We start from the raw sequence: 72,089 nt of genomic DNA, 5'->3' as shown, positions 1-72,089 counted from the left end.
CACTGTTACTAGTCTCCCCCCAGTACCCTGAACTATAGTCACTGTTACTAGTCTCCCCCCAGTACGCTGAACTATAGTCACTGTTACTAGTCTCCCCCCAGTACCCTGAACTATAGTCACTGTTACTAGCCTCCACCCAGTACCCTGAACTATAGTCACTGTTACTAGTCTCCCCCCAGTACCCTGAACTATAGTCACTGTTACTAGTCTCCCCCCAGTACGCTGAACTATAGTCACTGTTACTAGTCTCCCCCCAGTACCCTGAACTATAGTCACTGTTACTAGCCTCCCCCCAGTACCCTGAACTATAGTCACTGTTACTAGCCTCCCCCCAGTACCCTGAACTATAGTCACTGTTACTAGTCTCCCCCCAGTACCCTGCCCTGAACTATAGTCACTGTTACTAGTCTCCCCCCAGTACCCTGAACTATAGTCACTGTTACTAGTCTCCCCCCAGTACCCTGAACTATAGTCACTGTTACTAGCCTCCCCCAGTACCCTGAACTATAGTCACTGTTACTAGTCTCCCCCAGTACCCTGAACTATAGTCACTGTTTCTAGCCTCCCCCCAGTACCCTGAACTATAGTCACTGTTACTAGTCTCCCCCCAGTACCCTGAACTATAGTCACTGTTTCTAGCCTCCCCCCAGTACCCTGAACTATAGTCACTGTTACTAGCCTCCCCCCAGTACCCTGAACTATAGTCACTGTTACTAGTCTCCCCCCAGTACCCTGAACTATAGTCACTGTTACTAGTCTCCCCCCAGTACCCTGAACTATAGTCACTGTTACTAGTCTCCCCCCAGTACCCTGAACTATAGTCACTGTTACTAGTCTCCCCCCAGTACCCTGAACTATAGTCACTGTTACTAGTCTCCCCCCAGTACCCTGAACTATAGTCACTGTTACTAGCCTCCCCCCAGTACCCTGAACTATAGTCACTGTTACTGGCCTCCCCCCAGTACCCTGAACTATAGTCACTGTTACTAGTCTCCCCCCAGTACCCTGATCTATAGTCACTGTTACTAGCCTCCACCCAGTACCCTGCCCTGAACTATAGTCACTTTTACTAGCCTCCCCCCAGTACCCTGAACTATAGTCACTGTTACTAGCCTCCCCCCAGTACCCTGAACTATAGTCACTGTTACTAGCCTCCCCCCAGTACCCTGAACTATAGTCACTGTTACCAGCCTCCCCCCAGTACCCTGAACTATAGTCACTGTTACTAGTCTCCCCCCAGTACCCTGAACTATAGTCACTGTTACTAGTCTCCCCCCAGTACCCTGAACTATAGTCACTGTTACTAGTCTCCCCCCAGTACCCTGAACTATAGTCAGTGTTACTAGCCTCCCCCCAGTACCCTGAACTATAGTCACTGTTACTAGTCTCCCCCCAGTACCCTGAACTATAGTCACTGTTACTAGTCTCCCCTTAGTACCCTGAACTATAGTCACTGTTACTAGTCTCCCCCCAGTACCCTGAACTATAGTCACTGTTACTAGTCTCCACCCAGTACCCTGAACTATAGTCACTGTTACTAGCCTCCCCCAGTACCCTGATCTATAGTCACTGTTACTAGCCTCCCCCCAGTACCCTGAACTATAGTCTATGTTACTAGCCTCCACCCAGTACCCTGAACTATAGTCACTGTTACTAGTCTCCCCCCAGTACCCTGAACTATAGTCACTGTTACTAGCCTCCCCCCAGTACCCTGAACTATAGTCACTGTTACTAGCCTCCACCCAGTACCCTGCCCTGAACTATAGTCACTGTTACTAGCCTCCCCCAGTACCCTGAACTATAGTCACTGTTACTAGTCTCCCCCCAGTACCCTGCCCTGAACTATAGTCACTGTTACTAGCCTCCCCCAGTACCCTGAACTATAGTCACTGTTACTAGCTTCCCCCAGTACCCTGAACTATAGTCACTGTTACTAGTCTCCCCCCAGTACCCTGAACTATAGTCAATGTTACTAGTCTCCACCCAGTACCCTGAACTATAGTCACTGTTACTAGTCTCCACCCAGTACCCTGAACTATAGTCACTGTTACTAGTCTCCCCCCAGTACCCTGAACTATAGTCACTGTTACTAGTCTCCCCCCAGTACCCTGAACTATAGTCACTGTTACTAGTCTCCCCCCAGTACCCTGCCCTGAACTATAGTCACTGTTACTAGTCTCCCCCCTGTACCCTGAACTATAGTCACTGTTACTAGCCTCCCCCAGTACCCTGAACTATAGTCACTGTTACTAGTCTCCCCCCAGTACCCTGAACTATAGTCACTGTTACTAGTCTCCCCCCAGTACCCTGAACTATAGTCACTGTTACTAGTCTCCCCCCAGTACCCTGCCCTGAACTATAGTCACTGTTACTAGCCTCCCCCCAGTACCCTGAACTATAGTCACTGTTACTAGCCCCCCCCCCCCCCCAGTACCCTGAACTATAGTCACTGTTACTAGTCTCCACCCAGTACCCTGAACTATAGTCACTGTTACTAGTCTCCACCCAGTACCCTGAACTATAGTCACTGTTACTAGTCTCCACCCAGTACCCTGAACTATAGTCACTGTTACTAGTCTCCCCCCAGTACCCTGAACTATAGTCACTGTTACTAGCCTCCCCCAGTACCCTGAACTATAGTCACTGTTACTAGTCTCCCCCCAGTACCCTGCCCTGAACTATAGTCACTGTTACTAGCCTCCCCCCAGTACCCTGAACTATAGTCACTGTTACTAGCCCCCCCCCCCCCAGTACCCTGAACTATAGTCACTGTTACTAGTCTCCACCCAGTACCCTGAACTATAGTCACTGTTACTAGTCTCCACCCAGTACCCTGAACTATAGTCACTGTTACTAGTCTCCCCCCAGTACCCTGAACTATAGTCACTGTTACTAGCCTCCCCCAGTACCCTGAACTATAGTCACTGTTACTACCCCCCCCCCAGTACCCTGAACTATAGTCACTGTTACTAGTCTCCCCCCAGTACCCTGAACTATAGTCACTGTTACTAGCCTCCCCCCAGTACCCTGAACTATAGTCACTGTTACTAGTCTCCCCCCAGTACCCTGAACTATAGTCACTGTTACTAGCCTCCCCCCAGTACCCTGAACTATAGTCACTGTTACTAGCCTCCCCCCAGTACCCTGAACTATAGTCACTGTTACTCGTCTCCCCCCAGTACCCTGAACTATAGTCACTGTTACTAGTCTCCCCCCAGTACCCTGAATTATAGTCACTGTTACTAGCCCCCCCCAGTACCCTGAACTATAGTCACTGTTACTAGTCTCCCCCCAGTACCCTGAATTATAGTCACTGTTACTAGCCCCCCCCCCAGTACCCTGAACTATAGTCACTGTTACTAGCCTCCCCCCAGTACCCTGAACTATAGTCACTGTTATTCTAGTCATGGTTCATCCTATATAACTACTGCTGTCCACTTCATATGTATATACTGTATTCTAGTCATGGTTCATCCTGCTGTCCACTACATATGTATATACTGTATTCTAGTTCATCCTATATAACTACTGTTGTCCACTACATATGTATATACTGTATTCTAGTTCATCCTATATAACTACTGCTGTCCACTTCATATGTATATACTGTATTCTAGTCATGGTTCATCCTATATAACTACTGCTGTCCACTTCATATGTATATACTGTATTCTAGTCATGGTCCATCCTGCTGTCCACTTCATATCTATATACTGTATTCTAGTTCATCCTATATAACTACTGTTGTCCACTACATATGTATATACTGTATTCTAGTTCATCCTATATAACTACTGTTGTCCACTTCATATGTATATACTGTATTCTAGTCATGGTTTATCCTGCTGTCCACTTCATATGTATATACTGTATTCTAGTCATGGTTTATCCTATATAACTACGGCTGTCCACTTCATATGTATATACTGTATTCTAGTCATGGTTCATCCTGCTGTCCACTTCATATGTATATACTGTATTCTAGTCATGGTTTATCCTATATAACTACGGCTGTCCACATCTTTGTGTACATACAGTGTAACTATATTTATATTCCGGACTCTGATGTTCGTTCCTTCTGATATTTCTTAAACATGTTTTTTGGTGGGGGATTTGTGTGTATTGTTTTACTGCACTGTTGGAACAGAGAAACACAAGCATCTCACTACACCTGAGATCACGTCTGGTAAATAAATATATGTCATACTGGACCAATACAATGTCATTTTGTTTTTTTAAGACATGCCCGAGTTATTATTGCGTAATATTCTGAATGTGATGCACTGTCTGCTTTGATCCACTAGGGGGAGATGTAACTCTGTCTATGGACGGACTGGAGTACCGTAGGCGATAGGAGTACGACTCTATGAGGACAGGTGACTCATCAGAGGTGACCAAGCGTTGGCTAAAAGAGTCATATCAGAACAGGTAAACATCAAAGGTGACCTAGCGTTGGCTAAAAGAGTCATATCAGGACAGGTAAGCATCAGAGGTGACCTAGCGTTGGCTAAAAGAGTCATATCAGGACAGGTTAGCATCAGAGGTGACCTAGCGTTGGCTAAAAGAGTCATATCAGAACAGGTAAACATCAAAGGTGACCTAGCGTTGGCTAAAAGAGTCATATCAGGACAGGTAAGCATCAGAGGTGACCTAGCGTTGGCTAAAAGAGTCATATCAGAACAGGTAAACATCAAAGGTGACCTAGCGTTGGCTAAAAGAGTCATATCAGGACAGGTAAGCATCCGAGGTGACCTAGCGTTGTTGGCTAAAGAAGTCAAAAGCAAGAGCTGATACACAACAAGCTGATTAAACTGTATGAAAATAAAGAGCTCTATTCAATCCGCTGAAGCCTCACAGATTGCGAGCTAGGAATTTTAAAATGGGAATTCCCCGTTGAGCAGCGTTTATCGTGAATGCAGCCTCCGGCCTACGCGGAAACATTGCCTTTAAATTTCAATGAGGATGTAATGCTGAACTTCCTCAATACTCCCTCTATAGAGTACAGAGCATTCAATACTCCCTCTATAGAGTACAGAGCATTCAATACTCCCTCTATAGAGTACAGAGCATTCAATACTCCCTCTATAGAGTACAGAGCATTCAGAACTTCCTCAATACTCCCTCTATAGAGTACAGAGCATTCAGAACTTCCTCAATACTCCCTCTATAGAGTACAGAGCATTCAGAACTTCCTCAATACTCCCTCTATAGAGTACAGAGCATTCAGAACTTCCTCAATACTCCCTCTATAGAGTACAGAGCATTCAGAACTTCCTCAATACTCCCTCTATAGAGTACAGAGCATTCAGAACTTCCTCAATACTCCCTCTATAGAGTACAGAGTATTCAGAACTTCCTCAATACTCCCTCTATAGAGTACAGAGCATTCAATACTCCCTCTATAGAGTACAGAGCATTCAGAACTTCCTCAATACTCCCTCTATAGAGTACAGAGCAGAACTTCAATACTCCCTCTATAGAGTACAGAGCATTCAGAACTTCCTTCCTCAATACTCCCTCTATAGAGTACAGAGCATTCAGAACTTCCTCAATACTCCCTCTATAGAGTACAGAGCATTCAGAACAGAGCATTCAGAACTTCCTCAATTCCCTCTATAGAGTACTCAGAACTTCTTCAATACTCCCTCTATAGAGTACAGAGCATTCAGAACTTCCTCAATACTCCCTCTATAGAGTACAGAGCATTCAGAACTTCCTCAATACTCCCTCTATAGAGTACAGAGCATTCAATACTCTCTATAGAGTACAGAGCATTCAGAACTTCCTCAATACTCCCTCTATAGAGTACAGAGCATTCAGAACTTCCTCAGAACTTCCTCAATACTCCCTCTATAGAGTACAGAGCATTCAGAACTCCCTCTATAGAGTACAGAGCATTCAGAACTTCCTCTCTCCCTCTATAGAGTACAGAGCATTCAGAACTTCCTCAATACTCCCTCTATAGAGTACAGAGCATTCAATACTCCCTCTATAGAGTACAGAGCATTCAGAACTTCCTCAATACTCCCTCTATAGAGTACAGAGCATTCAGAACTTCCTCTATCCCTCTATAGAGTACAGAGCAGAACTTCCTCAATACTCCCTCTATAGAGTACAGAGCATTCAGAACTTCCTCAATACTCCCTCTATAGAGTACAGAGCATTCAGAACTTCCTCAATACTCCCTCTATAGAGTACAGAGCATTCAGAACTTCCTCAATACTCCCTCTATAGAGTACAGAGCATTCAGAACTTCCTCAATACTCCCTCTATAGAGTACAGAGCATTCAGATACTCCCAATCTATAGAGTACAGAGCATTCAGAACTTCCTCAATACTCCCTCTATAGAGTACAGAGCATTCAGAACTTCCTCAATACTCCCTCTATAGAGTACAGAGCATTCAGAACTTCCTCAATACTCCCTCTATAGAGTACAGAGCATTCAGAACTTCCTCAATACTCCCTCTATAGAGTACAGAGCATTCAGAACTTCCTCAATACTCCCTCTATAGAGTACAGAGCATTCAGAACTTCCTCAATACTCCCTCTATAGAGTACAGAGCATTCAGAACTTCCTCAATACTCCCTCTATAGAGTACAGAGCATTCAATACTCCCTCTATAGAGTACAGAGCATTCAGAACTTCCTCAATACTCCCTCTATAGAGTACAGAGCATTCAGAACTTCCTCAATACTCCCTCTATAGAGTACAGAGCATTCATTACTCCCTCTATAGAGTACAGAGCATTCAGAACAGAGCATTCCTTCAATACTCCCTCTATAGAGTACAGAGTATTCAGAACTTCCTCAATACTCCCTCTATAGAGTACAGAGCATTCAGTACTCCCTCTATAGAGTACAGAGCATTCAGAACTTCCTCAATACTCCCTCTATAGAGTACAGAGCATTCAATACTCCCTCTATAGAGTACAGAGCATTCAGAACTTCCTCAATACTCCCTCTATAGAGTACAGAGCATTCAGAACTTCCTCAATACTCCCTCTATAGAGTACAGAGCATTCAGAACTTCCTCAATACTCCCTCTATAGAGTACAGAGCATTCAGAACTTCCTCAATACTCCCTCTATAGAGTACAGAGTATTCAGAACTTCCACAATACTCCCTCTATAGAGTACAGAGCATTCAGAACTTCCTCAATACTCCCTCTATAGAGTACAGAGCATTCAGAACTTCCTCAATACTCCCTCTATAGAGTACAGAGCATTCAATACTCCCTCTATAGAGTACAGAGCATTCAGAACTTCCTCAATACTCCCTCTATAGAGTACAGAGCATTCAGAACTTCCTCAATACTCCCTCTATAGAGTACAGAGCATTCAATACTCCCTCTATAGAGTACAGAGCATTCAGAACCTCCACAATACTCCCTCTATAGAGTACAGAGCATTCAGAACTTCCACAATACTCCCTCTATAGAGTACAGAGCATTCAGAACTTCCTCAATACTCCCTCTATAGAGTACAGAGCATTCAGAACTTCCTCAGTACTCCCTCTATAGAGTACAGAGCATTCAGAACTTCCTCAGTACTCCCTCTATAGAGTACAGAGCATTCAGTACTCCCTCTATAGAGTACAGAGAATTCAGAACTTCCTCAATACTCCCTCTATAGAGTACAGAGCATTCAATACTCCCTCTATAGAGTACAGAGCATTCAGAACTTCCTCAATACTCCCTCTATAGAGTACAGAGCATTCAGAACCTCCACAATACTCCCTCTATAGAGTACAGAGCATTCAGAACTTCCTCAATACTCCCTCTATAGAGTACAGAGCATTCAATACTCCCTCTATAGAGTACAGAGCATTCAATACTCCCTCTATAGAGTACAGAGCATTCAATACTCCCTCTATAGAGTACAGAGCATTCAGAACTTCTTCAATACTCCCTCTATAGAGTACAGAGCATTCAATACTCCCTCTATAGAGTACAGAGCATTCAATACTCCCTCTATAGAGTACAGAGCATTCAGAACTTCCTCAATACTCCCTCTATAGAGTACAGAGCATTCAATACTCCCTCTATAGAGTACAGAGCATTCAATACTCCCTCTATAGAGTACAGAGCATTCAGAACTTCCTCAATACTCCCTCTATAGAGTACAGAGCATTCAGAACTTCCTCAATACTCCCTCTATAGAGTACAGAGCATTCAGAACTTCCACAATACTCCCTCTATAGAGTACAGAGCATTCAGAACTTCCACAATACTCCCTCTATAGAGTACAGAGCATTCAGAACTTCCTCAATACTCCCTCTATAGAGTACAGAGCATTCAGAAAGTATTCATAATAGCTCTTGACTATTTCCACATTTTGTGGAAAATGGATTAAATAAATACAAATTGTCATCGATCTACACACAATACCCAATAATAACAAAGCAAAAACAGGTTTTTAGAAATGTTTGCAAATGTATTAAAAATAATAAATAGACTCGAAATTGAGCTCAGGTGCTTCCTGTTTCCACTGATCATCCTTGAGATGTTTCTACAACTTGATTGGAGTCTACCTGTGGTAAATTCAATTGATTGGACATGATTTAGAAAGGCACACACCTGTCTTTATAAGGTTCCACAGTTGACAGTGCATGTCAGAGCAAAAACCAAGCCATGAGGTTGAAGGAATTGTCCGTAGAGCTCAGAGACAGGATTGTGTCGAGGCACAGATCTGGGGAAGGGTACCAAAACATTTCTGCAGCATTGAAGGTCCCCAAGAACACAGTGGCCTCCATCAGTCTCAAATGGAAGAAGTTTGGAACCACCAAGACTCTTCCTAGAGCTGGCCGCAGCACTCCACCAATCAGGCCTTTATGGGAGAGTGGCCAGACGGAAGCCACTCCTCAGTAAAAGGCACATGACAACCCGCTTGGAGTTTGCCAAAAGGTACCTAAAGAACTCTCAGACCATGAGAAACAAGATTCTCTTGTCTGATGAAACCAAGATTGAACTCGTTTTCCTGAATGCCAAGCGTCACATCTGGAAGAAACCTGGCACCATCCCTACTGTGAAGCATGGTGGTGGCAGCATCATTGTGTGGGGATTTTCAGCGGCAGGGACTGGGAGACTAGTCAGGATCGAGGGAAGGATGAACGGAGCAAAGAACAGAGATCCTTGATGAAAACCTGTTCCAAAACACTCAGGACCTCAGACTGGGGCGAAGGTTCACCTTCCAACAAAACAATGACCCTAAGCACACACCCAAGACAATGCAGGAATGGCTTCTGGACAAGTCTCTGAATGCCCTTGAGTGGCCCAGCCAGAGCCCGGACTTGAACCCAATTGAACATCTCTGGAGAGACCTGACAACAGCTGTACAGCGACGCTCCCCATCCAACCTGACAGACCTTGAGAGGATCTGCAGAGAAGAATGGGAGAAACTCCCCAAATACAGGTGTGCCAAGCTTGTAGCGTCAAACCCAAGAAGACTAGAGGCTGTAATCGCTGCCAAAAGGTGCTTCAACAAAGTACTGGGTAAAGGGTCACGAACACTTATGTAAATGTGATATTTTGGGGTTTTTCTATTTTTAATACATTTGCAAACATTTCTATAAACCTGTTTTTTGCTTTGTCTTTATGGGGTATTGTGCGTAGACTGAGGGTATTTTTAATCCGTTTTAGAGTGTCACACCCTGACCATAGTTTACTTTGTATGTTTCTATGTTTTGGTTGGTCAGGGTGTGATCTGAGTGGGCATTCTATGTTACATGTCAATTTTGTCCAGTTCTATGTTCGGCCTGATATGGTTCTCAATCAGAGGCAGGTGTTCGTCATTGTCTCTGATTGGGAACCATATTTAGGTAGCCTGGGTTTCACTGTGTGTTTGTGGGTGATTGTTCCTGTCTATGTGTTTTCACCAGATAGGCTGTTTAGGTTTTCGTTACGTTCATTACGTTCTTTATTTTGTAGTGTTTGTATTGATTCGTGTTTTACGTTTGTTTATTAAAACATGGATCGCAATCGACACGCTGCATTTTGGTCCGACTCTCCTTCTCATATAGAAAATCGTTACAGAATCACCCACCACCAACGGACCAAGCAGCGTGTCAACAGGCAGCAACAGCAGCGAAAAGAGGAGATACATAGTAAGGATTTCTGGACATGGGAGGAAATCCTCGACGGGAGAGGACCCTGGGCTAAACCAGGGGAGTGTAGCCGCACCAAGGTGCAGCAGGAGAAGGAACAGAGGCAGCAGCAGCAGGAGCAGCTGCAGTGGGAGAGGCTGCACCACCTGGAGAAATGGACATGGGAGGAGGAACTGGACGGTAAAGGACCCTGGGCTCAGCCTGGAGAATATCGCCGCCCCAAGGAAGAACTGGAGGCGGCGAAAGCTGAGAGGCGCAGATATGAGGAGGCAGCACGACGTAGCGGATGGAAGCCTGAGAGGCAGCCCCAAAAATTTCTTGGGGGGGGGGCTAACAGGGAGTATGGCTACGCCAGGTAGGAAACCTGGGCAGACTCCCTGTGCTTACCGGGGGCTAGAGAGACCGGACAGGCACCGTGTTATGCAGTGGTGCGCACGGTGTCTCCAGTGCGGGTGCATAGCCCGGTGCGGTATATTCCAGCTCCGCGTGTCGGCCGGGCTAGATTGAGCGTCGAGCCTAATGCCATGAAGCCGGCTCTACGCAGCTGGTCCCCAGTGCGTCTCCTTGGGCCGGCTTACATGGCACCAGCCTTGCGCTCGGTGTCTCCGGTTCGCCTGCATAGCCCAGTGCGGGCTATTCCACCTCGCCGCACTGGCAGGGCGACCGTGAGCATTCAACCAGGTAAGGTTGGGCAGGCTCGGTGCTCAAGAGCTCCAGTGCGCCTGCACGGTCCGGTTTTTCCAGTACCACCTCCACACCCCAGCCCTCCGGTAGCAGCTCCCCGCACCAGGCTTCCTGTGCGTGTCCTCGGCCCAGTACCACCAGTGCCAGCACCACGCATCAGGCCTACAGTGCGCCTCGCCTGTCCAGCGCTGCCAGAGCCTTCCTCCACTTCAGCGCTGTCGGAGTCTCCCGCCTGTTTAGCGCTGTTAGAGCCTTCCTTCTCTACAGCGCTGCCGGAGTCTCCCGCCTGTTCAGAACTGCCAGTTTGCAAGGAGCTGCCAGTTTGCAAGGAGCTGCCAGTTTGCAAGGAGCTGCCAGTTTGCAAGGAGCTGCCAGTTTGCAAGGAGCTGCCAGTTTGCATTGAGCTGCCAGTCTGCATAGAGCTGTCAGTCTGCATAGAGCTGCCAGTCTGCAAGGAGCTGCCAGTCTGCAGGGAGCTGCCAGTCTGCAAGGAGCCGCCAGAGCTGCCAGTCTGCAGGATGCCGCCAAAGCTGCCAGTTTGCAAGGAGCCGCCAGAGCTGCCAGTCTGCAAGGAGCCGCCAGAGCTGCCAGTTAGCATGGAGCAGCCAGAGCCGCCAGTCAGCATGGAGCAGCCAGGGCCGCCAGTCAGCATGGAGCAGCCAGGGCCGCCAGTCAGCATGGAGCAGCCAGGGCCGCCAGTCAGCATGGAGCAGCCAGGGCCGCCAGTCAGCATGGAGCAGCCAGAGCAGCCAGTCAGCATGGAGCAGCCAGTCAGCATGGAGCAGCCAGAGCTGCCAGTCAGCATGGAGCAGCCAGAGCTGCCAGTCAGCATGGAGCAGCCAGAGCTGTCAGTCAGCATGGAGCAGCCAGTCAGCATGGAGCAGCCAGAGCTGCCAGTCAGCATGGGGCAGCCAATCAGCATGGAGCAGCCAGAGCTGCCAGTCAACCAGACTCTTCCAGATCTGCCAGTCGACCAGACTCTTCCAGATCTGCCAGTCGACCAGACTCTTCCAGATCTGCCAGTCGACCAGACTCTTCCAGATCTGCCAGTCGACCAGACTCTTCCAGATCTGCCAGTCGACCAGACTCTTCCAGATCTGCCAGTCGACCAGACTCTTCCAGATTCTCCAGTCAGCCAGGATCTGCTAGATCCAACTACCTGCCTGGGCTTCCTCTCAGTGCTGAGCTTCCTCTCAGTGCTGAGCTTCCTCTCAGTGCTAAGCTTCCTCTCAGTGCTGAGCTACCCATCAGTCCCGAGCTACCTCTGTCCCGAGCTGCCCCTCTGTCCCGAGCGGTCATTAAGGAGGGTAACCTATCTAGGGACGCTAAGGAGGTGGACTAAAACTATTATGGAGTGGGGTCCACGTCCAGCGCCAGAGCCGCCACCGCGGACAGATGCCCACCCAAACCCTCCCCTATAGGTTCAGGTTTTGCGGCCGGAGTCCGCACCTTGGGGGGGGGGGTACTGTCACACCCTGACCATAGTTTACTTTGTATGTTTCTATGTTTTGGTTGGTCAGGGTGTGATCTGAGTGGGCATTCTATGTTACATGTCTAGTTTGTCCAGTTCTATGTTCGGCCTGATATGGTTCTCAATCAGAGGCAGGTGTTCGTCATTGTCTCTGATTGGGAACCATATTTAGGTAGCCTGGGTTTCACTGTGTGTTTGTGGGTGATTGTTCCTGTCTATGTGTTTTCACCAGATAGGCTGTTTAGGTTTTCGTTACGTTCATTACGTTCTTTATTTTGTAGTGTTTGTATTGATTCGTGTTTTACGTTTGTTTATTAAAACATGGATCGCAATCGACACGCTGCATTTTGGTCCGACTCTCCTTCTCATATAGAAAATCGTTACATAGAGGAAGGCTGTAACGTAACAAAATGTGGAACAAGTCAAGGGGTCTGAATACTTTCCCAAAGACACTGTATGTACTCGCCATGTTTGAGGAGAGTGCACCGTTTTTAACATGAAAAGTTATTAATAAACCAATTAGGCTCATTTAGGGTGTCTTGATACAAAATCTTAAACACAAAACAATGATTCATTGGATCAGTCTAACATTTTGCATATACACTGCTGCCATCTAGTGGTACAAATCTAAATTGCAGCTGGGCTGGAATAATACATTATGTCCTTCTCTTGCATTTGAAAGATGATGGTACAAAAGAACGGTGTGTTTATTCTTTGTATTATCTTTTACCAGATCTATTGTGTTATATTCTACTACATTAATTTCACATTTACACAAAATTCAAAGTGTTTCCTTTCAAATGGTACCAAGAATATGTATATCCTTGCTTCAGGGCCTGAGTTACAGGCAGTTAGATTTGGGTATGTCATTTTAAAATCCCCAGCTACAATAAATGCAGCCTCCAGATATTTAGTTTCCAGGTTACATAGAGTCCAGTGACGTTCCTTGAGGGCCGTCTTGGTGTTCGCTTGAGCTGTGACTAGAACTGACGAGAATTCTCTTTGGTAGGTAGAATGGCCGTCATTTGATTGTAAGGAATTCTAGGTCGGGTCGAACAGAAGGACTTGAGTTCCTGTATGTTGTTATGATTACACCATGAGTCATTAATCATGAAGCATACACCTCCGCACCTCCTCTTCCCAGAGAGGGGTTTATCTCTGTCAGCGCGATGCAGGGAGAAGCCCAGTGGCTGAACCAATTCCGACAACATCTCCCGAGAGAGACATGTTTCCGTTAAACCGAGAATGTTGCAATCTCTGATGACTCTCTGGAAGGCAACCCTCGCTTGAATATTATACTACTGTACCTGGTATTATACTACTGTACCTGATATTATACTACTGTACCTGATATTATACTACTGTACCTGATATTATACTACTGTACCTGATATTATACTACTGTACCTGATATTATACTACTGTACCTGATGTTATATTACTGTACCTGATATTATACTACTGTACCTGATATTATACTACTATACCTGATATTATACTACTGTACCTGATATTATACTACTGTACCTGATATTATACTACTGTACCTGATATTATAACAGTACATACTGATATTATACTACTGTACCTGATATTATACTACTGTACCTGATGTTATATTACTGTACCTGATATTATACTACTGTACCTGATAATATACTACTATACCTGATATTATACTACTGTACCTGATATTATACTACTGTACCTGATATTATAACAGTACATGCTGATATTATACTACTGTACCTGATATTATCCTACTGTACCTGATGTTATACTACTGTACCTGATATTATACTACTGTACCTGATATTATACTACTGTACCTGATAATATACTACTATACCTGATATTATACTACTGTACCTGATATTATACTACTGTACCTGATATTATAACAGTACATACTGATATTATACTACTGTACCTGATATTATCCTACTGTACCTGATGTTATACTACTGTACCTGATATTATACTACTGTACCTGATATTATACTACTGTACCTGATATTATACTACTGTACCTGATATTATACTACTGTACATGATATACTACTGTACCTGATATTTTACTACTGTACCTGATGTTATACTACTGTACCTGATATTATACTACTGTACCTGGTATTATACTACTGTACCTGATATTACACTACTGTACCTGGTATTATACTACTGTACCTGGTATTATACTACTGTACCTGATATTATACTACTGTACCTGATATTATACTACTGTACCTGATGTTATACTACTGTACCTGATGTTATACTACTGTACTTGATATTATACTACTGTACCTGGTATTATACTACTGTACCTGATATTATACTACTGTACCTGGTATTATACTACTGTACCTGGTATTATACTACTGTACTTGATATTATACTACTGTACATGATATACTACTGTACCTGATATTATACTACTGTACCTGATGGTATACTATGGTACCTGATATTATACTACTGTACCTGGTATTATACTACTGTACCTGATATTATACTACTGTACCTGATATTATACTACTGTACCTGGTATTATACTACTGTATATGATATTATACTACTGTACCTGCTATTATACTACTGTACATGATATACTACTGTACCTGATATTATACTACTGTACCTGATGTTATACTACTGTATCTGATATTATACTACTGTACCTGGTATTATACTACTGTACCTGATATTATACTACTGTACCTGATATTATACTACTGTACCTGATGTTATATTACTGTACCTGATATTATACTACTGTACCTGATATTATACTACTGTACCTGATGTTATACTACTGTACCTGATGTTATACTACTGTACCTGATGTTATACTACTGTACCTGATATTATACTACTGTACCTGATATTATACTACTGTACCTGATATTATACTACTGTACCTGATGTTATACTACTGTACCTGATATTATACTACTGTACCTGATATTATACTACTGTACCTGATATTATAATACTGTACCTGATGTTATATTACTGTACCTGATATTATACTACTGTACCTGATGTTATACTACTGTACCTGATATTATACTACTGTACCTGAAATTATACTACTGTACCTGATGTTATACTACTGTACCTGATATTATAATACTGTACCTGATGTTATATTACTGTACCTGATATTATACTACTGTACCTGATGTTATACTACTGTACCTGATATTATACTACTGTACCTGATATTATACTACTGTACCTGATATTATACTACTGTACCTGATGTTATACTACTGTACCTGATATTATACTACTGTACCTGATATTATACTACTGTACCTGATATTATACTACTGTACCTGATGTTATATTACTGTACCTGATATTATACTACTGTACCTGATATTATACTACTGTACCTGATATTATACTACTGTACCTGATATTATAACTACTGTACCTGATATTATACTACTGTACCTGATATTATACTACTGTACCTGAAATTATACTACTGTACCTGATGTTATACTACTGTACCTGATGTTATACTACTGTACCTGATATTATACTACTGTGCCTGATGTTATACTACTGTACCTGATGTTATACTACTGTACCTGATGTTATACTACTGTACCTGATATTATACTACTGTACCTGATGTTATACTACTGTAAACTGATGTTATACTACTGTACCTGATATTATACTACTGTACCTGGTATTATACTACTGTACCTGATGTTATACTACTGTACCTGATGTTATACTACTGTACCTGATGTTATACTACTGTACCTGATATTATACTACTGTACCTGATGTTATACTACTGTACCTGATATTATACTACTGTACCTGATGTTATACTACTATACCTGATATTATACTACTGTACTTGATATTATACTACTGTACATGATATACTACTGTACCTGATATTATACTGCTGTACCTGATGTTATACTACTGTACCTGATATTATAACAGTAGATACTGATATTATACTACTGTACCTGATATTATACTACTGTACCTGATAGTATACTACTGTACCTGATATTATACTACTGTACCTGATAGTATACTACTGTACCTGATATTATACAACTGTACCTGATGGTATAATACTGTACCTGATATAATACTACTGTACCTGATATTATACTACTGTACCTGATATTATACTACTGTACCTGATATTATAACAGTACATACTGATATTATGCTACTGTATCTGATATTATCCTGCTGTACCTGATGTTATACTACTGTACCTGATATTATACTACTGTACCTGATATTATACTACTGTACCTGATGTTATACTACTGTACCTGATATTATACTACTGTACCTGGTATTATATTACTGTACCTGATATTAAACTACTGTACCTGATATTATACTACTGTACCTGGTATTATACTACTGTACCTGGTATTATACTACTGTACTTGATATTATACTACTGTACATGATATACTACTGTACCTGATATTATACTACTGTACCTGATGTTATACTACTGTACCTGATATTATACTACTGTACCTGGTATTATACTACTGTACCTGGTATTATACTACTGTACCTGGTATTATACTACTGTACTTGATATTATACTACTGTACATGATATACTACTGTACCTGATATTATACTACTGTACCTGATGTTATACTACTGTACATTATATACTACTGTACCTGATATTATACTACTGTACCTGATGTTATACTACTGTACCTGATATTATACTACTGTACCTGGTATTATACTACTGTACCTGATATTACACTACTGTACCTGATATTATACTACTGTACCTGGTATTATACTACTGTACCTGATATTATACTACTGTACATGATATACTACTGTACCTGGTATTATACTACTGTACCTGATGTTATACTACTGTACCTGATATTATACTACTGTACCTGATATTATACTACTGTACCTGATATTATACTACTGTACATGATATACTACTGTACCTGATATTATACTACTGTACCTGATGTTATACTACTGTACCTGATATTATACTACTGTACCTGGTATTATACTACTGTACCTGATATTATACTACTGTACCTGATATTATACTACTGTACCTGGTATTATACTACTGTACCTGATATTATACTACTGTACCTGTATACTACTGTACCTGTACCTGATATTATACTACTGTACCTGATATTATACTACTGTACCTGATATTATACTACTGTACCTGATATTATACTACTGTACCTGATATTATACTACTGTACATGATATACTACTGTACCTGATATTATACTACTGTACCTGATGTTATACTACTGTACCTGATATTATAACAGTAGATACTGATATTATACTACTGTACCTGATATTATACTACTGTACCTGATAGTATACTACTGTACCTGATATTATACTACTGTACCTGATAGTATACTACTGTACCTGATATTATACTACTGTACCTGATAGTATACTACTGTACCTGATATTATACTACTGTACCTGATATTATACTACTGTACCTGATAGTATACTAATGTACCTGATATTATACTACTGTACCTGATATTATACTACTGTACCTGATATTATACTACTGTACCTGATATTATATTACTGTACCTGATATTATACTACTGTACCTGATATTATACTACTGTACCTGATATTATACTACTGTACCTGATATTATACTACTGTACCTGATATTATAACAGTACATACTGATTTTATGCTACTGTATCTGATATTATCCTGCTGTACCTGATGTTATACTACTGTACCTGATATTATACTACTGTACCTGATATTATACTACTGTACCTGTTATTATACTACTGTACCTGATATTATACTACTGTACATGATATACTACTGTACCTGATATTATACTACTGTACATGATATACTACTGTACCTGATATTATACTACTGTACCTGATGTTATACTACTGTACCTGATATTATACTACTGTACCTGGTATTATACTACTGTACCTGATATTATACTACTGTACCTGGTATTATACTACTGTACCTGATATTATACTACCGTAGCTGATATTATACTACTGTACATGATATACTACTGTACCTGATATTATACTACTGTACCTGATGTTATACTACTGTACCTGATATTATACTACTGTACCTGGTATTATACTACTGTACCTGATATTATACTACTGTACCTGATATTATACTACTGTACCTGGTATTATACTACTGTACCTGATATTATACTACTGTACATGATATACTACTGTACCTGATATTATACTACTGTACCTGATGTTATACTACTGTACCTGATATTATAACAGTAGATACTGATATTATACTACTGTACCTGATATTATACTACTGTACCTGATAGTATACTACTGTACCTGATATTATACTACTGTACCTGATATTATACTACTGTACCTGATATTATACTACTGTACCTGATGTTATACTACTGTACCTGATGTTATACTACTGTACCTGATGTTATACTACTGTACCTGATATTATACTACTGTACCTGATGTTATACTACTGTACCTGATATTATACTACTGTACCTGATATTATACTACTGTACCTGATATTATCCTACTGTACATGATATACTACTGTACCTGATATTATACTGCTGTACCTGATGTTATACTACTGTACCTGATATTATAACAGTAGATACTGATATTATACTACTGTACCTGATATTATACTACTGTACCTGATAGTATACTACTGTACCTGATATTATACTACTGTACCTGATATTATACTACTGTACCTGATAGTATACTACTGTACCTGATAGTATACTACTGTACCTGATATTATACTACTGTACCTGATATTATACTACTGTACCTGATATTATACTACTGTACCTGATATTATAACAGTACATACTGATATTATGCTACTGTATCTGATATTATCCTGCTGTACCTGATGTTATACTACTGTACCTGATATTATACTACTGTACCTGATATTATACTACTGTACCTGATGTTATACTACTGTACCTGATATTATACTACTGTACCTGGTATTATATTACTGTACCTGATATTAAACTACTGTACCTGATATTATACTACTGTACCTGGTATTATACTACTGTACCTGGTATTATACTACTGTACTTGATATTATACTACTGTACATGATATACTACTGTACCTGATATTATACTACTGTACCTGATGTTATACTACTGTACCTGATATTATACTACTGTACCTGATATTATACTACTGTACCTGGTATTATACTACTGTACCTGGTATTATACTACTGTACTTGATATTATACTACTGTACATGATATACTACTGTACCTGATATTATACTACTGTACCTGATGTTATACTACTGTACCTGATATTATACTACTGTACCTGGTATTATACTACTGTACCTGATATTATACTACTGTACCTGATGTTATACTACTGTACCTGATATTATACTACTGTACCTGGTATTATACTACTGTACCTGATATTATACTACTGTACCTGATATTATACTACTGTACCTGGTATTATACTACTGTACCTGATATTATACTACTGTACATGATATACTACTGTACCTGATATTATACTACTGTACCTGATGTTATACTACTGTACCTGATATTATAACAGTAGATACTGATATTATACTACTGTACCTGATATTATACTACTACTGTACCTGATAGTATACTACTGTACCTGATATTATACTACTGTACCTGATATTATACTACTGTACCTGATATTATACTACTGTACCTGATGTTATACTACTGTACCTGATGTTATACTACTGTACCTGATGTTATACTACTGTACCTGATATTATACTACTGTACCTGATGTTATACTACTGTACCTGATATTATACTACTGTACCTGATATTATACTACTGTACCTGATATTATCCTACTGTACATGATATACTACTGTACCTGATATTATACTGCTGTACCTGATGTTATACTACTGTACCTGATATTATAACAGTAGATACTGATATTATACTACTGTACCTGATATTATACTACTGTACCTGATAGTATACTACTGTACCTGATATTATACTACTGTACCTGATATTATACTACTGTACCTGATAGTATACTACTGTACCTGATATTATACTACTGTACCTGATAGTATACTACTGTACCTGATATTATACTACTGTACCTGATATTATACTACTGTACCTGATATTATACTACTGTACCTGATATTATAACAGTACATACTGATATTATGCTACTGTATCTGATATTATCCTGCTGTACCTGATGTTATACTACTGTACCTGATATTATACTACTGTACCTGATATTATACTACTGTACCTGATGTTATACTACTGTACCTGATATTATACTACTGTACCTGGTATTATATTACTGTACCTGATATTAAACTACTGTACCTGATATTATACTACTGTACCTGGTATTATACTACTGTACCTGGTATTATACTACTGTACTTGATATTATACTACTGTACATGATATACTACTGTACCTGATATTATACTACTGTACCTGATGTTATACTACTGTACCTGATATTATACTACTGTACCTGATATTATACTACTGTACCTGGTATTATACTACTGTACCTGGTATTATACTACTGTACTTGATATTATACTACTGTACATGATATACTACTGTACCTGATATTATACTACTGTACCTGATGTTATACTACTGTACCTGATATTATACTACTGTACCTGGTATTATACTACTGTACCTGATATTATACTACTGTACCTGGTATTATACTGCGGTACCTGATATTATACTACTGTACCTGCTATTATACTACTGTACATTATATACTACTGTACCTGATATTATACTACTGTACCTGATGTTATACTACTGTACCTGATATTATACTACTGTACCTGGTATTATACTTCTGTACCTGATATTACACTACTGTACCTGATATTATACTACTGTACCTGGTATTATACTACTGTACCTGATATTATACTACTGTACATGATATACTACTGTACCTGATATTATACTACTGTACCTGATGTTATACTACTGTACCTGATATTATAACAGTAGATACTGATATTATACTACTGTACCTGATGTTATACTACTGTACCTGATATTATACTACTGTACCTGATATTATACTACTGTACCTGATGTTATACTACTGTACCTGATATTATACTACTGTACCTGATGTTATACTACTGTACCTGATATTATACTACTGTACCTGATGTTATACTACTGTACCTGATATTAGACTACTGTACCTGATATTATACTACTGTACCTGATATTATACTACTGTACCTGATATTATACTACTGTACCTGATGTTATACTACTGTACCTGATGTTATACTACTGTACCTGATATTATACTACTGTACCTGATATTATAACAGTAGATACTGAGGTTTTTCCACATTTTAAACCTTCCCGTTGGTCCGGAAGTGAAGTCTCCACCCACACCGTTGATGCAAAACAAACTCCTTCCATGAAAAAAACAAACATTGTCTAGTGCAGGTTGATCTCTGATAGGCCGGAGAGGAATGTCATCTGGTCGTCTCTAACCGGAGGACATTCAGATAAATCTGTTTTTAGCCAGAAAACACGGAACAGAAACCTGCTATGAGGAAGTACACGTTTCAACAGTAAGGCCAGAAATAACCCTGATTGAACCTGTATCTGACAAACATACCCATTACACTGGTTCTGTAGAGTCGTCAGGTCCAGTTCTATATTAACCATCTCCTCTGGTTCTGGTTCTGTAGAGTAGTCAGGTCCAGTTCTATATTAACCATATTCTCTATCTATCTCCGGTTCTGGTTCTGTAGAGTAGTCAGGTCCAGTTCTATATTAACCATATTCTCTATCTATCTCCGGTTCTGGTTCTGTAGAGTAGTCAGGTCCAGTTCTATATTAACCATCTCCTCTGTCTATCTCTGGTTCTGGTTCTGTAGAGTAGTCAGGTCCAGTTCTATATTAACCATCTCCTCTGTCTATCTCTGGTTCTGGTTCTGTAGAGTAGTCAGGTCCAGTTCTATATTAACCATCTCCTCTGTCTATCTCTGGTTCTGGTTCTGTAGAGTAGTCAGGTCCAGTTCTATATTAACCATCTCCTCTGTCTATCTCTGGTTCTGGTTCTGTAGAGTAGTCTGGTCCAGTTCTATATTAACCATCTCCTCTGTCTATCTCTGGTTCTGGTTCTGTAGAGTAGTCAGGTCCAGTTCTATATTAACCATCTCCTCTGTCTATCTCTGGTTCTGGTTCTGTAGAGTAGTCAGGTCCAGTTCTATATTAACCATATCCTCTGTCTATCTCTGGTTCTGGTTCTGTAGAGTAGTCAGGTCCAGTTCTATATTAACCATCTCCTCTGTCTATCTCTGGTTTTGGTTCTGTAGAGTAGTCAGGTCCAGTTCTATATTAACCATCTCCTCTGTCTATCTCTGGTTCTGGTTCTGTAGAGTAGTCAGGTCCAGTTCTATATTAACCATCTCCTCTGTCTATCTCTGGTTCTGGTTCTGTAGAGTAGTCAGGTCCAGTTCTATATTAACCATCTCCTCTGTCTATCTCTGGTTCTGGTTCTGTAGAGTAGTCCGGTCCAGTTCTATATTAACCATCTCCTCTGTCTATCTCTGGTTCTGGTTCTGTAGAGTAGTCAGGTCCAGTTCTATATTAACCATCTCCTCTGTCTATCTCTGGTTCTGGTTCTGTAGAGTCGTCTGGTCCAGTTCTATATTGACCATCTCCTCTGTCTATCTCTGGTTCTGGTTCTGTAGAGTCGTCTGGTCCAGTTCTATATTAACCATCTCCTCTGTCTATCTCTGGTTCTGGTTCTGTAGAGTCGTCTGGTCCAGTTCTATATTAACCACCTCCTCTGTCTATCTCTGGTTCTGGTTCTGTAGAGACGTCTGGTCCAGTTCTATATTAACCATCTCCTCTGTCTATCTCTGGTTCTGGTTCTGTAGAGTAGTCAGGTCCAGTTCTATATTAACCATCTCCTCTGTCTATCTCTGGTTCTGGTTCTGTAGAGTCGTCTGGTCCAGTTCTATATTAACCACCTCCTCTGTCTATCTCTGGTTCTGGTTCTGTAGAGTCGTCTGGTCCAGTTCTATATTAACCATCTCCTCTGTCTATCTCTGGTTCTGGTTCTGTAGAGTAGTCAGGTCCAGTTCTATATTAACCATCTCCTCTGTCTATCTCTGGTTCTGGTTCTGTAGAGTCGTCTGGTCCAGTTCTATATTAACCACCTCCTCTGTCTATCTCTGGTTCTGGAGAGTCGTCTGGTCCAGTTCTATATTAACCACCTCCTCTGTCTATCTCTGGTTCTGGTTCTGTAGAGTCGTCTGGTCCAGTTCTATATTAACCATCTCCTCTGTCTATCTCTGGTTCTGGTTCTGTAGAGTAGTCAGGTCCAGTTCTATATTAACCATCGCCTCTGTCTATCTCTGGTTCTGGTTCTGTAGAGTAGTAAGGTCCAGTTCTATATTAACCATCTCCTCTGTCTATCTCTGGTTCTGGTTCTGTAGAGTAGTCAGGTCCAGTTCTATATTAACCATCTCCTCTGTCTATCTCTGGTTCTGGTTCTGTAGAGTATTCAGGTCCAGTTCTATATTAACAATCTCCTCTGGTTCTGGTTCTGTAAAGTAGTAAGGTCCAGTTCTATATTAACCATCTCCTCTGTCTATCTCTGGTTCTGGTTCTGTAAAGTAGTCAGGTCCAGTTATATTTTAACCATCTCCTCTGTCTATCTCTGGTTCTGGTTCTGTAGAGTAGTCAGGTCCAGTTCTATATTAACCTCGTCCTCTGTCTATCTCTGGTTCTGGTTCTGTAGAGTAGTGAGGTCCAGTTCTATATTAACCACCTCCTCTGGTTCTGGTTCTGTAGAGTAGTCAGGTCCAGTTCTATATTAACCACCTCCTCTGGTTCTGGTTCTGTAGAGTAGTCAGGTCCAGTTCTATATTAACCACCTCCTCTGTCTATCTCTGGTTCTGGTTCTGTAGAGTCGTCTGGTCCAGTTCTATATTAACCATCTCCTCTGTCTATCTCTGGTTCTGGTTCTGTAGAGTAGTCAGGTCCAGTTCTATATTAACCATCTCCTCTGTCTATCTCTGGTTCTGGTTCTGTAGAGTCGTCTGGTCCAGTTCTATATTAACCACCTCCTCTGTCTATCTCTGGTTCTGGTTCTGTAGAGTCGTCTGGTCCAGTTCTATATTAACCATCTCCTCTGTCTATCTCTGGTTCTGGTTCTGTAGAGTAGTCAGGTCCAGTTCTATATTAACCATCTCCTCTGTCTATCTCTGGTTCTGGTTCTGTAGAGTCGTCTGGTCCAGTTCTATATTAACCACCTCCTCTGTCTATCTCTGGTTCTGGTTCTGTAGAGTCGTCTGGTCCAGTTCTATATTAACCACCTCCTCTGTCTATCTCTGGTTCTGGTTCTGTAGAGTCGTCTGGTCCAGTTCTATATTAACCATCTCCTCTGTCTATCTCTGGTTCTGGTTCTGTAGAGTAGTCAGGTCCAGTTCTATATTAACCATCGCCTCTGTCTATCTCTGGTTCTGGTTCTGTAGAGTAGTAAGGTCCAGTTCTATATTAACCATCTCCTCTGTCTATCTCTGGTTCTGGTTCTGTAGAGTAGTCAGGTCCAGTTCTATATTAACCATCTCCTCTGTCTATCTCTGGTTCTGGTTCTGTAGAGTAGTCAGGTCCAGTTCTATATTAACCATCTCCTCTGTCTATCTCTGGTTTTGGTTCTGTAGAGTAGTCAGGTCCAGTTCTATATTAACCATCTCCTCTGTCTATCTCTGGTTCTGGTTCTGTAGAGTAGTCAGGTCCAGTTCTATATTAACCATCTCCTCTGTCTATCTCTGGTTCTGGTTCTGTAGAGTAGTCAGGTCCAGTTCTATATTAACCATCTCCTCTGTCTATCTCTGGTTCTGGTTCTGTAGAGTAGTCCGGTCCAGTTCTATATTAACCATCTCCTCTGTCTATCTCTGGTTCTGGTTCTGTAGAGTAGTCAGGTCCAGTTCTATATTAACCATCTCCTCTGTCTATCTCTGGTTCTGGTTCTGTAGAGTCGTCTGGTCCAGTTCTATATTGACCATCTCCTCTGTCTATCTCTGGTTCTGGTTCTGTAGAGTCGTCTGGTCCAGTTCTATATTAACCATCTCCTCTGTCTATCTCTGGTTCTGGTTCTGTAGAGTCGTCTGGTCCAGTTCTATATTAACCACCTCCTCTGTCTATCTCTGGTTCTGGTTCTGTAGAGACGTCTGGTCCAGTTCTATATTAACCATCTCCTCTGTCTATCTCTGGTTCTGGTTCTGTAGAGTAGTCAGGTCCAGTTCTATATTAACCATCTCCTCTGTCTGTCTCTGGTTCTGGTTCTGTAGAGTCGTCTGGTCCAGTTCTATATTAACCACCTCCTCTGTCTATCTCTGGTTCTGGTTCTGTAGAGTCGTCTGGTCCAGTTCTATATTAACCATCTCCTCTGTCTATCTCTGGTTCTGGTTCTGTAGAGTAGTCAGGTCCAGTTCTATATTAACCATCTCCTCTGTCTATCTCTGGTTCTGGTTCTGTAGAGTCGTCTGGTCCAGTTCTATATTAACCACCTCCTCTGTCTATCTCTGGTTCTGGAGAGTCGTCTGGTCCAGTTCTATATTAACCACCTCCTCTGTCTATCTCTGGTTCTGGTTCTGTAGAGTCGTCTGGTCCAGTTCTATATTAACCATCTCCTCTGTCTATCTCTGGTTCTGGTTCTGTAGAGTAGTCAGGTCCAGTTCTATATTAACCATCGCCTCTGTCTATCTCTGGTTCTGGTTCTGTAGAGTAGTAAGGTCCAGTTCTATATTAACCATCTCCTCTGTCTATCTCTGGTTCTGGTTCTGTAGAGTAGTCAGGTCCAGTTCTATATTAACCATCTCCTCTGTCTATCTCTGGTTCTGGTTCTGTAGAGTATTCAGGTCCAGTTCTATATTAACAATCTCCTCTGGTTCTGGTTCTGTAAAGTAGTAAGGTCCAGTTCTATATTAACCATCTCCTCTGTCTATCTCTGGTTCTGGTTCTGTAAAGTAGTCAGGTCCAGTTATATTTTAACCATCTCCTCTGTCTATCTCTGGTTCTGGTTCTGTAGAGTAGTCAGGTCCAGTTCTATATTAACCTCGTCCTCTGTCTATCTCTGGTTCTGGTTCTGTAGAGTAGTGAGGTCCAGTTCTATATTAACCACCTCCTCTGGTTCTGGTTCTGTAGAGTAGTCAGGTCCAGTTCTATATTAACCACCTCCTCTGTCTATCTCTGGTTCTGGTTCTGTAGAGTAGTCAGGTCCAGTTCTATATTAACCATCTCCTCTGTCTATCTCTGGTTCTGGTTCTGTAGAGTCGTCTGGTCCAGTTCTATATTAACCACCTCCTCTGTCTATCTCTGGTTCTGGTTCTGTAGAGTCGTCTGGTCCAGTTCTATATTAACCATCTCCTCTGTCTATCTCTGGTTCTGGTTCTGTAGAGTAGTCAGGTCCAGTTCTATATTAACCATCTCCTCTGTCTATCTCTGGTTCTGGTTCTGTAGAGTCGTCTGGTCCAGTTCTATATTAACCACCTCCTCTGTCTATCTCTGGTTCTGGTTCTGTAGAGTCGTCTGGTCCAGTTCTATATTAACCACCTCCTCTGTCTATCTCTGGTTCTGGTTCTGTAGAGTCGTCTGGTCCAGTTCTATATTAACCATCTCCTCTGTCTATCTCTGGTTCTGGTTCTGTAGAGTAGTCAGGTCCAGTTCTATATTAACCATCGCCTCTGTCTATCTCTGGTTCTGGTTCTGTAGAGTAGTAAGGTCCAGTTCTATATTAACCATCTCCTCTGTCTATCTCTGGTTCTGGTTCTGTAGAGTAGTCAGGTCCAGTTCTATATTAACCATCTCCTCTGTCTATCTCTGGTTCTGGTTCTGTAGAGTATTCAGGTCCAGTTCTATATTAACAATCTCCTCTGGTTCTGGTTCTGTAAAGTAGTAAGGTCCAGTTCTATATTAACCATCTCCTCTGTCTATCTCTGGTTCTGGTTCTGTAAAGTAGTCAGGTCCAGTTATATTTTAACCATCTCCTCTGTCTATCTCTGGTTCTGGTTCTGTAGAGTAGTCAGGTCCAGTTCTATATTAACCTCGTCCTCTGTCTATCTCTGGTTCTGGTTCTGTAGAGTAGTGAGGTCCAGTTCTATATTAACCACCTCCTCTGGTTCTGGTTCTGTAGAGTAGTCAGGTCCAGTTCTATATTAACCATCTCCTCTGTCTATCTCTGGTTCTGGTTCTGTAGAGTCGTCTGGTCCAGTTCTATATTAACCATCTCCTCTGTCTATCTCTGGTTCTGGTTCTGTAGAGTAGTCAGGTCCAGTTCTATATTAACCATCTCCTCTGTCTATCTCTGGTTCTGGTTCTGTAGAGTAGTCTGGTCCAGTTCTATACTAACCATCTCCTCTGTCTATCTCTGGTTCTGGTTCTGTAGAGTAGTCAGGTCCAGTTCTATATTAACCATCTCCTCTGTCAATCTCTGGTTCTGGTTCTGTAGAGTAGTCTGGTCCAGTTCTATAATAACCATCTCCTCTGTCTATCTCTGGTTCTGGTTCTGTAGAGTAGTCAGGTCCAGTTCTATATTAACCATCTCCTCTGTCAATCTCTGGTTCTGGTTCTGTAGAGTAGTCTGGTCCAGTTCTATAATAACCATCTCCTCTGTCTATCTCTGGTTCTGGTTCTGTAGAGTCGTCTGGTCCAGTTCTATATTAACCATCTCCTCTGTCTATCTCTGGTTCTGGTTCTGTAGAGTAGTCAGGTCCAGTTCTATATTAACCATCTCCTCTGTCTATCTCTGGTTCTGGTTCTGTAGAGTCGTCTGGTCCAGTTCTATATTAACCATATCCTCTGTCTATCTCTGGTTCTGGTTCTGTAGAGTCGTCTGGTCCAGTTCTATATTAACCATATCCTCTGTCTATCTCTGGTTCTGGTTCTGTAGAGTCGTCTGGTCCAGTTCTATATTAACCATATCCTCTGTCTATCTCTGGTTCTGGTTCTGTAGAGTCGTCTGGTCCAGTTCTATATTAACCATATCCTCTGTCTATCTCTGGTTCTGGTTATGTAGAATAGTCAGGTCCAGTTCTATATTAACCACCTCAAGTTTTATTTTTTCAGTGCAAACTTAATATAATGATCAGTACAGAAATTATCCACAGAACAGTATAAAACATAACAAACACATTCAAATGTCAGTGCAAAGAACAGTGGTGTCCAGGAACACAGCACAGTGGTGTCCAGGAACACAGTACAGTGGTGTCCAGGAACACAGCACAGTGGTGTCCAGGAACACAGTACAGTGGTGTCCAGGAACACAGAACAGTGGTGTCCAGGAACACAGCACAGTGGTGTCCAGGAACACAGTACAGTGGTGTCCAGGAACACAGAACAGTGGTGTCCAGGAACACAGAACTGTGGTGTCCAGGAACACAGAACAGTGGTGTCCAGGAACACAGCACTGTGGTGTCCAGGAACACAGAACAGTGGTGTCCAGGAACACAGAACAGTGGTGTCCAGGAACACAGAACAGTGGTGTCCAGGAACACAGAACTGTGGTGTCCAGGAACACAGAACAGTGGTGTCCAGGAACACAGCACTGTGGTGTCCAGGAACACAGAACTGTGGTGTCCAGGAACACATAACAGTGGTGTCCAGGATCACAGAACTGTGGTGTCCAGGAACACAGAGCAGTGGTGTCCAGGAACACAGTACAGTGGTGTCCAGGAACACAGAACAGTGGTGTCCAGGAACACAGAACAGTGGTGTCCAGGAACACAGTACAGTGGTGTCCAGGAACACAGAACAGTGGTGTCCAGGAACACAGTACAGTGGTGTCCAGGAACACAGAACAGTGGTGTCCAGGAACACAGTACAGTGGTGTCCAGGAACACAGTACAGATAGGTGGTGTCCAGGAACACAGTACAGTGGTGTCCAGGAACACAGCACAGTGGTGTCCAGGAACACAGTACAGTGGTGTCCAGGAACAAAGAAACAGTGGTGTACTGGAACACAGAACAGTGGTGTCCAGGAACACAGTACAGTGGTGTCCAGGAACATTGAACAGTGGTGTCCAGGAACACAGTACAGAGGTGTCCAGGAACACAGAACAGTGGTGTCCAGGAACACAGTACAGTGGTGTCCAGGAACACAGTACAGTGGTGTCCAGGAACACAGAACAGTGGTGTCCAGGAACACAGTACAGTGGTGTCCAGGAACACAGTACAGTGGTGTCCAGGAACACAGAACAGTGGTGTCCTGGAACACAGAACAGTGGTGTCCAGGAACACAGTACAGTGGTGTCCAGGAACATTGAACAGTGGTGTCCAGGAACACAGTACAGAGGTGTCCAGGAACACAGAACAGTGGTGTCCAGGAACACAGAACAGTGGTGTCCAGGAACACAGTACAGTGGTGTCCAGGAACACAGTACAGTGGTGTCCAGGAACACAGTACAGTGGTGTCCAGGAACACAGTACAGTGGTGTCCAGGAACACAGTACAGTGGTATCCAGGAACATTGAACAGTGGTGTCCAGGAACACAGTACAGAGGTGTCCAGGAACACAGAACAGTGGTGTCCAGGAACACAGAACAGTGGTGTCCAGGAACACAGAACAGTGGTGTCCAGGAACATAGAACAGAACAGTGGTGTCCAGGAACACAGAACAGTGGTGTCCAGGAACACAGAACAGAACAGTGGTGTCCAGGAACACAGTACAGTACAGTGGTGTCCAGGAACACAGTACAGAACAGTGGTGTCCAGGAACACAGAACAGTGGTGTCCAGGAACACAGAACAGAACAGTGGTGTCCAGGAACACAGTACAGAACAGTGGTGTCCAGGAACACAGTACAGTACAGTGGTGTCCAGGAACACAGAACAGAACAGTGGTGTCCAGGAACACAGAACAGAACAGTGGTGTCCAGGAACACAGAACAGAACAGTGGTGTCCAGGAACACAGAACATAACAGTGGTGTCCAGGAACACAGAACAGAACAGTGGTGTCCAGGAACACAGAACAGTGGTGTCCAGCAACAGTACAACAGAACAATGCTCTTGAGCAGCTCTATCCTCTGGGGTTCTGTTAGAACAACAGAACAATGTTCTAGAGCAGCTGTATCCTCTGGGGTTCTGTTAGAACAACATTAGAACGATGTTCTAGAGCAGCTGTATCCTCTGGGGTTCTGTTAGAACAACATTAGAACGATGTTCTAGAGCAGCTGTATCCTCTGGGGTTCTGTTAGAACAACATTAGAACGATGTTCTAGAGCAGCTGTATCCTCTGGGGTTCTGTTAGAACAACATTAGAACGATGTTCTAGAGCAGCTGTATCCGTGGGTCCTGTTGTTGCAGTCTCTCTAACACTCCGTAGGGAATACACACATTCCACATCCTGGAGAGAGAGAGAGACATAGAGACAGTAAGTAGAGGCTCAGTGATCCCAGCCTTGCCATTGAGAAGGATAGACACAGGAAAACCTGGCTCCCTGTAGAGGAAAGGCTGCATTTCCTGACTAAATGTCAAAAATATACAACAATTACAGAGTGTCATTTCCCCAAATGTGAAAGCCTTATTCAAGGTTTCAAAGACCTCTCTGATGAAGATAGGCTACCTGTCCTGTTGGGGGAGGACGCAGAGAGCCGTGGGTTGGCAACGCACTACATTGCTATCGTTACCTGTGTGTGTGTGTGTGTGTGTGTGTGTGTGTGTGTGTGTGTGTGTGTGTGTGTGTGTGTGTGTTAACATCTCTTCCTAACCTGTTCTTAAAGGACTGTTACCCTGAAGGACACAGACCGTATTCAAGGTTTCAAAGACCTCTCTGATGAGAGTAGGCTACCCGTCCTGTTGGGGGAGGACGCAGAGAGCTGTGGGTTGGCAGCGCACTACATGGCTGCCTGCCATAAGATGAGGGACAGTGTCTGACAGACCAATCCACCTGCACATGTACTCTACTGTATGCCTATTGTTGAATGTATGGTTATTTTGACTCTTGGTCCAAAATAAGCTTTGAGAGACAGACAGATAAAGAGAGAGAGAGGGAGAGACAGAGACAGAGACACAGAGAGAGAGAGAGAGAGAGAGAGAGAGAGAGAAAATACAATGAAATATTGTATTTTGAGCAAAACCATCTCTGTTTCCATGTTTCCTTCTGTTCTACAGTGACTAGACTTCCTCCTAGACGTTATCGTGATTGTGATCGACTATTGATCAATGGGACTTCCTCCTATATGTTATGGCGATGTGATTGTGTTCGATGAGTGTCCTACCCCAGACTCTTGATCCATGGACAGTCCCTCAGACTGGAAGCCAGACTCTGAGCCCCCAGGGCCGTGAAACTGTTGTACTTGACACTGCAGAAAAAACACGGGGGAAACAATGAGTCGGACTGTAGTAGTGGTGAACAGTAGTGTGGCAACAGCTACTGATCCCATAGCAACAGGGGGTACTACATACACACTACCGTATCAATACTGCTGTGCTACTGCAGTAATGTTTTATAATTCAGACTTACTGCAGTAATGTTTTATGTTTCAGACTTACTGCTGTAATGTTTTATAATTCAGATTTACTGCAGTCATGTTTTATGTTTCAGACTTACTGCTGTTTTACTGCAGTAATGTTTTATAATTCAGACTTACTGCTGTTTTACTGCAGTCATGTTTTATGTTTCAGACTTACTGCAGTAATGTTTTATAATTCAGACTTACTGCAGTAATGTTTTATAATTCAGACTTACTGCAGTAATGTTTTATAATTCAGACTTACTGCAGTAATGTTTTATGTTTCAGACTTACTGCAGTAATGTTTTATAATTCAGACTTACTGCAGTAATGTTTTATGTTTCAGACTTACTGCAGTAATGTTTTATAATTCAGACTTACTGCTGTAATGTTTTATAATTCAGACTTACTGCATTATTACTGCAGTAATGTTTTATAATTCAGGCTTACTGCTGTAATGTTTTATAATTCAGACTTACTGCTGTAATGTTTTATAATTCAGACTTACTGCAGTAATGTTTTATAATTCAGACTTACTGCAGTAATGTTTTATAATTCAGACTTACTGCAGTAATGTTTTATAATTCAGACTTACTGCAGTAATGTTTTATGTTTCAGACTTACTGCAGTAATGTTTTATAATTCAGATTTACTGCAGTCATGTTTTATAATTCAGATTTACTGCAGTAATGTTTTATAATTCAGACTTACTGCAGTATAGTTTTATAATTCAGACTTACTCCAGGTCACTGAGTGATTTCATCTGAGGTAAAACAGCAGCCAGACTCTCAGCACCCCCGTCAGATATCACATTACTGTACAGACTGGAGAATAGACAGGATTAGACCGTTCAGATTACAGACTGGAGACTAGACTGGATTAGACCATCAGATTACAGACTGGAGAATAGACTGGATTAGACCATCAGATTACAGACTGGAGAATAGACTGGATTAGACCATCAGATTACAAACTGGACAATAGACGGGATTACACCATCAGATTACAGACTGGACGATAGACTGGATTAGACCTTCAGATAACAGACTGGAGAATAGACTGGATTAGACCATCAGATTACAGACTGGAGAATAGACAGGATTAGACCATCAGATTACAGACTGGAGAATAGACGGGATTAGACCATCAGATTACAGACTGGAGAATAGACAGGATTAGACCGTTCAGATTACAGACTGGAGAATAGACGGGATTAGACCATCAGATTACAGACTGGACAATAGACGGGATTAGACCATCAGATTACAGACTGGACAATAGACGGGATTAGACCATCAGATTACAGACTGGACAATAGACGGGATTAGACCATCAGATTACAGACTGGAGAATAGACAGGATTAGACCATCAGATTACAGACTGGAGAACAGACAGGATTAGACCATCAGATTACAGACTAGACAATAGATGGGATTAGACCATTAGATTACAGACTGGACAATAGACAGGGTGTGTGTGTGTGTTTGTGTGTTTGTGTGTGTGTGTGTGTGTGTGTGTGTGTGTCTGTGTGTGTGTGTGTGTGTGTGTGTGTGTGTGTCTGTGTGTGTGTGTGTGTGTGTGTGTGTGTGTGTATACCTGAGACAGTGCAGCGAGGGGAGGGTAGACAGAGCAGGAGCCAGACTCTCTATTCCCTGGTCTCCTATACAGTTCTGGGACAGACTGAGAGAAGAGAAGAGAAGAGAAGAGGGGAGGGGAGGGGAGGAGAGGAGGGGAAAGGAGGAAAAAGAGGAGGGAGGAGAGAAGCGGAGGAGAAAGGAGAGGAGGAGAAAGGGGAGGAGAGGAGAGGAGGGGAGGAGAGGAGGAGAAAGGAGAGGAGGGGAGGGAAGAAGAGAGGAGGGGAGGAGAAAGGAAAGAAGGGGAGGAGAGGAGAGGAGGAGAAAGGAGAGGAGGAGGGGAAAAAGGAGAGGAAGGAAGAGAAGAAGAGAGGAGGGGAGGAAAAAAGAGAGGAGGGGAGAGGAGGGGAGAGGAGGAGATACCATAAACATTGTTAACAAAAGCACAGTAACTGACTGAAAATATAGTGCAGATAGATATTATCTAGGGCAGAGGTCACCAACCTTTTCTGGGTCATAATGACCCCAGAGATCTACAGATCGATATTATCTAGCGAGCTCAGTGACGGACAGATTGATCTAGAGAGTAGAGAGCTCAGTGACGGACAGGTTGATCTAGAGAGTAGAGAGCTCAGTGATGGACAGGTTGATGGTTGATCTAGAGACAAGAGAGCTCAGTGATGGACAGGTTGATCTAGAGAGTAGAGAGCTCAGTGATGGACAGGTTGATCTAGAGAGTAGAGAGCTCAGTGATGGACAGGTTGATCTAGAGAGTAGAGAGCTCAGTGACAGACAGGTTGATCTAGAGACAAGTGAGTTCAGTGATAGACAGGTGGATATAGAGAGTAGAGAGCTCAGTGATGAACAGGTTGATGGTTGATCTAGAGAGTAGAGAGCTCAGTGATGGACAGGTTGATCTAGAGAGTAGAGAGCTCAGTGACAGACAGGTTGATCTAGAGACAAGTGAGTTCAGTGATAGACAGGTTGATCTAGAGAGTAGAAAGCTCAGTGATGAACCGGTTGATCTAGAGACTAGAGAGCTCAGTGATGAACAGGTTGATCTAGAGAGTAGAGAGCTCAGTGACGGACAGGTTGATCTAGAGAGTAGAGAGCTCAGTGATGGACAGGTTGATGGTTGATCTAGAGACAAGAGAGCTCAGTGATGGACAGGTTGATCTAGAGAGTAGAGAGCTCAGTGATGGACAGGTTGATCTAGAGAGTAGAGAGCTCAGTGATGGACAGGTTGATCTAGAGAGTAGAGAGCTCAGTGACAGACAGGTTGATCTAGAGACAAGTGAGTTCAGTGATAGACAGGTGGATATAGAGAGTAGAGAGCTCAGTGATGAACAGGTTGATGGTTGATCTAGAGAGTAGAGAGCTCAGTGATGGACAGGTTGATCTAGAGAGTAGAGAGCTCAGTGACAGACAGGTTGATCTAGAGACAAGTGAGTTCAGTGATAGACAGGTTGATCTAGAGAGTAGAAAGCTCAGTGATGAACCGGTTGATCTAGAGACTAGAGAGCTCAGTGATGAACAGGTTGATCTAGAGAGTAGAGAGCTCAGTGATGAACAGGTTGATCTAGAGAGTAGAGACCTTTAAGCCCATCTAGTCAGTGATGAACAGGTTGATCTAGACAGTAGAGAGCTCAGTGATGGACAGGTTGATCTAGACAGTAGAGAGCTCAGTGATGGACAGGTTGATCTAGAGAGTAGAGAGCTCGGTGATGAACAGGTTGATCTAGGCAGTAGAGAGCTCAGTGATGGACAGGTTGATCTTGAGAGAAGAGAGCTCAGTGATGAACAGGTTGATCTAGACTAGAGAGCTCAGTGATGAACAGGTTGATCTAGATAGTAGAGAGCTCAGTGATGAACAGGTTGATCTAGACAGTAGAGAGCTCAGTGATGAACAGGTTGATCTAGATAGTAGAGAGCTCAGTGATGAACAGGTTGATCTAGACAGTAGAGAGCTCAGTGATGAACAGGTTGATCTAGACAGTAGAGAGCTCAGTGATGGACATGTTGATCTAGAGACTAGGACGCTCAGTGATGAACAGGTTGATATAGAGTCTAGAGAGCTCAGTGATGAACAGGTTGATCTAGATAGTAGAGAGCTCAGTGATGAACAGGTTGATCTAGACAGTAGAGAGCTCAGTGATGAACAGGTTGATCTAGATAGTAGAGAGCTCAGTGATGAACAGGTTGATCTAGACAGTAGAGAGCTCAGTGATGAACAGGTTGATCTAGATAGTAGAGAGCTCAGTGATGAACAGGTTGATCTAGACAGTAGAGAGCTCAGTGATGAACAGGTTGATCTAGACAGTAGAGAGCTCAGTGTGAGGTTTCTTACTTGATAATCTGCAGAGAGGAGAGAGACAGCACAGCTCCAGCCAGCCCCTCAGCCCCACTGTCCCCCAGTTTACTGTTCTCCAGACTGGGTGAGGGAGACAGAGAGATTAGACCGACAGAGAGGTTAGACCGACAGCGAAATAAAGTGAAAGCCGTTGTCCCGTGGTCCATCAGTAGAGCGATACTTACTCCAGGTGATGTAGACTGTGCAGGGCTGGCAGCAGCTCCAGGAGTTTAGGGAGCGCCAGAGGACCATTCACTGGCCCCAACCTGTAAACACACACAAACACACTTTATCAAACCAGTGGTAACTCTTGACTTATTACCTAGTCAGACCAGTGGTAACTCTTGACTTATTACCTAGTCAGAGTGGTAACTCTTGACTTATTACTTAGTCAAATCAAAGTGTATTGACTTATTACCTAGTGATAGTGGTTGAATAATGACACTCACTCAAACTCCAGCTTGTGGAGATCTCTGACTGCCGGTAGACCCTCCCCCAGGACACCATCTGATTGGCTGAAATGATGACGGACACATCACAACGGCTTTGAACATACCAGTATATATATATATATATATGTGTGTTTATGTATTGTAGATGGCTGTAACAAGAGCTGGGCAGGTTACTGTCTACTGTATTGTATTGTAGATGGTGTGTGTGTGTGTGTGTGTGTGTGTGGTTGTGTGTGTGTGTGTGTGTGTGTGTGTGTGTGGTTGTGTGTGTGTGTGTGTGTGTGTGTGTGGTTGTGTGTGTGTGTGTGTGTGTGTGTGTGTGTGTGTGTGTGTGTGTGTGTGTGTGTGTGTGTGTGTGTGTGTGTGTGTGTGTGTGTGTGTGTGTGTGTGCTGTATTGGCGTACCTCTCTGACAGTCTCCTGCTTGTGTGTATGTTGACCAGTGTGGACAGGTGTTGGACGTGGGACACCTGTGTGGCTCTGAAAGGGTTAAGGGTCAACTTGGACACAACCGCTTTTAGAAGCTCCTCCTCCCCACTCTGCTCTAGCTCCTCCCACAGAGTGATGGTGTCAGCGATACACGCCCTGGGACGGACACACACACACAAACACACACACACACAAACACACGTTAGAGTCGTGTTCAAAACACACAGATCAGAAAACTAAATGTGCATGACAAAGTTCTACATACAGTAGAGTGAGAACATCAGATCTATACTGTTCTAGATCTATACTGTAACAGATATATACTGTTCTCGATCTATACTGTTCTAGATCTATACTGTAACAGATATATACTGTTCTAGATATATACTGTAAAATATCTATACTGTTCTAGATCTATACTGTTCTAGATCTATACTGTAACAGATATATACTGTTCTAGATATATACTGTAACAGATCTATACTGTTCTAGATCTATACTGTAACAGATATATACTGTTCTAGATCTATACCGTAACAGATCTATACTGTAACAGAGCTATACTGTTCTAGATATATACTGTTATAGATCTATACTGTTCTAGAGCTATACTGTTCTAGATCTATACTGTTCTAGATCTATACTGTAACAGATATATACTGTTCTAGATCTATACTGTAACAGATCTATACTGTTCTAGATCTATACTGTTCTAGATCTATACTGTAACAGATCTATACTGTTCTAGATATATACTGTAACAGATACATACTGTTCTAGATATATCATGTAACAGATCTGTACTGTTCTAGATATATAATGTAACAGATCTATACTGTAACAGATCTATACTGTTCTAGATATATAATGTAACAGATCTATACTGTTCTAGATATATAATGTAACAGATCTATACTGTAACAGATATATACTGTTCTCGATATATAATGTAGCATATCTGTACTGTTCTAGATCTATACTGTAACAGATCTATACTGTTCTAGATATACACTGTAACAGATCTGTAGCAGGTCTATCAGTGTAACAGTACCAGTACCTGTATGAGTGTATGTTGTTGAGACCCGTTAGTAGTTTTAATCCTGTCATCCTCAGTCCTGTGTCCTCCAGCCCCAGACAGAACCTCCTCCTCAGCGTTCTACACTGGTCCAAAAGGTTCCACACTACGAAGGCGTCGGCGGGGCACAGTGGAACCCCTTGGAACGACAGAACCTCGGGAAGGTTCCGTACCAGGTGCCTGACCAAGCGGATGTCGCCTGTCTCGTAAACGCAGTGACACGCCTCCAGGAGCCGAGCGGGGCTCAGGTCGCCATGGTGAAGGTTCTCCAGGTGTGATATCACAGCGGCTCGCTTGGCCGCCACCACTTTCATGGCGCCGGTATCCAGGGTGGCCAGATCCCGGAGTTCCGCATTGTTCCGGAAAAGCAGCCCGACAGCGAATCTCTGAGCAAGGTCCAGACACTCTCCCTGAGGCCGTCGCCTCCCCCTGGGCTGCAGAGTAGAGTAGAGTAGAACAGAGTAGAATAGAGTAGAACAGAGTAGAATAGAGTAGAACAGAGTTGAGTATAATAGAGTAGAGTAGAACAGAGTAGAGTAGAACAGAGTAGAGTAGAATAGAGTAGAGTAGAACAGAGTAGAACATAGTAGAGTAGAGTAGAACAGAGTAGAGTAGAACAGAACAGAGTAGAGTAGAACAGAGTAGAGTAGAGTAGAACAGAGCAGAACAGAGTAGAGCAGAACAGAGTAGAGTAGAGTAGAACAGAGCAGAACAGAGTAGAGTAGAACAGAGTAGAGCAGAACAGGGTAGAGTAGAACAGAGTAGAATATAGTAGAGCAGAACAGAGTAGAGTAGTACAGGAGTACATTTACACGTTAGTCATTTGGCAGACACTCTTATCCAGAGCCACTTCCTGTCAGTACATTCATCTTCAGGAAGCTGTGAGGAACAACCACATATCACAGACATAGGAAAGACACAGACTCCGAGCTAGGAGGTGCTAGTTCAGGTCATAGTCTACAGAGGGACATATGGACAGACAGAGTTTCAATAGAAAACAGTCATTCTACCTGTGGTAGTATCTGGGCCAGCAGAGCGCGGTCAGACACACAGCTGGAGACGGACAGGTGGGCCCCGCCCAGGAAGCTTTGCAGGAAAGGGTGGGCCCAGGACAGGATGTTGTCGGAACTCACGCCGCCACCGTCACCATCTCTGCCCTGCTCCCCCCTCAGCCAGTGAGAATGGACAAGTCCAGTCCTCAGGCCAAACAACCGCAGCTTGACACAGACGGTATTGTCCAGAGTCAGGGTCAGGAGAGATGAATGACCTTTAACCCCCTGCCAAGCCAGACCGCTCAACTCTGACAGAACACACCTGTTCTCTTCCTCTCTCTCTTTCTCTTTCTCTTCCTCTCCCTCCACCCTCTCTCTCTCTTCTTCCTCCCTCTTCTCCTCTCTCTCTTCCTCTTCCTCCTCCCTCTCTCTCACTTCCTCCTCCCTCTTCTCCTGTCTCTCTTTCTCTCCCTCCTCCCTCTTCATCTGTCTCTCTTTCTCTCCCTCCTCCCTCTCTCTCTCTTCCTCCCTCTTCTCCTCTCTCTCTTTCTCTCCCTCCTCCCTCTCTCTCTCTTCCTCCTCCCTCTTCTCCTCTCTCTCTTTCTCACCCTCCTCCCTCTCTTCCTCCTCCCTCGTCTCTATCCTCCTCTTCTCGTCTTCTAATTGATTTTGGGATTGAGTGTGAGAGCGAGTGCGGATGTGTGTTCGTGTCCAGTTGCGTGTGTGTTTCAGGGTGTGTTTTTGACTGTGTTTAAGGGTGTGAGTGTGTGCCTGGGTTTGAGTTTGGGGTAGGGTTTGACAGTGTGTGTGTTTCCGGGTGTGTCGTCTCATCTTTAGTAGCAACACACTGTAACACAGTCCCGTCAGCGTGGAGGGGAGTGGGTCCGAAACATCCCAGTGTTCTAGAAGCAGACAGACCATGTGACACAGAGCTGGGTTCCAACACATAGACAGAAGGTACGGCTGGCTATGGAGCCTGGTGAGGGCTAGGACTGGGACTGGGACTGGGACTGGGACTGGGACTGGGGCTAGGACTGGGACTGGGACTGAGGTTGGGACTGGGGCTGGGACTGGGATTGGGACTAGGACTAGGACTGGGACTGGGACTGGGACTGAGGCTGAGGCTGAGGCTGAGGCTGGGACTGAGGCTGAGGTTGGGACTGGGACTGAGGCTGAGGTTGTGACTGGGACTGAGGCTGGGACTGGGACTGAGACTGAGACTGGGACTGAGGCTGGGACTGAGACTGGGACTGAGACTGAGACTGGGACTGGGACTGAGACTGGGGCTGAGGCTAGGACTGAGTCTGGGACTGGTGCTAGGACTGAGTTTGGGACTGGGATTGAGTCTGAGGCTGGGACTGAGGTTGGGGCCTCTAGGGACTGTCCAGAGAAGTATTGTCCCAGGTATCTCTCGATGTCCGGAGGGGAGAAGCCAGAGAGTTCCAGGAGGCTGTCAGCCCGTTTCAGCAGCCCACTGACGGTGCCTCGTGGTCGGGCAGAGAGGAGCAGAGAGCAGCCTGGTAGCAGCTTCCTCTGGAGCAGACCTGAGAACAGCTGTCTAACGCTGTAGTTCTCCCCTTTACTGTCATCCGCTGGAAACTGAAGCAGCCCCTCCAAGTCACGCACCACCTCGAAGCCATCGAATATCACCAGCACACGCTCCGGGACAGAGAGGACCTGATTGAAGACATCCCGTGGGTGGGGGCAGGAGAGGTGTAGGAGGAGGGACCGAAGGCTATAGGTCGGCTCAGGGGGGAGGGTCAGAGCCTTACCGTCCAGTAAGAACACAAAGTCAAACTGAGGCAGGAGGCCGTCGGACCAATCAACGCAGAGCTTCTTGATGAGCGTGCTTTTGCCCATGCCGGTGTTGCCTAGCAACACGATGGAACGTTTGGGTTTCGCCCCGAGGGAGCTCTCAAACACCTGACGACAAACACAGACAATAAATACATTCATTATTAATTACACTTATTATTATTTATAATTATAATTATAATTCATTATTTAATTACTTTTTCTGACAGACAGAATCATAAACCGAGGAAGAAAAACCTGTAATGACAACGTAACGACAGCCTTCAGACTAAATACTAATAGTTTCTCTGTAGGTGACGACGTAACGATGATGTCACAGGGTCTGACCTGACTCCTGGCCAACGAGCCCCGCCTCCTCTCCGCGTCTCCGATAACGACCAAATCTTTCTCCAGGCACTTGCTGGTGTTCTTCCCTGAGCCAATCAGGATCTGCCTCTGGACCAATCGCACGTCAACATAGTGGGACGCCAGGCTAAGGCCCGCCTCCATCTCCTGTTGAGACAACGTCATTGGTTGGAGAGACAGGTAGAGTTGTCTTTTGAAAAAAAGACCCAACTCAACGGTCCCTCTTGTCTGTCCCCCTTGGTCTTACCTGGCACATTCCCCTCAGGTGAGCCTTGGCTTGGTGAATGTACTCCTCTGTAACACACAGACACACACACACACACACACACACACACACACACACACACACACACACACACACACACACACACACACACACACAGTAACATTCTCATGTGATTGCCTTTGTTTAGGATGTTTTTTGCATATATAGGGTACAGGGTCAGGAGGAAGAGAGGACAGACTCTAACTCACCTGTCCTGGGGGAGAGGGGGGAGGCAGAGGGGGGAGACAGGGCTTGGCTGGCACAGTCAGACAGAGACCCAGGAGGATACGAACACATCGAGTCTGGAGCTACCTCACCGTCAACTACACACACACACACACACACACACACACACACACACACACACACACACACACACACACACACACGCACACACACGCACACACACGCACACACGCACACACACACACACACACACACACACACACACACACACACACACACAACATGAGTAACAACCACACCCAGTATTCAAATTGACTCATGTTGATTGACTTATTGACTCAGTGAGGTCAGTGATGACTGGATGGATGAATGAATGGGTGGATGAATGGATGGATGAATGGATGAATAAATGGATGGATGAATGGATGGATGAATGAATGGATGGATGAATGGATGGATGGATGAATGAATGAATGAATGGATGAATGAATGGACGAATGAATGGATGAATGAATGAATGAATGGATGGATGAATGGATGAATGGATGAATGGATGAATGAATGGATGGATGAATGGATGAATGAATGATTGAATGGATGGTATTCCCCCTCTGAAGGAAGCTGCTCTCAGTCATGCAGGAAGTAAATCCCCCTGTCTCATCAATGACTCTGAGTAGAACCCTATTCCCTATATAGTGCACTACTTTAGACCAGGGCCCTATAGAACCCTATTCCCTATATATAGTGCACTACACTAGACCAGAGCACTATAGAACCCTATTCCCTATATATAGTGCACTACACTAGACCAGAGCACTATAGAACCCTATTCCCTATATATAGTGCACTACACTAGACCAGAGCCCTATAGAACACTATTCCCTATATATAGTGCACTACTCTTGACCAGAGCCCTATAGAACCCTATTATCTCTATATATATATTGCACTACTCTAGACCAGAGCCCTATAGAACCCTGTTCCCTATATATAGTGCACTACTCTAGACCAGAGCCCTATAGAACCCTATTTCCTATATATAGTGCACTACTCTTGACCAGAGCCCTATAGAACCCTATTTCCTATATATAGTGCACTACTCTTGACCAGAGCCCTATAGAACCCTATTCCCTATATATAGTGCACTACTCTTGACCAGAGCCCTATAGAACACTATTCCCTATATATAGTGCACTACTTTAGACCAGAGCCCTATAGAATCCTATTATCTCTATATATATATTGCACTACTCTAGACAAGAGCCCTATAGAACCCTATTCCCTATAGATAGTGCACTACTTTAGACCAGAGCCCTATATAACCCTATTCCCTATATATAGTGCACTACTTTAGACCAGAGCCCTATATAACCCTATTCCCTATATATAGTGCACTACTTTAGACCAGAGCCCTATAGAACCCTATTGTCACGGCGTCGGCCGAAGTCGGTTCCCTCTCCTTGTTCGGGGGGGAGGGGGTGTCGACGTCGCCGGCCTTCTAGCCACCGCCGATCCACTTTTCATTTTCCATTTGTTTTGTCTTTGTCTTTACCACACCTGGCTTCCCTCAACCAATTACCTGTTTACTATATTAACCCTCTGTTCTCCAGGTATTGTTTGTGAGTGTTTACTATATTAACCCTCTGTTCCCCAGGTATTGTTTGTGAGTGATTACTATATTAACCCTCTGTTCCCCAGGTATTATGAGTGTTTACTATATTAACCCTCTGTTCCCCAGGTATTGTGAGTGATTACTATATTAACCCTCTGTTCCCCAGGTATTGTTTGTGAGTGATTACTATATTAACCCTCTGTTCTCCAGGTATTGTTTGTGAGTGATTACTATATTAACCCTCTGTTCCCCAGGTATTGTTTGTGAGTTTTTACTATATTAACCCTCTGTTCCCCAGGTATTGTTTGTGAGTGATTACTATATTAACCCTCTGTTCCCCAGGTATTGTTTGTGAGTGATTACTCTATTAACCCTCTGTTCTCCAGGTATTGTTTGTGAGTGATTACTATATTAACCCTCTGTTCCCCAGGTATTGTTTGTGAGTGATTACTATATTAACCCTCTGTTCTCCAGGTATTGTCTGTGAGTGATTACTATATTAACCCTCTGTTCTCCAGGTATTGTGAGTGATTACTATATTAACCCTCTGTTCTCCAGGTATTGTCTGTGAGTGATTACTATATTAACCCTCTGTTCTCCAGGTATTGTTTGTGAGTGATTACTATATTATCCCTCTGTTCTCCAGGTATTGTTTGTGTTTGTTGTATTTTCGGTCCGTCATGGTGTGCTTGTTTTGTTACTTTGTACATTTGTTAATTTGAGTAAAAGTACGTTGATTACTCTGCTGTCCTGCGCCTGAGTCTCTACACCAGCTACACACAGGACCCATTACACCTATTCCCCAATAGGGCTCTGGTCTATAGTAGTAAACTATATAGGGAATAGGGCTCTGGTCTAAAGTAGTGCACTAGATGGGGAATAGGGCTCTGGTCTAAAGTAGTGCACTAGATAGGGAATAGGGCTCTTGTCTAAAGTAGTGCACTAGATAGGGAATAGGGCTCTGGTCTTTAGTAGTACACTATATAGGGAATAGGGCTCTTGTCTAAAGTAGTGCACTAGATAGGGAATAGGGCTCTTGTCTAAAGTAGTGCACTAGATAGGGAATAGGGCTCTGGTCTAAAGTAGTGCACTAGATAGGGAATAGGGCTCTGGTCTAAAGTAGTGCACTAGATAGGGAATAGGGCTCTGGTCTTTAGTAGTACACTATATAGGGAATAGGGCTCTGGTCTAAAGTAGTGCACTATATAGGGAATAGGGCTCTGGTCTAAAGTAGTGCACTATATAGGGAATAGGGCTCTGGTCTAAAGTAGTGCACTATATAGGGAATAGGGCTCTGGTCTAAAGTAGTACACTAGATAGGGAATAGGGCTCTGGTCTAAAGTAGTGCACTATATAGGGAATAGGGCTCTGGTCTAAAGTAATGCACTATATAGGGAATAGGGCTCTGGTCTAAAGTAGTGCAATACATAGGGAATAGGGTGCCATATGGGAGTTACTATATCAGTCACAACACAGTATAAAGTTGGGTCAAATTGAGGTGTTGATGTTGGTCAGCACTCACCTGGAGAGAGAGGTAGGACGTCGAGGGTTCTAGGAGATAGCGAGGGAGAAGACACTGCAAGGACACAGTACGTCAGGTAACACACGCAGGCACACAGACTCACAGACACACAGAGTCACAGAGTCACGGACACACAGAGTCACGGACACACAGACTCACGGACACACAGAGTCACAGAGTCCCAGACACACAGAGTCACGGACACACAGACTCACGGACACACAGAGTCACGGACACACAGAGTCACAGAGTAACAGGCACACAACACAGAGTCACGGAAACACAGAGTCACGGACACACGGAGTCACGGACACGCAGAGTCACGGAGTCACGGACACACAGAGTCACGGACACACAGACTCACAGAGTCACGGACACACAGAGTCACAGAGTCACGGACACACAGAGTCACAGAGTCACGGACACACAGACTCACAGACTCACGGACACACAGACTCACGGGGACACACGGACTCACATGTTCCTCCACTGTTGGAGCTAGAAACAGAAGCATTTTGCTCCACTGTTGGAGCTAGAAACAGAAGCATTTTGCTCCACTGTTGGAGCTAGAAACAGGAGCATTTTGCTCCACTGTTGGAGCTAGAAACAGAAGCATTTTGCTCCACTGTTGGAGCTAGAAACAGAAGCTTTTTGCTCCACTGTTGGAGCTAGAAACAGGAGCATTTTGCTCCACTGTTGGAGCTAGAAACAGAAGCATTTTGCTCCACTGTTGGAGCTAGAAACAGAAGCATTTTGCTCCACTGTTGGAGCTAGAAACAGAAGCATTTTGCTCCACTGCAGGAGCTAGAAACAGAAGCATTTTGCTAAACTTTGTACGCTACCAATGAACTTTGATTTGACTCACAGACACACACACACTCACTCAGTATGTAGGTGGGAGGTCTTGAGAAGCCGAAAACAGGGGCTTGAACCAGCTGCAGCTCTGAGCCATCTGTAAGGACACAGAGCACAGGTTACTCTCTCACACACAGAACACAGGTTACTCTCTCACACACAGAGCACAGGTTACTCTCTCACACACAGAGCACAGGTTACTCTCTCACACACAGAGCACAGGTTACTCTCTCACACACAGAACACAGGTTACTCTCTCACACACAGAGCACAGGTCTCTCTCTCTCTCTCTCTCTCTCTCTCTCTCTCTCGCTCTCTCTCTCTCTCTCTCTCTCTCTCTCTCTCTCCCTCCCTCCCTCCCTCCCTCCCTCTCTCCCTCTCTCCCTCTCTCCCTCCCTCCCTCCCTCCCTACAGATGGACTATATGAAACATCTCCATTGAAAGTACTTTATGAGTCCAGCATTAACTCTTCATGTGTCTGGGGAAACCAGCACATAACACCATCATCATCACACTTACTGCTACACGAAGAGACGAAAGTAGCAGTCCCAAACCCAGGAATGTAAAGGAGAGAAGGAGCGATCTGGACAAGTCTGGGAGGAGGAGGAGAGAGAGTCACGGCCGAGAGGGGAGGAGAACCAGCACAACCTACAGAGAACACAAAAAATATATATTCAGTTTGATTAATTCAGTTCCATTTTAAAAACAAGCCAAGAACATCAATACCTAAACTAAAGGTTAGACTTTATCACTTCTGAACCCCACGTTCCTCTATACCAGTCTCTCAGCCACACTACCTCACTGTAGAGGAACTGAACCCCACGTTCCCTTTATACCAGTCTCTCAGCCACACTACCTCACTGTAGAGGAACTGAACCCCACGCTCCTCTATACCAGTCTCTCAGCCACACTACCTCACTGTAGAGGAACTGAACCCCACGTTCCTATATACCAGTCTCTCAGCCACACTACCTCACTGTAGAGGAACTGAACCCCACGTTCCTCTATACCAGTCTCTCAGCCACACTACCTCACTGTAGAGGAACTGAACCCCACGTTCCTATATACCAGTCTCTCAGCCACACTACCTCACTGTAGAGGAACTGAACCCCACGTTCCTCTATACCAGTCTCTCAGCCACACTACCTCACTGTAGAGGAACTGAACCCCACGTTCCTTTATACCAGTCTCTCAGCCACACTACCTCACTGTAGAGGAACTGAACCCCACGTTCCTTTATACCAGTCTCTCAGCCACACTACCTCACTGTAGAGGAACTGAACCCCACGTTCCTATATACCAGTCTCTCAGCCTCACTGTAGAGGAACTGAACCCCACGTTCCTCTATACCAGTCTCTCAGCCACACTACCTCACTGTAGAGGAACTGAACCCCACGTTCCTATATACCAGTCTCTCAGCCACACTACCTCACTGTAGAGGAACTGAAGTAAAGACAGTCGGGGCCCGCGGCGAGGGTCCCCAGTCCGGGGCCCGTGTCGAGGGTCCCCGCACCAGAGGCGCCACCAAAATGGGGTGAGCCAGAGGTGGATTGGGGTCTACGTCCCGCACCAGAGACGCCACTGCGGATAGATGCCCACCCAGACCCTCCCCTGTAGGTTCAGGTTTTGCGGCCGGAGTCCGCACCTTTGGGGTGGGGTTACTGTCACGTCCTGAGACTTTTTATTTTGGTTTTGTCAGGGTGTTGGAGTGTACACTACAGGGATAAGAGAGAGTGAAAGAGTGCACACTACAGGGATAAGGGAGAGTGATGGAGTGTACACTACAGGGATAAGAGAGAGTGATGGAGTGTACACTACAGGGATAAGAGAGAGTGATGGAGTGTACACTACAGGGATAAGAGAGAGTGAAGGAGTGTACACTACAGGGATAAGAGAGAGTGGTGGAGTGTACACTACAGGGATAAGAGAGAGTGATGGAGTGTGCACTACAGGGATAAGAGAGAGTGATGGAGTGTACACTACAGGGATAAGAGAGAGTGATGGAGTGTACACTACAGGGATAAGAGAGAGTGATTGAGTGTACACTTCAGGGATAAGGGAGAGGGAAAGAGTGTACACTTCAGGGATAAGGGAGAAGGTAGAAACAGAGTTGATTCTTACCTCTGATGGGAGAGTCTGTCTGAGTCTCTCTCTTCCTCTGTCCGTCCACAGGCTCTGTCGATCTCCTCTTCCTCTGTCCGTCACCAGCCTCTGTCGCTCTCCTCTTCGCTCTCTTCCTCTGTCTGTCACCAGGCTCTGTCGATCTCCTCTTCCTCTGTCCGTCACCAGCCTCTGTCGATCCCCTCTTCCTCTGTCCGTCACCAAGCTCTGTCTCTCTCTTCCTCTGTCCGTCACCAGCCTCTGTCGATCCCCTCTTCCTCTGTCCGTCACCAAGCTCTGTCAGGGACAACATCACAGAGGACACTGTTGTTTAAATCAACCAATCAACCAACTGTTGCTGACGTCATACCTCCATATGGGGCCGTTGTGAGAGCAGGCTTCTGCTACGGCCAAGCAGAAACAACAGCTTATTTAAGTCTTTAATAAGTCAAGCAGAAACAACAGCTTATTTAAGTCTTTAATAAGCCAAGCAGAAACAACAGCTTATTTAAGTCTTTAATAAGCCAAGCAGAAACAACAGCTTATTTAAGTCTTTAATAAGCCAAGCAGAAACAACAGCTTATTTAAGTCTTTAATAAGTCAAGCAGAAACAACAGCTTATTTAAGTCTTTAATAAGTCAAGCAGAAACAACAGCTTATTTAAGTCTTTAATAAGTCAAGCAGAAACAACAGCTTATTTAACCAGGTAGTCTAGTTGAGAACAAGTTCTCATTTACAATTGCGACCCTGGCCAAGATAAAGCAAAGCAGTTCGACACATACAATGACACAGAGTTACACATGGAGTAAAACAAACATACAGCCAATAATACAGTAGAAACAAGTCTATATACAATGTGAGCAAATGAGGTGAGAAGGGAGGTAAAGGCAAAAAAGGCCATGGTGGCAAGGTAAATACAATATAGCAAGTAAAACACTGGAATGGTAGTTTTGCAATGGAAGAATGTGCAAAGTAGAGATAGAAATAATGGGGTGCAAAGGAGCAAAATAAATAAATAAATGAAATACAGTAGGGAAAGAGGTAGTTGTTTGGGCTAAATTATAGGTGGGCTGTGTACAGGTGCAGTAATCTGTGAGGTGCTCTGACAGTTGGTGCTTAAAGCTAGTGAGGGAGATAAGTGTTTCCAGTTTCAGAGATTTTTGTAGTTCGTTCCAGTCATTGGCAGCAGAGAACTGGAAGGAGAGGCGGCCAAAGAAAGAATTGGTTTTGGGGGTGACTAGAGAGATATACCTGCTGGAGCGTGTGCTACAGGTGGGAGATGCTATGCTGACCAGCGAGCTGAGATAAGGGGGGACTTTACCTAGCAGGGTCTTGTAGATTACCTGGAGCCAGTGGGTTTGGCGACGAGTATGAACCGAGGGCCAGCCAACGAGAGCGTACAGGTCGCAGTGGTGGGTAGTATATGGGGCTTTGGTGACAAAACGGATGGCACTGTGATAGACTGCATCCAGTTTGTTGAGTAGGGTATTGGAGGCTATTTTGTAAATGACATCGCCGAAGTCGAGGATCGGTAGGATGGTCAGTTTTACGAGAGTATGTTTGGCAGCATGAGTGAAGGATGCTTTGTTGCGATATAGGAAGCCAATTCTAGATTACATTTTGGATTGGAGATGCTTAATGTGAGTCTGGAAGGAGAGTTTACAGTCTAACCAGACACCCAGGTATTTGTAGTTGTCCACGTATTCTAAGTCAGAACCGTCCAGAGTAGTCATGCTAGATGAGCGGGCGGATGCGGGCAGTTGATGAGCATGCATTTAGTTTTACTAGCGTTTAAGAGCTGTTAGAGGCCATGGAAGGAGAGTTGTATGGCATTGAAGCTCGTCTGGAGGGTTGTTATCACAGTGTCCAAAGAAGGGCCAGAAGTATGCAGAATGGTGTTGTCTGCGTAGAGGTGGATCAGAGACTCACCAGCAGCAAGAGCGACCTCATTGATGTATACAGAGAAGAGAGTCGGTCCAAGAATTGAACCCTGTGGCACCCCCATAGAGACTGCCAGAGGTCCGGACAACAGACCCTCCGATTTGACACACTGAACTCTATCAGAGAAGTAGTTGGTGAACCAGGCGAGGCAATCATTTGAGAAACCAAGGCTGTCGAGTCTGCCGATGAGGATGTGGTGATTGACAGAGTCGAAAGCCTTGGCCAGATCAATGAATACGGCTGCACAGTATTGTTTCTTATCAATGGCGGTTAAGATATCGTTTAGGACCTTGAGCGTGGCTATGCACCCATGACCAGCTCTGTAACCAGATTGCATAGCGGAGAAGGTATGGTGGGATTCAAAATGGTCGGTAATCTGTTTGTTGACTTGGCTTTCTAAACACCTTAGAAAGGCAGGGTAGGATAGATATAGTTCTGTATCAGTTTGGGTCTAGAGTGTCCCCCCCTTTGAAGAGGGGGATGACCGCGGCAGCTTTCCAATCTTTGGGGATCTCAGACAATACGAAAGAGAGGTTGACCGGGCTAGTAATAGGGGTGGCAACAATTTCAGCAGATAATTTTTGAAAGAAAGGGTCCAGATTGTCTAGCCCGGATGATTTGTAGGGGTCCAGATTTTGCAGCTCTTTCAGAACATCAGCTGACTGGATTTGGGAGAAAGAGAAATGGGGAAGGCTTGGGCGAGTTGCTGTGGGGGGTGCAGTGCTGTTGACCGGGGTAGGAGTAGCCAGGTGGAAAGCATCGCCAGCCGTAGAAAAATGCTTATTGAAATTCTCAATTATGGTGGATTTATCAGTGGTGACAGTGTTTCCTATCTTCAGTGCAGTGGGCAGCTGGGAGGAGGTGCTCTTATTCTCCATGGACTTTACAGTGTCCCAGAACTTTTTTTAAGTTTGTGTTGCAGGAAGCAAATTTCTGCTTGAAAGAGCTAGCCTTGGCTTCTCTAACTGCCTGTGTATATTGGTTTCTAACTTCCCTGAAAAGTTGCATATCACGGGGGCTGTTCGATGCGAATGCAGAACGCCATAGGATGTTTTTTGTGCTGGTTAAGGGCAGTCAGGTCTGGAGAGAACCAAAGGCTATATCTGTTCCTGGTTCTAACTTTCTTGAATGAGGCATGCTTATTTAAGATGGTGAGGAAGGAATTTAAAAATAAAAATCATAATAATAAGTCAAGCAGCAACAACAGTTTATTAAAGTCTTTAATACGCCAAGCCATTTATATCTGAATGAGGCGCGTTTACCTCTCTGTGTCTCGCAGTTCTGTTTCTGGTCGCCTGGCTCGGCCACAGCTGTCGGCATGGCAACCTCACCTACACACCACACCAGACAGAGGAAGTGAGAGAGTTTACTCTGGGACCTGGCATCACCGGGTATAGAAACACAACCGCTAGAACAGACAGACGGCGTCACCGGGTATAGAAACACAACCGCTAGAACAGACAGGTGGTGTCACCAGGTATAGAAACAAAACCACTAGAACAGACAGATGGTATCATAGAAACACAACCGCTAGAACAGACAGATGGCATCATAGAAACACAACCACTAGAACAGACAGACGGCATCACCGGGTATAGAAACACAACCACTAGAACAGACAGACGGCATCATAGAAACACAACCACAAGAACAGACAGACGGCATCATAGAAACACACCCACTAGAACAGACAGACAGCATCATAGAAACACAACCACTAGAACAGACAGACGGTATCATAGAAACACAACCACTAGAACAGACAGACGGCATCATAGAAACACAACCACTAGAACAGACAGACGGCATCATAGAAACACACCCACTAGAACAGAAAGACGGCATCACCAGGTATAGAAACACAACCACTAGAACAGACAGATGGTATCATAGAAACACAACCGCTAGAACAGACAGATGGCATCACCGGGTATAGAAACAAAACCACTAGAACAGACAGATGGTATCATAGAAACACAACCGCTAGAACAGACAGATGGCATCACCGGGTATAGAAACAAAACCACTAGAACAGACAGATGGCATCATAGAAACACAACCACTAGCACAGACAGATGGCATCACCGGTTATAGAAAGACAACCACTAGAACAGACAGACGGCATCATAGAAACACAACCACTAGATCAGACAGATGGCATCATAGAAACACAACCACTAGAACAGACAGACGGCATTACCGGGTATAGAAACACAACCACTAGAACAGACAGACGGCATCATAGAAACACAACCACTAGAACAGACAGACGGCATCATAGAAACACACCCACTAGAACAGACAGACGGCATCATAGAAACACAACCACTAGAACAGACAGACGGTATCATAGAAACACAACCACTAGAACAGACAGACGGCATCATAGAAACACAACCACTAGAACAGACAGACGGCATCATAGAAACACACCCACTAGAACAGACAGACGGCATCACCAGGTATAGAAATACAACCACTAGAACAGACAGACGGCATCACCAGGTATAGAAACACACCCACTAGAACAGACAGACGGCATCACCAGGTATAGAAATACAACCACTAGAACAGACAGACGGCATCACCAGGTATAGAAACACACCCACTAGAACAGACAGATGGCATCATAGAAACACAACCACTAGCACAGACAGACGGCATCATAGAAACACAACCACTAGAACAGACAGACGGCATCATAGAAACACACCCACTAGAACAGACAGACAGCATCATAGAAACACAACCACTAGAACAGACAGACGGTATCATAGAAACACAACCACTAGAACAGACAGACGGCATCATAGAAACACAACCACTAGAACAGACAGACGGCATCATAGAAACACACCCACTAGAACAGAAAGACGGCATCACCAGGTATAGAAACACAACCACTATAACAGACAGATGGTATCATAGAAACACAACCGCTAGAACAGACAGATGGCATCACCGGGTATAGAAACAAAACCACTAGAACAGACAGACGGCATCATAGAAACACAACCGCTAGAACAGACAGACGGCATCATAGAAACACACCCACTAGAACAGACAGACGGCATCATAGAAACACAACCACTAGAACAGACAGACGGCATCATAGAAACACACCCACTAGAAGCACCTGTTTCTAAACTCCTCACCAGTCTGTATGTCCACATTAAAGTAGAGCGACTCTGGGACCTCACCAGGTATAGAAACACAACAACTAGAAGCACCTGTTTCTAAACTCCTCACCAGTCTGTATGTCCACATTAAAGTGGAGTGACTCTGGGACCTCACCAGGTATAGAAACACAACAACTAGAAGCACCTGTTTCTAAACTCCTCACCAGTCTGTATGTCCACATTAAAGTGGAGTGACTCTGGGACCTCACCAGGTATAGAAACACAACAACTAGAAGCACCTGTTTCTAAACTCCTTACCTGTCTGTATGTCCACAGTAAAGTCCAGGTCAAACAGAGCATCTGAAACGGAGAGAAAAATGCTTTGAGTCAATCAGCCAGTCACTGTGTGTGTGTGTGTGTGTGTGTGTGTGTGTGTGTGTGTGTGTGTGTGTGTGTGTGTGTGTGTGTGTGTGTGTGTGTGTGTGTGTGTGTGTAACTTACCATTGAAGTCAAAAGGAAAATCCTCGTGTTCCAGAAAGCCATCCAGGTCTAATTCTGAGAAACAGGAAGAAAACAGTCAAACAGCCAATCACCTTCCCTGGTTCTGACTAAACAGCCAATCACCTTCAATGGTCCTGACTAAACAGCCAATCACCTTCCCTGGTTCTGACTAAACAGCCAATCACCTTCCCCGGCTGTGACTAAACAGCCAATCACCTTCCCCGGCAGTGACTAAACAGCCAATCACCTTCAATGGTCCTGACTAAACAGCCAATCACCTTCCCTGGTTCTGACTAAACAGCCAATCACCTTCAATGGTCCTGACTAAACAGCCAATCACCTTCCCTGGTTCTGACTAAACAGCCAATCACCTTCCCTGGTTCTGACTAAACAGCCAATCACCTTCCCTGGTTCTGACTAAACAGCCAATCACCTTCCCCGGCTGTGACTAAACAGCCAATCACCTTCCCTGGTTCTGACTAAACAGCCAATCACCTTCCCTGGTTCTGAATAAACAGCGAATCACATTCCCCGGCTGTGATTAAACAGCCAATCACCTTCCCTGGTTCTGACTAAACAGCCAATCACCTTCCCTGGTTCTGACTAAACAGCCAATCACCTTCCCTGGTTCTGACTAAACAGCCAATTACCTTAAATGGTCCTGACTAAACAGCCAATCACCTTCCCTGGTTCTGACTAAACAGCCAATCACCTTCAATGGTCCTGACTAAACAGCCAATCACCTTCCCCGGCTGTGACTAAACAGCCAATCACCTTCCCTGGTTCTGACTAAACAGCCAATCACCTTCCCTGGTTCTGACTAAACAGCCAATCACCTTCCCTGGTTCTGACTAAACAGCCAATCACCTTCCCCGGCTGTGACTAAACAGCCAATCACCTTCCCTGGTTCTAAATAAACAGCGAATCACCTTCCCCGGCTGTGATTAAACAGCCAATCACCTTCCCTGGTTCTGACTAAACAGCCAATCACCTTCCCTGGTTCTGACTAAACAGCCAATCACTTTACCTGGCTGTGACTAAACAGCCAATCACCTCCCTGGCTGTGATTAAACAGCCAATCACCTTCCCTGGTTCTGACTAAACAGCCAATCACCTTCCCTGGTTCTGACTAAACAGCCAATCACTTTACCTGGCTGTGACTAAACAGGAAGTGAAGTGAATATTATAACTATATCCGTTCCCTCGTGAGTGAAAGGTTCTTGGGGCGCCCGGAAAGACACCTTTCCAAGGTGAGCAGGACTATTAGGAGATGGAGACACAAATGAAGTCGGGAGAAAAGGAATATTGGGACAGGGAGACAGGAAGGTGGATTTATCAGGAGGAATAGAAGGGAGAAGAGGAATATTGGGACAGGGAGACAGGAAGGTGGATTTATCAGGAGGAATAGAAGGGAGAAGAGGAATATTGGGACAGGGAGACAGGAAGGTGGATTTATCAGGAGGAATAGAAGGGAGAAGAGGAATATTGGGACAGGGAGACAGGAAGGTGGATTACTGGAGGAGGAATAGAGTGTTACGGTGCAGAGTTGAGGGACTTAACGTCCTCTAATCATGTCCCTTCATCAACACTATGTCCTGTATAGAAGAACAGTTCCCTTTATAGAACAGTGTTTGGCTGCAGGGGTTAACAGTGTGTGTGTGTGTGTGTGTGTGTGTGTGTGTGTGTGTGTGTGTGTGTGTGTGTGAGATATGTGGAACTAAACGTTTTGTAATGAACAGTTCTCCTTTATAGAACAGTGTTTGGGGGGGACTGCTGCTGATTGGAGGACGGCTCGTAAAAATGGCTGGAACGGAGCGAATGGAATGGCATCAGACCACGGAAACCATGGAAACCATGTGTTTGATACCATTCCACCTCGTCCTCTCCAGCCATTACTACAAGCCCGTCCTCCCAAATTAAAGTGCCACCAACCTCCTGTGGTTTGGGTGCAGGGGTTGTGTGTGGGTGAGTTATCCATACGGAACCAAAAGTTTCTGAACATTGTCCTTTGTAGAACAGTGTTATGTTGCACGGTTACCTGGTAGCCCTATAACTACCAAGGTAATTGTTGCACGGTTACCTGAGTCCTATAAACTACCAAGGTAACTTTAGTCAACTCTTGAGTTAAATTCAGGATAACTGGTACCACAAAAGTGGTTCACCATTTAGCCAGGTAATGGCAACGAATCCTTCAGAACAAACCTGCTCTGGGGACAGCTAACAGGGCTAACAGGTGTTGGGGATGAATCAGAATAGTTGGGTAACATAGATAAGATGTTAACAGAGCTAACAGGGCTAACAGAGCTAACAGAGCTAACAAAGCTAACAAAGCTAACAGGGTAACAGAGCTAACAAGGCTAACAGGGCTAACAGAGCTAACAGAGCTAACAAAGCTAACAGGGCTAACAGGGCTAACAGAGATAACAGGGCTAACAGGGCATAGAGATAACAGGGCTAACAGGGCTAACAGAGCTAACAGGGCTAACAGAGCTAACAGAGCTAACAGAGATAACAGGCTAGTCCAGGGTAACTATGTCTATGTAGAACAGTGTTTAGTCCAGGGTAACTATATATCTGTGTTAGTCCAGGGTAACTATATCTCTGTGTTAGTCCAGGGTAACTATATCTCTGTGTTAGTCCAGGGTAACTATATCTCTGTGTTAGTCCAGGGTAACTATATCTCTGTGTTAGTCCAGGGTAACTATATCTCTGTGTTAGTCCAGGGTAACTATATCTCTGTGTTAGTCCAGGGTAACTATATCTCTGTAGATCAGTGTTTAGTCCAGGGTAACTATATCTCTGTGTTAGTCCAGGGTAACTATATATCTGTGTTAGTCCAGGGTAACTATATCTCTGTGTTAGTGCAGGGTAACTATATCTCTGTGTTAGTCCAGGGTAACTATATCTCTGTGTTAGTCCAGGGTAACTATATCTCTGTGTTAGTCCAGGGTAACTATATCTCTGTAGATCAGTGTTTAGTCCAGGGCAATTATATCTCTGTGTTAGTCCAGGGTAACTATATCTCTGTGTTAGTCCAGGGTAACTATATCTCTGTAGATCCGTGTTTAGTCCAGGGTAACTATATCTCTGTGTTAGTCCAGGGTAACTATATCTCTGTGTTAGTCCAGGGTAACTATATCTCTGTGTTAGTCCAGGGTAACTATATCTCTGTGTTAGTCCAGGGTAACTATATCTCTGTGTTAGTCCAGGGTAACTATATCTCTGTAGATCCGTGTTTAGTCCAGGGTAACTATATCTCTGTGTTAGTCCAGGGTAATTATATCTCTGTGTTAGTCCAGGGTAACTATATCTCTGTGTTAGTCCAGGGTAACTATATCTCTGTAGATCCGTGTTTAGTCCAGGGTAACTATATCTCTGTGTTAGTCCAGGGTAACTATATCTCTGTGTTAGTCCAGGGTAACTATATCTCTGTAGATCCGTGTTTAGTCCAGGGTAACTATATCTCTGTGTTAGTCCAGGGTAACTATATCTCTGTGTTAGTCCAGGGTAACTATATCTCTGTGTTAGTCCAGGGTAACTATATCTCTGTGTTAGTCCAGGGTAACTATATCTCTGTGTTAGTCCAGGGTAACTATATCTCTGTGTTAGTCCAGGGTAACTATATCTCTGTAGATCCGTGTTTAGTCCAGGGTAACTATATCTCTGTGTTAGTCCAGGGTAACTATATCTCTGTGTTAGTCCAGGGTAACTATATCTCTGTGTTAGTCCAGGGTAACTATATCTCTGTAGATCCGTGTTTAGTCCAGGGTAACTATATCTCTGTGTTAGTCCAGGGTAACTATATCTCTGTAGATCCGTGTTTAGTCCAGGGTAACTATATCTCTGTGTTAGTCCAGGGTAACTATATCTATGTGTTAGTCCAGGGTTACTATATCTCTGTAGATCAGTGTTTAGTCCAGGGTAACTATATCTCTGTGTTAGTCCAGGGTAACTATATATCTGTGTTAGTCCAGGGTAACTATATCTATGTGTTAGTCCAGGGTAACTATATCTCTGTGTTAGTCCAGGGTAACTATATCTATGTGTTAGTCCAGGGTAACTATATCTATGTGTTAGTCCAGGGTAACTATATCTCTGTGTTAGTCCAGGGTAACTATATCTCTGTGTTAGTCCAGGGTAACTATATCTATGTGTTAGTCCAGGGTTACCTGGCAGAAAGTCTTCAACCTCAGGTGTAAGGGAGGGGTGCAGATCCATGATGTCCATATCCTGCATCCTGGCACCTGTTGACCAAATCACATTGGATCACCATATACTACATCTATTGTACGCAGCAATCACGTGCCTAGGAACCAGATTTATGCTGTTAATACTGATGCGGGTTTGCCCTAGGAGGAAGTACACCGTGTGCAGCTCACCCTGCACTAACATAAATAACATGAGAATGTCTACTTCTGATAAGTTTCCCAGTAAAGCAATGAAAACAAGCAAGCATCACAGAAAAGTGCTCAAAAATGGCCCACGTTAACCTACGTAGCTTTAAGAAACAAGGTTCATGAAATGAATAACTTGCTAGTAACAGATTACATTCATATTCTGACTATATCTGAAACTCTACTTAGACAATACCTTTAATGATACAGTGGTAGCAATACATGGTTATAACATTTACTAGAAAAGACAGGAATTCCAATGGTGGAGGTGTGGCTGTTTATATTCAAAACCACATTCCTGTAAAGATTAGAGAGGATCTCATGTTAAATACTGTTGATGTAATAATGGCTACAGATTAATCTGCCTCACCCAAAGCCCATTCTGGTGGGAAGCTGCTATAGACCACCAAGTGCTAACAGTCAGTATCTGGATAACGTGTGTGAAATGCTTGATAATATATGTGATATCAACTGAGAGTCAAAAATTTGGACACGCCTACACATTCCAGGGTTCTAGAACACCTACACATTCCAGGGTTCTAGAACACCTACACATTCCAGGGTTCTAGAACACCTACACATTCCAGGGTTCTAGAACACCGACACATTCCAGGGTTCTAGAACACCTACACATTCCAGGGTTCTAGAACACCTACACATTCCAGGGTTCTAGAACACCGACACATTCCAGGGTTCTAGAACACCTACACATTCCAGGGTTTTTCTTATTGTTTAAACTATTTTCTACATTGTAGAATAATAGTGAAGACATCAAAACTATGAAATAACACATATGGAATCATTTAGTAACCAAAAAAGTGTTTAAAAATTTTTGAATATATTTGAGATTCTTCAATATAGCCACCCTTTGCCTTGATGCCAGCTTTGCACCACTCTTGGCATTCTCTCAACGTAGGAAAACCAGTTCCAAAGGCTGGGCCTAATATAGTGTATGAGGTCATACAATATGTTTTGTAGTGATTCCCATGTTGTTGATGTAAAGAATATTTGTTGGTCCGTGGTGTGTAATGAGAAGCAACCCAGACGTTGCACTTGACACATTTATGAAATTGCTTATCCCAGTAACTAATAGGCACACACCCGTTAAGAACATGACTTGTTTTAAAAAAAAACTGTTAAAATCCCCTGTGGATTGATGAGGAGAGAGAGAAGAGAGAGGGATGAAGAGGAGAGAGAGAAGAGAGAGGGATGAAGAGGAGAGAGAGAAGAGAGAGGGATGAAGAGGAGAGGGAGAAGAGAGGGATGAAGAGGAGAGAGAGGGCGATGAAGAGGAGAGAGAGAAGAGAGAGGGATTGATGAGGAATTAAAAAATAGTAAATAAATATATAAATGTTATGGTTTGAGAGGGATGAAGATGAGAGAGAGAAGAGAGAGGGATGAAGATGTTATGGTTTGAGAGGGATGAAGATGTTATGGTTTGAGAGGAATGGAGATGTTATGGTTTGAGAGGGATGAGGATGTTATGGTTTGAGAGGAATGAGGATGTTATGGTTTGAGAGGGATGAGGCAAAAGGAATGGAAAATAAGTCTGGCTGCACAACCGATTGGCTAACGTACTGCCATGTGACCAAACTGAATAAAAAAGATTGGCTAACGTCCTGTCATGTGACCAAACTGAATAAAAAAGAAACTATGAAACAAAGGTCAAGGGTCATAAATAATGACAGTAAAAATCTTCGGAGCACCTTCAATGACATGTTGGGAAATAAGGCAAACTCAGCTCCGTCATTCATTGAATCAGATGGCTCATTCATTATAAAACCCACTGATATTGCCAAACTACCTCAAGGATTTTTTTTTTTAAATTGGCAAGATAAGCAAACTTAGGCATGATGACACGCCAGCAACAAACGCTGACACGACACATCGATTGTATATCTGACCATATTATGACAGACAAGAATTGTACTTTTGAGTTCCGTAAAGTCAGTGTGAAAGAGGTGAACAAAGTATTGACAATAAGGACAAGTCACAGAGGATCTGACAATCTGGATGGAAAATGACTGAGGATAATCACGTACGATATTGCCCACTCCTATTTGCCACATCTTTAATTTAAGCCTGCTAGAAAGTGTGTGACCCCTCAGGCTTGAAGGGAAGCTAAAGTCATTCCACTACCTAAGAATAGTAAAGCACCTTTTACTGGCTCAAATAGCTGACCAATCAGCCTGTTACCACTTGTGTTTGACCAGATAAACTCTTCAAAAAAATAAATGTCCTCTCACTGTCAACTGTGTTTATTTTCAGCAGACTTAATATGTGTAAATATTTGTATGAACACGACAAGATTCAACAACTGAGACATAAACTGAACAAGTTCCACAGAAATGTGACTAACAGAAATTGAATAATGTGTTGATTTAAAAAAAAAGATTGTGGGGGCTGTCTTGTTAGACTTCAATGCCACTTTTGACATTAGCAATCATAGTCTGCTGCTGGAAAAACGTATGTGTTATGGCTTTACACCCCCCTGCTATAATGTGGATAAAGAGTTACTTGTCTAACAGAACACAGAGGGTGTTCTTTAATGGAAGCCTCTCAAACATAATCCAGGTAGAATCAGGAATTCCCCAGGGCAGCTGTCTAGGCCCCTTGCTTTTTTCAATCTTTACTAATGACATGAGTAAAGCCAGAGTTTCTATGTATGCGGATGACTCAACACTAGACAAGTCAGCTACGACAACGACTGAAATGACTGCAACACTTAACAAACAGCTGCAGATAGTTTCAGAATGAATGTCAAGGAATAAGTTAGTCCTAAATATCTATAAACTAAAAGCATTGTATTTGAGTCAAATCGTTCACTAAACCCTAAACCTCAACTAAATCTTGTAATGAATAACGTGGAAATGTACCAAGTAGAGGTGACTAAACTGCTTGATGTAACACTGAAATATAAACTGTCATGGTCAAAACATACTGATACAACATTAGCTAAGATGGGGAGAAGTCTGTCCATAATAAAGCGCTGCTCTACCTTCTTAACACTATCAACAAGGCAGGTCCTACAGGCCCTAGTTTCTGCCTTCTTAAACAACACTATAAACAAGGCAGGTCCTATAGGCCCTAGTTTCTGCCTTCTTAAACAACACTATCAACAAGGCAGGTCCTACAGGCCCTAGTTTCTGCCTTCTTAAACAACACTATAAACAAGGCAGGTCCTATAGGCCCTAGTTTATGCCTTCTTAAACAACACTATCAACAAGGCAGGTCCTACAGGCCCTAGTTTCTGCCTTCTTAAACAACACTATCAACAAGGCAGGTCCTACAGGCCCTAGCTTTTATTGACAATTACATGAAGTTGATGCAAAGAGTCAATATTTGCAGTGTTGACCCTTCTTTTTCCAGACCTCTGCAATCCGCCCTGGCATTCTGTCAATTAACTTCTGGGCCACATCCTGACTGATGGCAGCCCATTCTTGCATAATCAATGCTTGGAGTTTGTCAGAATTTGTGGGTTTTTGTTTGTCCACCCGCCATTTGAATCAACTTAAGGAGACAGTCCTGACGCTTGCGGGTCTTTCTTGGGCACCCTGAAGCCTTCTTCACAACAATTTAACCGCTCTCCTTGAAGTTCTTGATGATCCGATAAATGGTTGATTTTGGTGCAATCTTACTGGCAGCAATATCCTTGCATGTGAAGCTATTTTTATGCAAAGCAATGACGACGGCACGTGTTTCCTTGCAGGTAACCATGGTTGACAGAGGAAGAACAATGATTCCAAGATCCACCCTCCTTTAAAGCTTCCAGTCTGTTATTCAAACTCAATCAACACGACAGAGTAATCTCCAGCCTTGTCCTTGTCAACACTCACACCTGTGTTAATGAGAGAATCACTGACATGATGTCAGCTAGTCCTTTTGTGGCAGGGCTGAAATAGAGTGGAAATGTTTTTGGGGGATTCAGTTCATTTGCATGGCAAAGGGGGACTTTGCAATTAATTGCAATTCATCTGATCACTCTTCATAACATTCTGGAGAACATGCAAATTACCATCATATAAACTGAGGCAGCAGACTTTGTGAAAATTAATATTTGTGTCATTCTCAAAACTTTTGGCCACGACTGTACATCGTACCAGCTCCTTCCTGGCCTCAAAAGAAAAACAAGCCTTATGACGGTAATAAAATCCTATTTTCAGCTTGAGCTTCCTTATCAAGTTCTCTACATGCACAGTGAAGCTCAGCTTATCATCAACCCACACACCCAAATATTTGTACACTTTAACTCGCTCTATAGTATGTCCAGCTAATGCAGCAATGACATGATCGGTAACATGCCTGGCATTTGAAAATACCATGCATTTTGTTTTTACCCGAATTTAGAATCAGCTTTAAAATCATACAGATTCTGTTGTATGATGTTTAAATGGTCTTTGGGCATTTAAAAAAAATCTAAAGATAAACTACTACCACTAGAATAAAGATATAAATAAATAATAAAGTTTAAAATAAAGTAATAAAGTATCATCTGCATAAAACAATAATAACATCCGGTGTTTTTCAATAAGATTCCCAATGTTGTTGACATACAAAACAAAAAAAATAGTGGGCCCAAAATAGAACCTTGCGGAACACCTAGAGCACCACCTCTATGGACGCAGATTTACAACCATCCGCCGTTACACATTCTGAACGATTTGATAGGTCGTGTATAAACAGAGCTGGAGCACGACCAGTAATTCCACAACATTTAAACCTTTGCACTACGAACACAGCATGGTCCACGGTGTCAAATGCCTTCGACAAATCGATAAAGACGGACAACACAATGTAACTTTCATATCAAGAGCACAGTGCACGTCATTTAAAACCTTCACTGTTGCTGAAACAGTGCTGTGGCCAGACCTACAAAACCTGATTTTACAATCCATTGAAGATGTTGTTTTCTTGGAAGTAGGCCTTTGATCTGTTTACTAACTAAGGACTCCAGTACCTTTGAAGGACAATGTTGATACGGGTTAATAATAGTTGTCAAGTAGTGAAGGATCTCCAACTTTTCAGGAGAGGCAGTACAAAAGCAGATTTCCATAATGTGGGAAAATCTTTAACATCAAGCGTGAGGTTAAAAATACATGTTAAGGGGGGAGCAATGATGTCTGCAGCTACAGCTAGGTGTAGGAAGCACGGGGTCCAGGGTTACGGTCTCTAGCATCAGGACCTCTCAGTAAGGTGTTGGGTTACGGTCTCTAGCATCAGGACCTCTCAGCTAGGTGTAGGAAGCACGGGGTCCAGGGTTACGGTCTCTAGCATCAGGACCTCTCAGCTAGGTGTAGGAAGCACGGGGTCCAGGGTTACGGTCTCTAGCATCAGGACCTCTCAGCTAGGTGTAGGAAGCACGGGGTCCAGGGTTACGGTCTCTAGCATCAGGACCTCTCAGCTAGGTGTAGGAAGCACGGGGTCCAGGGTTACGGTCTCTAGCATCAGGACCTCTCAGCTAGGTGTAGGAAGCACGGGGTCCAGGGTTACGGTCTCTAGCATCAGGACCTCTCAGCTAGGTGTAGGAAGCACGGGGTCCAGGGTTACGGTCTCTAGCATCAGGACCTCTCAGTAAGGTGTTGGGTTACGGTCTCTAGCATCAGGACCTCTCAGCTAGGTGTAGGAAGCACGGGGTCCAGGGTTACGTTCTCTAGCATCAGGACCTCTCAGCTAGGTGTAGGAAGCACGGGGTCCAGGGTTACGGTCTCTAGCATCAGGACCTCTCAGTAAGGTGTTGGGTTACGGTCTCTAGCATCAGGACCTCTCAGCTAGGTGTAGGAAGCACGGGGTCCAGGGTTACGGTCTCTAGCATCAGGACCTCTCAGTAAGGTGTTGGGTTACGGTCTCTAGCATCAGGACCTCTCAGCTAGGTGTAGGAAGCACGGGGTCCAGGGTTACGGTCTCTAGCATCAGGACCTCTCAGTAAGGTGTTGGGTTACGGTCTCTAGCATCAGCACCTCTCAGCTAGGTGTAGGAAGCACGGGGTCCAGGGTTACGGTCTCTAGCATCAGGACCTCTCAGTAAGGTGTTGGGTTACGGTCTCTAGCATCAGGACCTCTCAGCTAGGTGTAGGAAGCACGGGGTCCAGGGTTACGGTCTCTAGCATCAGGACCTCTCAGTAAGGTGTTGGGTTACGGTCTCTAGCATCAGCACCTCTCAGCTAGGTGTAGGAAGCACGGGGTCCAGGGTTACGGTCTCTAGCATCAGGACCTCTCAGTAAGGTGTTGGGTTACGGTCTCTAGCATCAGGACCTCTCAGTAAGGTGTAGGAAGCACAGGGTCCAGGGTTACGGTCTCTAGCATCAGGAACTCTCATTGGGTTACGGTCTCTAGCATCAGGACCTCTCGGCTAGGTGTAGGAAGCACGGGGTCCAGGGTTACGGTCTCTAGCATCATGAACTCTCATTGGGTTATGGTCTCTAGCATCAGGACCTCTCAGCTACGTGTAGGAAGCACGGGGTCCAGGGTTACGGTCTCTAGCATCAGGACATTTCAGCTAGGTGTAGGAAGCAGGGGGTCCAGGGTTACGGTCTCTAGCATCAGGACCTCTCAACTAGGTGTAGGAAGCACGGGGTCCAGGGTTACGGTCTCTAGCATCAGGACCTCTCAGTAAGGTGTTGGGTTACGGTCTCTAGCATCAGGACCTCTCAGCTAGGTGTAGGAAGCACGGGGTCCAGGGTTACGGTCTCTAGCATCAGGACCTCTCAGCTAGGTGTAGGAAGCACAGGGTCCAGGGTTACGGTCTCTAGCATCAGGACCTCTCAGCTAGGTGTAGGAAGCACGGGGTCCAGGGTTACGGTCTCTAGCATCAGGACCTCTCAGTAAGGTGTTGGGTTACGGTCTCTAGCATCAGGACCTCTCATTGGGTTATGGCCTCTAGCATCAGGGCCTCTCATTGGATTACGGTCTCTAGCATCAGGACATCTCAATAAGGTGTTGGGTTACGGTTTCTAGCATCAGCACCTCTCAATAAGGTGTTGGGTTACGGTCTCTAGCATCAGGGCCTCTCATTGGGTTACGGTCTCTAGCATCAGGACCTCTCATTGGGTTACGGTCTCTAGCATCAGGGCCTCTCATTGGGTTACGGTCTCTAGCATCAGGACCTCTCATTGGGTTACGGTCTCTAGCATCAGGACCTCTCATTGGGTTACGGTCTCTAGCATCAGGGCCTCTCATTGGGTTACGGTCTCTAGCATCAGGACCTCTCATTGGGTTACGGTCTCTAGCATCAGGACCTCTCATTGGGTTACGGTCGAGATCGAGGGTCCCATAGGGCGGTGCAATATTGGCCCAGGGTCGTTCGGGTTAGGGGAGGGTTTGGTCGGGGTATGCCATCATTGTAAAATAAGAATTTGTTCTTAACTGAAATTGTCTAGTTAAATAAAATAATAAACTAAATTTCTAGAATTTTGAACAATATTCAACATTCTCAATGTTTTGTCCCATCTCTCTAAACATAATGTCTCTGGTCTCTGTCTGTCTGTCTGGTCTCTGTCTCTAAACATAATGTCTCTGGTCTCAGTCAGGTCTGTCTGGTCTCTGTCTCTAAACATAATGTCTCTGGTCTCTGTCTGTCTGTCTGGTCTCTGTCTCTAAACATAATGTCTCTGGTCTCTGTCTGTCTGTCTGGTCTCTGTCTCTAAACATAATGTCTCTGGTCTCTGTCTGTCTGTCTGGTCTCTGTCTCTAAACATAATGTCTCTGGTCTCTGTCTGTCTGTCTGGTCTCTGTCTCTAAACATAATGTCTCTGGTCTCTGTCTGGTCTGTCTGGTCTCTGTCTCTAAACATAATGTCTCTGGGCTCTGTCTGTTTACACTATAACTAGCCTATTGGGCTTCAGCAGGGACCCCAGAGCAGCATGTCCCGTCTCTCTCTAAACATAATAGTTGTTGATTTACTCTGTAACTAGCCTATGAGCTACCCACATCCTGGGGGGGGGGGGGGGTGAGAGAATGATATTAAAACAGATCAGAAAGTAAAAGCATTGCCTAATTAATGAACTCCACGCCCCCCCCCCCCCCCACACACACACACACGTGTCACAGTATTGCTCTTTGAAACATGTGGGGGGGGGGGGGGGGGGGGCATGATACAAGTCCTACAGTAAAATAATAAATTCCAGATAACCTGCCAAACACAAATTAAACATTACAGAAGACAAGATTGCAACACACGGTAGTATTCCTTCTGAATAACAGAACGGAGAACAACACCTACCGGGGGCCATTAGAGGACACCTGGTCATTCACTTTTTCTCGTTGTTGACTGGAATCCCCCCCAAACACCCCCAAAAAACCCGCATCAAATCACACGCCACATGCAATCATTTACAAACAAAAGTAATTGCGAAATTAAATTTGATTTACAAATATAAAAACAGTACAACTCTTAAATAAATAGTACAAAATAAGTTCAGACCAGTAATTCCACAACATTTAAACCTTTGCACTACGAACACAGCATGGTCCACGGTGTCAAATGCCTTCGACAAATCGATAAAGACGGACAACACAATGTAACTTTCATATCAAGAGCACAGTGCACGTCATTTAAAACCTTCACTGTTGCTGAAACAGTGCTGTGGCCAGACCTACAAAACCTGATTTTACATTCCATTGAAGATGTTGTTTTCTTGGAAGTAGGCCTTTGATCTGTTTACTAACTAAGGACTCCAGTACCTTTGAAGGACAATGTTGATACGGGTTAATAATAGTTGTCAAGTAGTGAAGGATCTCCAACTTTTCAGGAGAGGCAGTACAAAAGCAGATTTCCATAATGTGGGAAAATCTTTAACATCAAGCGTGAGGTTAAAAATACATGTTAAGGGGGGAGCAATGATGTCTGCAGCTACAGCTAGGTGTAGGAAGCACGGGGTCCAGGGTTACGGTCTCTAGCATCAGGACCTCTCAGCTAGGTGTAGGAAGCACGGGGTCCAGGGTTACGGTCTCTAGCATCAGGACCTCTCAGCTAGGTGTAGGAAGCACGGGGTCCAGGGTTACGGTCTCTAGCATCAGGACCTCTCAGCTAGGTGTAGGAAGCACGGGGTCCAGGGTTACGGTCTCTAGCATCAGGACCTCTCAGCTAGGTGTAGGAAGCACGGGGTCCAGGGTTACGGTCTCTAGCATCAGGACCTCTCAGCTAGGTGTAGGAAGCACGGGGTCCAGGGTTACGGTCTCTAGCATCAGGACCTCTCAGCTAGGTGTAGGAAGCACGGGGTCCAGGGTTACGGTCTCTAGCATCAGGACCTCTCAGCTAGGTGTAGGAAGCACGGGGTCCAGGGTTACGGTCTCTAGCATCATGAACTCTCATTGGGTTACGGTCTCTAGCATCAGGACCTCTCAGCTAGGTGTAGGAAGCACGGGGTCCAGGGTTACGGTCTCTAGCATCAGGACCTCTCAGCTAGGTGTAGGAAGCACGGGGTCCAGGGTTACGGTCTCTAGCATCAGGACCTCTCAGTAAGGTGTTGGGTTACGGTCTCTAGCATCAGGACCTCTCAGCTAGGTGTAGGAAGCACGGGGTCCAGGGTTACGTTCTCTAGCATCAGGACCTCTCAGCTAGGTGTAGGAAGCACGGGGTCCAGGGTTACGGTCTCTAGCATCAGGACCTCTCAGTAAGGTGTTGGGTTACGGTCTCTAGCATCAGGACCTCTCAGCTAGGTGTAGGAAGCACGGGGTCCAGGGTTACGGTCTCTAGCATCAGGACCTCTCAGTAAGGTGTTGGGTTACGGTCTCTAGCATCAGGACCTCTCAGCTAGGTGTAGGAAGCACGGGGTCCAGGGTTACGGTCTCTAGCATCAGGACCTCTCAGTAAGGTGTTGGGTTACGGTCTCTAGCATCAGCACCTCTCAGCTAGGTGTAGGAAGCACGGGGTCCAGGGTTACGGTCTCTAGCATCAGGACCTCTCAGTAAGGTGTTGGGTTACGGTCTCTAGCATCAGGACCTCTCAGCTAGGTGTAGGAAGCACGGGGTCCAGGGTTACGGTCTCTAGCATCAGGACCTCTCAGTAAGGTGTTGGGTTACGGTCTCTAGCATCAGCACCTCTCAGCTAGGTGTAGGAAGCACGGGGTCCAGGGTTACGGTCTCTAGCATCAGGACCTCTCAGTAAGGTGTTGGGTTACGGTCTCTAGCATCAGGACCTCTCAGTAAGGTGTAGGAAGCACAGGGTCCAGGGTTACGGTCTCTAGCATCAGGAACTCTCATTGGGTTACGGTCTCTAGCATCAGGACCTCTCGGCTAGGTGTAGGAAGCACGGGGTCCAGGGTTACGGTCTCTAGCATCATGAACTCTCATTGGGTTATGGTCTCTAGCATCAGGACCTCTCAGCTACGTGTAGGAAGCACGGGGTCCAGGGTTACGGTCTCTAGCATCAGGACCTTTCAGCTAGGTGTAGGAAGCAGGGGGTCCAGGGTTACGGTCTCTAGCATCAGGACCTCTCAACTAGGTGTAGGAAGCACGGGGTCCAGGGTTACGGTCTCTAGCATCAGGACCTCTCAGTAAGGTGTTGGGTTACGGTCTCTAGCATCAGGACCTCTCAGCTAGGTGTAGGAAGCACGGGGTCCAGGGTTACGGTCTCTAGCATCAGGACCTCTCAGCTAGGTGTAGGAAGCACAGGGTCCAGGGTTACGGTCTCTAGCATCAGGACCTCTCAGCTAGGTGTAGGAAGCACGGGGTCCAGGGTTACGGTCTCTAGCATCAGGACCTCTCAGTAAGGTGTTGGGTTACGGTCTCTAGCATCAGGACCTCTCATTGGGTTATGGCCTCTAGCATCAGGGCCTCTCATTGGATTACGGTCTCTAGCATCAGGACCTCTCAATAAGGTGTTGGGTTACGGTTTCTAGCATCAGCACCTCTCAATAAGGTGTTGGGTTACGGTCTCTAGCATCAGGGCCTCTCATTGGGTTACGGTCTCTAGCATCAGGACCTCTCATTGGGTTACGGTCTCTAGCATCAGGGCCTCTCATTGGGTTACGGTCTCTAGCATCAGGACCTCTCATTGGGTTACGGTCTCTAGCATCAGGACCTCTCATTGGGTTACGGTCTCTAGCATCAGGGCCTCTCATTGGGTTACGGTCTCTAGCATCAGGACCTCTCATTGGGTTACGGTCTCTAGCATCAGGACCTCTCATTGGGTTACGGTCGAGATCGAGGGTCCCATAGGGCGGTGCAATATTGGCCCAGGGTCGTTCGGGTTAGGGGAGGGTTTGGTCGGGGTATGCCATCATTGTAAAATAAGAATTTGTTCTTAACTGAAATTGTCTAGTTAAATAAAATAATAAACTAAATTTCTAGAATTTTGAACAATATTCAACATTCTCAATGTTTTGTCCCATCTCTCTAAACATAATGTCTCTGGTCTCTGTCTGTCTGTCTGGTCTCTGTCTCTAAACATAATGTCTCTGGTCTCAGTCAGGTCTGTCTGGTCTCTGTCTCTAAACATAATGTCTCTGGTCTCTGTCTGTCTGTCTGGTCTCTGTCTCTAAACATAATGTCTCTGGTCTCTGTCTGTCTGTCTGGTCTCTGTCTCTAAACATAATGTCTCTGGTCTCTGTCTGTCTGTCTGGTCTCTGTCTCTAAACATAATGTCTCTGGTCTCTGTCTGTCTGTCTGGTCTCTGTCTCTAAACATAATGTCTCTGGTCTCTGTCTGGTCTGTCTGGTCTCTGTCTCTAAACATAATGTCTCTGGGCTCTGTCTGTTTACACTATAACTAGCCTATTGGGCTTCAGCAGGGACCCCAGAGCAGCATGTCCCGTCTCTCTCTAAACATAATAGTTGTTGATTTACTCTGTAACTAGCCTATGAGCTACCCACATCCTGGGGGGGGGGGGGGGGGGGGGTGAGAGAATGATATTAAAACAGATCAGAAAGTAAAAGCATTGCCTAATTAATGAACTCCACGCCCCCCCCCCCCCCCCACACACACACACACGTGTCACAGTATTGCTCTTTGAAACATGTGGGGGGGGGGGGGGGGGGGGGGGCATGATACAAGTCCTACAGTAAAATAATAAATTCCAGATAACCTGCCAAACACAAATTAAACATTACAGAAGACAAGATTGCAACACACGGTAGTATTCCTTCTGAATAACAGAACGGAGAACAACACCTACCGGGGGCCATTAGAGGACACCTGGTCATTCACTTTTTCTCGTTGTTGACTGGAATCCCCCCCAAACACCCCCAAAAAACCCGCATCAAATCACACGCCACATGCAATCATTTACAAACAAAAGTAATTGCGAAATTAAATTTGATTTACAAATATAAAAACAGTACAACTCTTAAATAAATAGTACAAAATAAGTTCACATTAATTGTCTTTTCAAAAAAAGATATGTTTTTTTTTATTTCACCGGAGCAAGTGCGTCGGATAAAAACTATATTGAGGAGAAAAAGACCCCAAAAATCTCACCTGTCTGGCGGGCATCGAGAGTCTCCATCCCCTCGGTTAAAACGCAACAGCTTCCACCATATGATCCACTATATGATCCATGCATTAAGCTATAGCTGTCCTTGAACGCTCCGTGCACTTTGCTGCCGTTTGTTGTGCGTCTGTCTGTTCGCGTCGCACCCACCGCATCGATTCACTTTTACTTTCGATAGGAATCTCATTGTGCGTCTATTCTCTACTCTCTCTCTCTCTCTGTCCCATTCGTTTCCACTGTTCTACAAGCTTAAAGACAAGTGCTTTCATCACTCAGACCAAGGGGTGTATTTATTTAACCTTTAATTTAACCAGGCAAGTCAGTTAATAAGAACACATTTTTTATTTTCAATGACGGCCTAGGAACAGTGGGTTAACTGGTCTAGGAACTGTGGATCAACTGCCTGTTCAGGGGCAGAACGACAGATTTGTACCTTGTCAGCTCGGGGATTTGAACTTGCAACCTTTCAGGTTACTAGTCCAACGCTAGGCTACCCTGCCGCCCCAATGGCTACAATCGGAAACAGGTGAGACTGTGGAACCCCACCAATGCCCGACTAACTAACTATTGGTAATGTTAAAGAGCTGATTATGTTGCAAGGACAAAAAAAAAGACAGAAGAAGACTCCCTCCATCTGTTTTTTTAGAGGAGGAAATTACATGGGAGTTTTGGCTTCAGTCTAGCTGGGAAAGTACCAGCCATACCAACCGGTCTATCTGTGTGGCCATATGCCATACCAGTCTGATAGGCGCATACACACGCACAGGCGCAACATAAACAGATACCAGCCACGCCACTTACTTCACCATACCACACCCCCCCTCCCTCACGGAAATGCCCCCCTCATTCCTTTCACTGACATTGTAGCTGGCATGGTAATACCAGTTTGGTTACCAGGCGCTGACATAATCGCATCAAACGGACGCCGGACGCAAAACCCACACGCCAGTGTGTCCTCAAACGCTCTAACACAGAACGTGACAAAACGGACGAGCTCCGTGTAAAATGCCCTCCGACATGTTACATTCAGCATTCCGACATGTTACGACCTGAAAAATGGAAACACGATCTATAATTTCTTCCGCAGCCATGCGGGGCAGTGTTGGCACCGGGTTCCTTGATCTGATCTATAACCTATTCATCAAAGTAGACTATTTTTTTTAAATATCTTTTTTTGTTGCATTGATAAACAAATATAATCTCAGCGACTGTTCAGACAATAAAACCAAACAACAAGAATTCATCGAAAAAGGTATTTTGTTCAGAATAACTATTGATTTACAGGCTATTGTTCAGTGGTAGAACCTGATGTAGTCAACAGTGATGAGTAAGACTGTGGGAACTTAGATTTTCTAAACTTTATGTTGTTATAGCCTATTTTTATTTTATTTTTTCATTATATATATATATATTTTTTAAAGAAGTTAATTGATACGCTATTAGCCCACATAGGCAGTCGGCCAACAAGAGGGCCATTTAGGGCCAATAGTTTCACACTCTGTTATGTTTCAGCAACAGGAGGCTACTGTTCAAAAACCATTTTAAATGAATAGGACCTAAACGCTCAAGAAAAACGTCATTGTTCAGTTTAATAAATTGTTCAAGGGCAAAGTAGCCTAGTAGAACAGTGCATTTTCACAGAAGCATCCTGTTCAATAGGCCTTAATTCGTCTCCTGTTCAATAGGCCTAAATTAGTCTCCTGTTCAATAGTCCTAAATTAGTCTCCTGTTCAATAGGCCTAAATTAGTCTCCTGTTTAATAGGCCTAAATTAGTCTCATGTTCAATAGGCCTTAGTCTCCTGTTCAATAGGCCTTAATTAGTCTCATGTTCAATAGGCCTAAATTAGTCTCCTGTTCAATAGGCCTAAATTAGTCTCCTGTTCAATGGGCCTAAATTAGTCTCCTGTTCAATAGGCCTAAATTAGTCTCCTGTTCAATAGGCCTAAATTAGTCTCCTGTTCAATAGGCCTAAATTAGTCTCCTGTTCAATAGGCCTAAATTAGTCTCCTGTTCAATAGGCCTAAATTAGTCTCCTGTTCAATAGGCCTAAATTAGTCTCCTGTTCAATAGGCTTAAATTAGTCTCCTGTTCAACAGGCCTAAATACTCTAATTTTTTAATACATTTTGAAGAAAAAAGTTAATTTCCAAATAAATGTTCAAGAGAAAAAAAGGGAACTGTGCAGTACTTTATAAAATTATATATAAATATTTGTTTGCTTTGGGTCAGATGCAGTCCTCAGACGTTCACTTTGTCACATGGTCCGACGATTGTGGATG

At 44.0% G+C, this 72,089-nt stretch overlaps 1 protein-coding gene across 1 annotated transcript; it reads right to left on the bottom strand.

The window, feature by feature from the left end:
* Positions 1–28,442: 28,442 nt before the first annotated feature.
* LOC139422617 (MHC class II transactivator-like) lies at positions 28,443–69,944 on the bottom strand. The gene is made up of 22 exons (XM_071173762.1): positions 69,798–69,944; positions 57,160–57,234; positions 52,991–53,044; positions 52,808–52,849; positions 50,633–50,701; positions 47,451–47,726; positions 45,849–45,977; positions 45,358–45,426; positions 44,475–44,528; positions 41,364–41,477; positions 41,137–41,183; positions 40,872–41,036; positions 38,748–40,652; positions 37,720–38,171; positions 36,639–36,818; positions 36,232–36,297; positions 35,968–36,048; positions 35,780–35,863; positions 33,455–33,538; positions 32,598–32,681; positions 31,624–31,707; positions 28,443–30,749 (listed from the first exon to the last, which is right to left on the bottom strand). The coding sequence occupies exons 1-22, from the start codon at positions 69,880–69,882 to the stop codon at positions 30,674–30,676; spliced, it is 4,275 nt and encodes a 1,424-aa protein (XP_071029863.1). The 5' UTR covers positions 69,883–69,944; the 3' UTR covers positions 28,443–30,673.
* Between the last annotated feature and the right edge of the window lie 2,145 nt (positions 69,945–72,089).

This window comes from Oncorhynchus clarkii, chromosome 12 (genome assembly GCF_045791955.1).
Source record: "Oncorhynchus clarkii lewisi isolate Uvic-CL-2024 chromosome 12, UVic_Ocla_1.0, whole genome shotgun sequence".
Lineage (NCBI taxonomy): Eukaryota > Metazoa > Chordata > Actinopteri > Salmoniformes > Salmonidae > Oncorhynchus > Oncorhynchus clarkii.
Note: the sequence above shows the minus strand (reverse complement) of the source record. Positions and strands in the feature narration are given on the sequence as shown.

Bases quoted from the DNA above. Each gene is read 5' to 3' on its own strand.
- LOC139422617 (XM_071173762.1), bottom strand. From the start codon at position 69,882: ATGCATGGATCATATAGTGGATCATATGGTGGAAGCTGTTGCGTTTTA. The intron at 45,427-45,848 runs GTAAGTGTGATG...GTGTCCTTACAG, and splicing joins TTTCGTCTCTTCGTGTAGCA to ATGGCTCAGAGCTGCAGCTG. The intron at 33,539-35,779 runs GTAAGAAACCTC...CTCTTCTCTCAG, and splicing joins TCCTCTCTGCAGATTATCAA to TCTGTCCCAGAACTGTATAG.